This window comes from Vipera ursinii, assembly GCF_947247035.1.
Source record: "Vipera ursinii genome assembly, chromosome: Z".
Lineage (NCBI taxonomy): Eukaryota > Metazoa > Chordata > Lepidosauria > Squamata > Viperidae > Vipera > Vipera ursinii.
Window position 1 is genome coordinate 22,511,213 of NC_139517.1, and position 72,089 is coordinate 22,583,301.

The following is a 72,089-nucleotide window of genomic DNA, read 5'->3' on the forward strand; positions in this document are numbered from 1 at the left end:
GACACCCTGCTCTAGATGTTATTCTGTTGTGATTCTGTACAGCTCATTCTGTTGATTAGGCTGGCTGAAGCTGCTGAATGTATAACAATGTCTGTGGAATACAAGCTTCCTATTTTGCTTTATTATTCCTTTTTTCCATTTAATGTCTCTCCTTCAAAAGTTTCAAAAAATTAAATAATATATTCTAGTCTGATTTTTAGAAAAAAAAGAGAACCAGATATGTTATATTGGTTTTTGAGTTCTGGCCAAAAGAATACAATTACCGTATAGTTGGGCAAAATTAGTTCAAAATAAGGGCTACTTTCCCCTTGGAATAAGATGATAATAGTTCCATAATTTTAAGTTGAAAGAACAAACTGTTAAGTTTTTACTAAATGCATTAGAACAGAAAAGGGAGATTGTAATGATTTTCTTCATAATGTGAATTACCGGTAGTGTCTTCCACCAATTTCTGATCATCCTAAAAACTCGGGTAAATCACTAGAAAGACAGACTGGAAAAAAAATCCAATTCACAGTTGCACATAATTGTTGTTAAGATTTTTGTTGCCCAGGTAGGGTAGGCTTGGCTTATATAAGGTTCATGGGGTGGATTTTCAAAAGAATATATGCTTAACTCAGCTACATTGTTATTTTAAACCTCATTCAACTAGGATGATTTGGGACAAGGGGGATTGAAAACCATATGCAGATTATTCTTGACTAATGACTACTCATTTAATAACTATTCAAACTTATGACAGCACTGAAAGAAGTGACTTATGAATAATCTTTGCACTTACAATCATTGTAGAATCCCTTCAGTCATGTGATCAAAATTTGAGCACAGCATCAAGAATGTATTTATGACAACTGTAGCATCCCAAGATCATGAATCACCATTTGTGTCATATTGTACAAGAGGTAATGGTGGAGGAAGAAGTACTTGTGAGATTCAGTTGTAAAACTCTTGATCTGGATTCAGATTAAGATGCTTGCAGATTGGACAAACTTCACCCTTCACACTAAGTCAGGGTCTTTTTACCATAAGACACTGAACAAGTTTGATTTTTACATATAACCTCAACTTATAAGTAGCACATCATACCAGAGAAGTTTATTTGGGGATGAAAAAAGTCAAAACTTTGTTTGAAATGCAAATTAAGCCTATCCTTTTTGTTTGTTGACATGAGTATACACAAAGGAATAGGGCTTCAATTATATGCTTGCAACTGTGAATTTTGACTTTCTTAACCTCCCCTTCAGATACAATTGTATTATACATCAAACTAAGACAAAACCACACTGTGGAGCAATGTTTTGACTAAGCCTTAATGGCATATTATCTGTAAAAAAAGCAACCTGTTTACAATCTTGGATTTGCACATATGCACAAATTGTTAGCCCTTGGTTATTTTTGTGCAGAGAAGCCTTTGCCATATATCCTATTTCAACCATCAGACCCACAGTGACATTGAATTCAGGAGGAATCAAAATTCTGTAAGGTAGTTAGGACCTTTAATTTAATAAAACAAGAAAGCTGTACAATTAGGCTGTTGTTTTCCTCCTGTGCCTTCTGTATACCTTTTTCAAATTCTCAAACCACTTTTTACATAAAAATCTTTGGACATGGGGTGTAAGAACTCCTGATCTGGCGCATATTCATTTTTTTCAGGACTGAACTGTGAACCAAGTTGGCAGCCATTTTATGAAAACAGCCATTTTATGATGTTTATTTTACTTGATCCAAGAATTGGCATAGAGGCAAGATTCTATGATGGGTTGCCAAAGCAACAGGTTTCTAGGATAAGAATAAACCATTATGCTGCTAAAAGCAAATATTGGCAAATTGGAGGTAAAGGGGAAAAATGACCTCCAAGGTACAAAATGACATAGCCAGGCAAGGTATTTTGGCAAATGAGAAACTTTCCCTCTCCAGGGAAGTCATTTTTTTTTTAAAAATTAACGCATTAAATAACCAATGATCTGATAGCAAGACTCAGAGAATATTGTTTAAATTTAAAGAAGAGCATCTAATGTATATACTTAGGATAATAAAAAGTAAAACCTAGGATTTTCTCAGTTGTTTCATGTAAAAAATGTGAAATTTGGAGAAACTGTAACAAAATTAATTTAATCTAATGTGAATTGTCTAAAACCTTAAATATGTACACACAGAAATTATGGAATGTTTGTAGTATTAAGCAACATATAATGTAATGGAATATAATATCTATTATGTAATATAGTAATATTAATGTACTATTATATAATATATATTACTGCTATAACTATGATTGTCCCCAAATTCAAGGATCAAGTGGAACTAATTGATAACACTCAGTTAAGTCTGATACCTTGAGAATGACCTCTCATATCTTAGAGACATAACAGGTCATGTGATAAATTCTTTACATTTAAAAATGGATTAAGTTGTAGCTTTTTTTTTTTTTGGCCTGGACAATAGAGTCACTTTTGCTAATGAAGGATTCTGCCTTACTCAGCATTCAAGTGCCCCAAAGTTAAGGCTGGCAACATAAGAAATTAAAATAATTTCTATTCCCTTTGGATCCCTACCCTTAAACTATCTTTTGATATGAGACTGAGCATGTACCTTTTATGTGCTAACTTCAAGCATCACCTATAGCAACTTATTACACAGTATTTAACTCTTAGGCTACATGGTCATAGCTGAGAACTGAGAACTCGGGGAGTCAAAGTCCACACATCTGAAGGGCATCAAAGCAGGGCAGGATCACCTAAAGTTTATTTATTTGTAAAAGTTATTGGCTGTCTATCTTACCACAAGGTACCTCTGGGTGGCTTACAATAGTAAAGTTACAAAAACCTTACAGAGCTTCAGTCACCAGAAGGTCTTATTGTAGAATTGCAGTACAATATTTCAATCATAAGAACCATAAAATCATAGAAGTAACCATTTAGACCAGGGTTCTTTAAACCTGGCCCTTTTATGACTTGTGGACTTCAACTCCCAGAATTCCTCAGCCAGGCATGCTGGCTGAGGAATTCTGGGAATTGAAGTCCACAAGTCATAAAAGGGCCAAGTCTGAAGATCCCTGATTTAGACCATCAAGTCCAATTCCTTCAGAAGCCAATTTGGACTCCATTTGAATTGCATCCAATAAACAGAAGTCAAGTTTTCCTGAGTAATTACTCTTCTCGTAAAAAAAGTGTTTTTTGTGGGATCAGAAGCTGCCTTCCAGTACTTTAAATCTATCATTCTGAATCCTATTTTCTCATGAGAATGGTCTTGGCTTCCTTCTTTTTAAACACATAAGAGTATATCAAATCATCCTTCTAGTTAACTTTTCTTAAAGCTAATTATACCTAGTTCCTTCTATCTGGCTTAATTATTGCCCTCTCATGATCAAGATGCTTTCTAGACGTCTCCCAGATCTCTGTACACTAAAGAAAGATACAACTAGACTTTTCTTCAATCTTTCCAATTCCATGATTTTTGCAGCCCTCTTCCTTATGTTGTATCTTTTTGTGAACTTTGACAGCTTCTTGTTTTGAGTTGTGTATTTATAAGCACCAAAGCAACCAGACCCACGTGCTTGGGAGAATTGTGGATCCAAACTTGGAGGAGAAACTGGCAAAACCCAAGGTGGTGACAGAAATTGTTGTAATAATTACCATGAGATGTCCCTAGTTCCAAAATAGTCCTGCAGCCGTGTTACACGCTTGGGCAGTTTTAAGATTCCAAGGGACGCTGCAGCAAGTTCATATTCTGAAAGGCCTGATACTTGAGAAGCGTGGCAGGACCATCTCTTCTTTCTTACCTCATCTCAACCATGGATTATCTGTACTGGCTTGGCCTACCTCTTCCTTGGCTTTTGGAATCTTTCCCCAATGAAATATTAGCAGATACCGCCTTTCTTTCCTTAGATGGACCAATCACAAGCTTTCCACTTGAGCAGAATGAAAGTAGACAGGTCTGCTTCTGCACCTTTGTAGGACACTGCGCGACAAACATCAGCCACCACAGCTTTGCATATCCCATTCAATTCTGTGGTTTTACCTGCTGCAAAACTGGAGAGAAAACAAGCACAAACTTATTTCAAGAGAGCGAGATAAAAATATGGGGTAGTTTCATTCAGAAAACTTCTATCCACCCTGAAGACAGTTTTCAAAGTTTATCTTTACTAATGGTTCAACTATTTTTTTTCCTTGAAATATCTGGAGAGCAGGAGGTGGCCTGTATCCAGAATAATAAACAGAGCTCAAATGGCTGTGGTACTGCAAAGATTTAGAGTCCCCTTTCCTGGCCTACTTTGGATCCAAAGCCTTACTGTTAAATCATGTCTCTGTAATTAAGTTTTTGAAAAATTTCAGTTCTGCCCTAGTAGCCTGAGGCAGAGGCAAGTGTTTGGTTCAGGCAGACGAATGACTCAGAGAGGTTAACAGCAAAAAAGGTTTATTCAATACACATATGTCAACTGACAACTGTCAAAATAACTCAGGCTTTTATACTTGAGCTGTTTAAACTGTATCCAATCATAAGTCCGGGTTTTCCCGCCTTTACAACTTTAACCAATAGCTGCACCAGAATCTCCCGCTTCAAGGAACCTTCTTTGCAACCAGCTACTGACATATTTGCAACAAAGCTACTGACATAACACCCCTTCCCCCCCAGTTGATGTTATTTGTTGACGTAATCTCTCAAGTATTTGGGTGGCCTATGGACCCTAGATGGGTATCTATTGGTTTGGTTACTTAAGTCATTGCTAACTGACTGTCTGCTAGGCTGGCTTATATTTATGGGTCTGGAATTTTGAATTACAGGCTCTGACGATTCTCTACTAACAGATTGTGATTGCTGTTGTGTTTGTTGTTGTTGCTCAGGTATTGCAGGCCTGCTAATAGAGGACAGCTCCCAGTCAATTTGACCCTGTTGTGGGTTAGCTGTGGACACACTGGTTTGAATTTTCGCTTCCCCGCTAGCTGGCAAGTTGTTATGATTAAGCCAAGATGCAGTGTCCCCCCCGTGTACGCTTTGACCCCCATCTACTGGCATACTTCCAACAACTCTCTTCCTTAGCTGATCAATATGTCTTTTACTTATTCTATTCCCTTCCCCCTCAATGGTGTAAGACAACGGCCCCATTATGTCAGTGACCACCCCCGGAACCCATTTGTCCCCCTGTCCATAGTTTCTGGCCCAGACTAAGTCTCCGATTTTGAAGGACCTGTTTGGGATGTCAGGTTCAGCACTTGAGGGTAGTTTGTCAGGATGTAACCTGTCCAGTTTGGTGGTTAGCCGTTTGCCCCACCTCATTTCCGCCGGGCTTTTCCTGGTAGCCGTGCAAGGGGTTGTGTGTTGGGTCAGCAAAAAGTCTGCCAGTCTTTGGTGCCAATCGCCACGGATGATTCGCTTCAAGGCGTCTTTGGTGGTTCTCACGTTGCGTTCAGCCAAGCCATTGGTGGACGGGTGGAAGGGTGCTGATGTTGCATGTCTAATCGAGTTGGCCCTGAGGAAATCCTGAAATTCAACAGAGGTGAATTGGGGCCCATTATCCGATACAATCACATCAGGTAACCCATGAGTGGCAAAGAGGCCCCTTAAAACCTGTATTGTTCTACAAGATGTCATTGAACTAACAGGCACTACCTCTAGCCACCTAGAGAAACTGTCCACCACAACTAGGAAGGTTAAACCTTGAAAAGGCCCAGCAAAATCAATATGAATCCTAGACCAAGGATTCCTGGCCAATTCCCACTTATGAGTGTGTGTGTGTGGCAGCTCAGGTCTAGATCGCTGACACAAATAACATCCTGAAACACATTCTTCAATATCTTTATCAAGTCCTGGCCACCACAAGTGACTTCTAGCTAATGCCTTCATTCGTACTATACCAGGGTGACCCTCATGTAATTCCGTTAAAACTGTAGATCTGTGGAGTTCAGGAATGACAACACGGTTGCCCCACAGAATACATCCCAAATGGGATGATAGTTCATTCTTCCTCCTAAAATATGGAATGTACTTGGCATCAGGGTTAGTACTAGGCCACCCACTAAGAACCCAGGCCATGATCCTTTTGAGAATATGGTCTTTTTTGGTAGCCTCAGCTATTTCTTTAGCAGTTAAAGGACAATCAGGAATTTCCTGTAATGACATAATTTGTCCAACTGGGGCAGGGTCCTCCTCTGTGTTGGTTAAGGGCAATCTGCTAAGGGCATCAGCATGGCCCATTTCCTTACCAGGTCTATGTTGAAGTGAGAATGAATATGCTGAGAGGAAAATTGACCACCTCAGCATTCTGGGAGACATTATTTGGGGTGTCTGTTTATCAGTGGTAAACAGTCCCAATAATGGTTTGTGGTCAGTGAGTATGGTAAAGTTCCTACCATAAAGGTAATCATGGAACTTTTTTACTCCTGCCACGATTGCTAATGCTTCTCTATCAATCTGTGCATAATTCCGTTCAGCTTTGGTAAGCGTCCTGGAATAGTATGCAATTGGCTTTTGAATACCTTGACTATCCAAGTGGCTGATAACAGCCCCCACACCATAAGGTGAAGCATCACAAGCTAAATAGATTGGTTTATTCTCAATAAAATGAGTTACTGTGGATTGGCTTGAAAGAATATCTTTTAATGTTTGAAAACTGACTCTATGTTTATCCTGCCACTGCCATGGGTTTTTTTAATCTAATAGTTTATGTAGTGGTTCTGCTATGGCAGCTTTATGAGGCAAGAATGTATGATAAAAGTTAACTAATCCTAAAAAGGCTTGTAATTCAGCCTTGTTTTTTTGGTTCTGGTGCCAATTTAATTGCCTTAATTTTATCAGGTGTAGGGTGAATTCCATTTTTATCTATCCTGAATCCTAAAAATTCTGTGGATTTAACCCCAATACAGCATTTATCCTTATTTAAGTCCAGCCCCCCTAAATCTTTCCAATACCTGTTCCAGACGCTCAGCTAATATTTCTTCATTCCTTCCAGCTATTAGAACATCATCAAAGTAAGGGCATACACCAGGTATGCCCTTTAAGGTCCTCTCCATCACCTCCTGGAAGATGCCTGGAGCTGCTGCAATACCGAATTGCAGTCTGTGGACTCGGAACGCCCCCTTGTGGGTAACAACAGTTTGAGCTTCAGCAGCCTCCCTGGAAACAGTAAGTTGCAAATACGCCTGCGCCAAGTCTAACTTGGCAAATATGGCGCCGTCCTGTATCGTGGCGAGGACCTGCTTCACCGTCGGGACGGGTAAGCATGTTTTTTCATTCCGAGGTTCAGGGTGGCTTTGTAGTCAGCGCAGATCCTCACATCCCCATTAGGTTTAAGGGGTGTGACGATCGGCGTCTCCCACAAACCACCCTCGACCGGTTCTAGAACGCCTTGGCCTACAAGCTTATCGAGCTCAGCCTCGATTTTTTGCTTAAGGGCGAAAGGCACCCTTCGGGCCTTAAGCCTGATGGGTTTAACCGATGGGTCTAAATTAAAATTAATTGGGGGCCCTTTATATTTACCCAAAGACCCATCAAATACGTCTGCGAATTCATCGCAGACTGATTTGAGGGTCTTATTATTAATAACTGTGTTTATTCCCCCTACCCAAATTCCCAGGGCAGGGAACCAGTTAAGGCCTATTAAACTAGTTCTATGGCCTTCTGTAACTATTAAATCTAGTGCTCCATTAAACCCCTTATATTTAACTCTAAGGGTAACTTTTCCCTTAATTTTTATTGGGGTTTTTTGGAAATCGGCCAATTGAATTTTGGTTGAACTAAGTGGAATCTTTCGGCCACTTTTTAGTTCAATCTTTTTAAGGGTTTCACTGGATATTATGGACACTGAGGCCCCAGAATCGATTTCCATTTTGCAAGGAATTCCTTGCAACTGGACTACAATTTTTAATTTTGATCCCCAAATATTGTTAATTTTTCCCTTTCTACTGTGATTGACTCGCGCCACCTCCCCGCGGTTCGGGTATTGAGCCCAAGGTCTCGGGGTCTCTTTGCCACTATAGTAAGGGGTTACCTTACCTTCGGGCCAAACGTCGACTTCGTGTAGACGATTGTCACGTGCACGGCCCCTGCAAATGGCTTGAATGTGGCCGGTCTTCCCGCACAATCTGCATCTGGCAGAATGGAATCTGCAAGTTGCTCGGGGATGATTGCCCCTGCAGCTACCGCATCTGTTGTCGCTGTCGCGCGGTCTCATTGCAGTGTCTCTCAGTTGTCGTTGGGTTGTTGTTGGTTGTCGTTGTGGTGTGGTTGTTTGGAATCGACGACTCGGTTCAGGTCCGTTGCTTCAGGATGGTTTTGCCGCCATTTTTCCAAACCGTCTGGTGACTTCGGCAATGTCGGCTTCCCATTGTTGGTCCACCTCCCCGCAGTCCACAAGGCTTTCTTGATTTATTTCGGTAGAAACGGCCATGCTATTTCGGGGGGGGGGTCGCGATACCCGGTGGATTCATAAGTCAAGAGTTCGTCGAGTACTTCTTGCAAGTCACCGGTGGGCTTAGCGATAATTCTATTTTGTAATTGTTCGTCTCGCAAGCCCAGCACCACTCTGTCCCGCATTCTTATTTCTAAGTTGTCATACTTGCACCGTACCGCTGCTTCTCTGACTGCAGCAACGAATTTTTGGATTGACTCGCCCGGTCTCTGATTCCGTTTTTCGAAAATGCACCGCCAAAGTGTACTTTTAATTTGGCCAATAAATCGGCATACGGAACACTAGATACCGGCAATGGTTGACAAAGTCCCACAGCAACCCGATACACAGGTGTGCCGCAAATGGTTAGTAAGGCAGCCGCCTTTTTTCGGTCATCGGTTATGCCGTTAACGAGCAAAAACCCTTCGACCTGTCCCACATATTCTTCCCAGTCCTCTGGGAAGTTTGGATCGAATTCTTTTAAGGACCCAATTTGCGCCATTCGGAGGTTTGTTGATTCCGCCGCGGCCGCTTGTGGTTGACTGTGAATTCTTTTTAAAATTACCGCCTTACGCGCAGCTGTTCCGCCGATCCTTCTCTAGTCCGCCGTCTATCCCACCTTCGTCGCCAGTTGTTTGGTTCAGGCAGACGAATGACTCAGAGAGGTTAACAGCAAAAAAGGTTTATTCAATACACATATGTCAACTGACAACTGTCAAAATAAGTCAGGCTTTTATACTCGAGCTGTTTAAACTGTATCCAATCATAAGTCCGGGTTTTCCCGCCTTTACAACTTTAACCAATAGCTGCACCAGAATCTCCCGCTTCAAGGAACCTTCTTTGCAACCAGCTACTGACATATTTGCAACAAAGCTACTGACATAACAGCAAGGATATTTTGGGGTCCAGGAACAGGGAGCTCAGTGCTACGGAGTGGTTAGTGTCATAAATGATACACACAGATTAATTGAGAAGAACTGGAGTTTTAAAAAAAATTCTGATATGCCTGTTTCAGGTCTCACACTACAATTATCATCTTGTTTCTTATCCCCAGAGAGTAGAAAAATTTTCTTTCAGTTTTCAGTACTCATTGACAGAGGAAATTGAAAGGTTTGCAATGTCTCATTGTAAGAGTCTTCTATTTTTTTTTAATTAGAACAATACTGGTAGACATGAATTTAAGTGTAACAGGATGTATACAGTTAACACATTCATACTATGTAAACTGGAAAAAGTCCTAAAAACTGATATTGGGAGGCAGTTGCTAGAAGTAAAAAAGAAGAGTTACAAAAGACAAAGACAGTTGGAAGAAGGGAAATGGAATGAGAAAGTAATCAGAAAAAGAGAAAATGCCATCTTCTCTGGAATATGAGAAAAATTACTATCTCAGCTAAGACACCATCAGATACTTGCCAGCTTATTATGAAATAGAAAGACAACGAAAGACAGACAAGATTGGGAGGCCTGCTGTGTTCAAAATTATTATATTTACACCATCCAAGATGCTGTCAGCAAAAATCAAGGTTAATGAAGATGCATAGGTATAGTATAGGTGGTACCTTGCTCAATAGTAGTAACTGTGAGAGGGATCTCGGAGTCTTAGCAGACAATCACTTCAATATGAGCCAGCAGTGTGCTGCAGCTGCCAAAAAAGCCAACACAGTGTTAGGCTGCATTAACAGAGGGATAGAATCAAGATCACGTGAAGTACTAATACCACTTTACAATGCCTTGGTAAGGCCACACCTGGAATACTGCATCCAGTTTTGGTCACCACGATGTAAAAAAGATGTTGAGACTCTAGAAAGGGTACAGAGAAGAGCAACAAAGATGATTAGGGGGCTGGAGGCTAAAACATATAGGGAACGGTTGCTGGAATTGGGTATGTGTAGTTTAATGAAGAGAAGGGTGAGGGGTGACATGATAGCAGTGTTCCAATATCTCAGGGGCTGCCACAAAGAAGAGGGAGTCAAACTATTCTCCAAAGCACCTGAAAGCAGGACAAGAAGCAACAGATGGAAACTAGTCAAGGAGAGAAGCAACCTAGAACTAAGGAGAAACTTCCTGACAGTTAGAACAATTAACCAGTGGAACAACCTGCCTCCAGAGGTGGTGAATGCTCCAACACTGGAGGTTTTTAAGAAGAGACTGGACAGCCATTTGCCTGAAATGTTATAAGGTTTCCTGCCTGAGCAGGGGGTTGGACTAGATGACCTCCAAGGTCCCTTCCAACTTTATTATTATTATAAAGATGGAACAACCGAAAAAGGTGAGATACCTATTAATTCAAGAGGCAGAGTAAAATTGGTTGAATTTTAATAATCACCCTATGACTTGTTCAGTCAAAGTTTCAAAGATATTGCCTTACTAATGGCAGAGTTTCTAAAGTACTGCCGCACTAGAAAAGTTCTTAAAAATAAAAGGCATATTTATAGATGTATCAAGTTGATAATAGCCCATATTGAACTGCATAGCACAAATATTAGAAATGTTTACAATACTTGTGATAAAATGTGATAATTTTTATGACATAAAATGTTTTATAAAATTCCACAGGAATTATGGGTTCTGGATTTTGGGCACATTCTGTAGTATGTTTCAAAAATTCTTGTCCTAAGGTGTATTGTTTTGCCCAGCTAAAGGTTATTTATTCTTTATTTATTTTTATTCAATTTAATTTGTATACCGCCCTTCTCCCGAAGGACTCAGGGCGGTGAACAGGGCAATAAATACTAAAATACCAAAATACAAAAATTAAGAACAGATTAAACCATAGTGCCCAAATACAATAAATAAATTACTTAAAAACAATAATTAAAACCCAAACCCATCAGACCAGGTCAGCTTGTTCAAACAAATAGGTTTTTAGATCACGTCGGAAGGAGCGAAGGTACACAGACAAACATGAGTTTTAGCAGTATATAAATTATATGTAGACCTATCAATGCATTTTAATCAATTTGTCCATTTTTAGGAGCTACACAAATTTGTAACAGCATGTTATTTATTTTCTTTGACAATCTATGAAAAGGGAAGGGATTTGAATGCAGCCAACCTAGTAACAATTGACTCTGATGAATCATGAGAGCTAAATGTAATTTCCATGTTCAGAGGCAAAATATCTAAATGTTCAATGCTAGACAAAAAGGACCATGGTAGGAAGGACTGTTACCTTTAGGGATAGAATCTATGGACTTCCAAAATATTGCTAAACTACATGTTCCAGGAGTTTCAACCAATCTCTCTAATGGTGAGGAATCCTGGGAGATATAGCAGTACTGAGGGTGATCACTGTGAAGTAAGATTTTTTTCAGCGTCACTGTAACTTTAAACAGTTGCTAAATAAATGGTTGCAAGTTGTAAGTTGAAGTCTACCTGAATGGTTGCTAGATGTAGGTACTCTATTTTCCATTACTATGTAACACTGATAATCCATTTCCTGTTTCTTTTTCTTACTTATATCCACCCTCCCATGATAAATCTTTAAATATTAATTTAAGCTTCTTCCTTTACAAAGGACAAAAGTATGGAGCCCTTGCTAGGATAAACTGTTTCTACATGTAACTAGGATATACAGTTTATTCTCTTCTGTTCTCTGCTTATTTCTGCCTACTAGGTAGCTGTTTAAGGCACAGCTGCAAAGACCCGATAAGAAAATGACAATTTCAGCCAATGCCAATCTTATATTCCCACAATTTCCTACTTGCCCACCCCACCCACTTTTTAGTAAGATGCTCATTTGATTCTCTTTTCAAGCTCTACATCTTCAGTTGTGATGCTTCTTTGCAATAGCTAGAATGTTGCTCCTGTGTAATAATATGAGCTTCCCACACCTCTTGACAAAATAATTTCCAGTTTTTTCCTCATAAAACTATTTACTTTGTTGGTTAACATTCTGTGACTAATTCTGTATTTGTGGTCTGATTTATTTAATTTCACATCAGTTTTGTCAGTTTTGTCTCAACTTTATTGTTTGAACATGTGGGTACTTCAATTGCCAGAATTCCCCAGCCAGGTTGGCTAGGAAATTCTGAGAGTTAAAGCCTACACATCTTAAAGTTACTGAAACTGAGAAACAGTGACACAGCCTAATGATCTTATCTTACAGACGAAAGATAATACTGTCGGTATTGCCTCTACTGATATTCACACATAAGCAAGCAGGTACCACTGTATTGAAAAGGGTCTATAATTAGGATTCCTCAAGATCATCAAAGGCTTCACTTAACTTTTTGCATTATGCAGATGAAGTTTTAATGGATAATAGTAGATTGTAAAAGAGAGCTAGTTTGCTGAGTGGTAAAGCACTAGTCCAAAAAACAGGACTATTTGAGTTCCAGGCCTGCCTTTGCCATACAGCAGCCAGCTAGGTGCTTTGGGCCAGTCACTTTCTCTCAGCCCTAGGAATTGACAAGCCACTTCTAAAAATATTGCCAAGAATACTGCAAGGACTCACCTAGGTAGTCACCAGAAATCAAAACTGTCTCAAGTCGCTGCTCTGCCCTCCACAAAAAGGAAAATAAAGGATCTACTCTGGGACACTTGTCAGCAAGTTACAAAAGTCAAAATAGTGGCCTAGCTCTTTTATTTTGCATGCACGTGTTAAAACAAGTGAGGCTTCAATCAAATAGCCACAGCTACCATTTTGCCTTCCCCCCATTATCAGCCCATCTCCAATGATTCCCTTATTTTCTGCATATCACAGTGCTGTAAAAGAAAAGAAGACTAATTAATATTGGACATCTATATTAAACTGTTGGTGTGAAAAATTAGCATGTATTTTTGAGCCTTCTGGATTGAGGACAATGGTTTCTTCTCCCACACTCCAGGTATTAATTAACTAGAATAGCTGTGCTTTAAAAACTCTGTCTTCCTTTTGCATATGCTGTAGCTTTAATATCTATTAATATTATTTCTTTTAGATTTTTACCATCACTAACATGTTTTTCCTCTTCCTCTCTAGCATCAGTTAGGCTGATACAGCACAATCAACTAAAATAGTCTGTTTGGATCTGGCTTAGCATCATCTATATCAGTGTTTCTCAACCCTGATAATTTTAAGATATGTGGATTTCAACTGCCAGAATTCCCCAGCCAGCATAATGAAGTCCATGGCTTAAAGTTGTCAAGGTTGAGTAACTGATCTTTATAGTCCTCGATAGACAACCACAACTGAGCCCAAAATTTATGTTGCTTAGTGAGACAGTTTTGCCCCATTTATGACCTTTCTTGCTAGTGAATCACTATTGTTAATTTAGTAAAGGGATTGTTAAGTGAATCAGATTTCCCCACTGACTTTGCTTGTCAGAAGGTTGCCCAGGACACTGCAACCATCATAAATATGAGTCAGTTGCCCAGCATCTGAATTTTGATCATGGGGACGCTGTAATGGTCATAAGTGTGAAAAATGGTCATGTCACTTTTTTCAGTGCTGTTGTAACTTCAAATGGTCACTAAATGAACTGCTGTAAACTGAGGACCACCTGCATGGTAGTAAACTATAAATTATACCTTAGCATTAGGTATGAAAGCAACCATTTTAATTTCAGTAAACACTTGTTTAATGCAAAGCATGGCCTGGCAGAATCTACAAACGCAGTTGTCTCTGCTCAGAACAATCCTTTATTACTAGTAGGAATTATAATTGTATCACTTACATGTTGAGGTGTTTTTCCAAGGCAATCAGGGAGATCAAGCGCACATTCAGTGGAAACTTTCTGAGAGACTATGTGGTGATCCGCTTATAGGGGAAACTGAAAGTGCTCTAAACACTACCTTGAGCTGTTACAGAAAACATTGAGTATAAAAATCTAACAGCACCTCCAAAGAAACAATAAAATAAAGCAATTAAAGCCCAGTACTAATTATACTTAAAGGCTGTAGAAGGTTAAATAATTAGCAACACAAGTGCAAAGCCTACCTATAGAGAAGTTCTCTCTTTTTTCTAAGAAAAAGAGTGTGGTGCCACGTTCCAATATTCATGGAAATACAGGGTTATGGTTTATACATGTGTTCTCCCATGACATTCCAAGCTACCAGTTAGCAACTATGGTTATCATAAGGCTTCCTGTGCTGAGAAGAAAAAGAAACACCATTTGATATATCAATCAACGGAACAGCTTTGCATTCCTAAACACAAGTTGAAAATAATACGGTTAAGCATAAAGTGCTTTTTTTGTCATAGAACTCACCTGAATGGAGTTCCGGCACCTTTTTTTGAAAGATTTTCCAAGTTCCATCCCACTCCGTCCCACTTTCTCTGCTTGCCTGTAACCGTGACAGGGCAGGCAGCCACACAGTACACTGGGATCGCCTACCTCCCCCCCCATGCCTCTGCCTTCACTTGCTGCTGGTGCCGCTGCGTGAGCCTCCCATGAGCCAGGCAATTGCACAGCACATCCAGATTGCCTGCCTTCCCCCCTGTGCGTCTGCCTCCAGCTGCTGCTTGGATAGGTAATCAACTCACCAGCCTCAGAGTGCACCGGCCAAGGGGGCTGTGGCCGGACACTGTCGGTCCCTAAGCACTGTCTCCGAGTCATCTGTCGCCGTACCGAACACAACAAATTGAATACAGGTATTCCTCCACTTATGGCACAGTTGAGCCCAAAATTCCTCTTACTGAAGTTGTTGAGTGAATTTCATTCCATTTTACCATCTATTTTTGCCACAACTGTTAAGTGAATCATGCTGTTGGTAAATAAAACTAGCTTCCCATCTTGACTTTGCTTACAGGAAGCTAGCTGGGGGAAGGTTGCAAATGGTGATCACATGACCCCAGGACACCACAATCTTCGCAAATACATGCCAGTTGCCAAGCACCCAAATTCTGATCACGTGACCATGGTTATCGTACAACATAAGTGTAAAAAATGGTCATAAATCACTTTTTTCAGTGTCACTTAACTTTGAACAATGGTTAAACCAGACATGTCAAACACAAGGCCCGGGGGCCGGATCCGGCCCGCGAAGTGGTTTCATGCGGCCCGCGAAGCCATCCTGGAAACAGTGAGGGAACGGCCCCCGCTGCCTTGGCCCCGGCCCAGAGACCCTCCTCCTGCCAGAGACCCTCAGATCTGTCCCACTCCTTCCCAGGCCCCCATAGGCACCCTTGATGCGAACGATGTAGAGCTGGCCACACCCACCCAGTAGGCCATACGCACTCTAGCCACGCCCACCCAGTAGGCCACACCCACCCAGGCCACACTCACGCGGCCCCCTGAGGGCAACCGCAATGCTGATGCGGCCCTCCATGAAATTGAGTTTGACACCCCTGGGTTAAACAAATGGTTGTAAATTGAGGACTGTCTGTAATAGGCAAGTTAATCATAGAAAAACCTGTGATGAAAATTCAGAATAGAGACAATCTTCAACTTACAGCCATTTACTTAATAACCATTTGAATGTGCCATGGCACTGAAAAAAGTGAGTTATGATAGAACAGTCGCAGGATCCCTGTGGTCACATGATCGCAATTCAGGCTCTTGGTTGACTGGCATGCAGTTATGAAAATCGCAGCGTCCAAGATTGCCATTTGCAAACTTTCAGGTAGCTTCTGACGAGTAAAGTCAATGGAGGAAACCAGATTTGTTTAAATAAATAAATAAATAAATAAAATAAAATAAAATAAATGACCGGCAAAATATATTGTAAAATTGGGCCCGGTGACATGACTCACTTGGCAACCACAACAGAAATTGCAACTGTAGTTGTAAGTTGGGGACTACCTGTATGGCTAGTGGACCAAAATGCTGACTGAGGAGTATACCTTCTGTTTGGTTCTAATTGACGAGGACTCAGAGTGGTTTAACAATGAACGAGTTTATTGAATACACAAAGTCAACTGTCAACTGTCAAATGTTGCAACCCTTTTATAGAGAAAGCGTTTGAACGGTAACCAATCAATGGAGTCTCTTTTCCCGCTCCTAGGTTGTGGCGTCCAATGATTGCACCTTAATTTCCCGCTCTGAACCTTGCTAAGCTGCAATGTGTTTGCAATCTCTTACTTGCCTTGTTAATAACTATTTACATACACAACACCCCTTACCCCCCAGTTGATGTTATTTCTTTACAAAATCCTTTAGGTATTTTGGTGGCCTATGTATTCTAGAAGGGTATCTGTTACTTTGGCTGCTAGGGACCCCTCTTCCTGGTTGACTGCTTGGCTGCTTGTCACTGCTGGGCCTGGGCTCTGGGTTACTGGCTTCAGATGTGCTGTCTTGTGTATTAGTTTGTGTTTGTAATTCAGTGGTCACTGGCCTACTTCGCAGGGGTATTTCCCATTCAATTTGACTGAATTGTTGTTGTTGGGTACGAGGGGATGAGTCATTTTGCCCATCCTCTACGCCACTCTCTGGCCTGTTGTTATCTGTACTGTTTCCCCCTACTATGTTTTGGTCCCCCTCAACTGGCACACAACCACTAGATCTTTTCCTCAGCTGGTCTATGTGTCTTTTACAGATCCTGTTCCCTTCCCCCTCAATAGTGTACGACAGGGGACCTAAGATTTCAGTCACCACCCCTGGAATCCATTTGTCCCCTTGGGCATAGTTTCTGGCCCAGATCAAATCCCCCACTTTAAATGTTCTGTTAGGAATGTCAAATTCAATGTTTGTTTGCAGTCTGTCAGGGTGCAATCTGTCCAATTTGGTGGATAGTCTCCTGCCCCACCTCATTTCAGCTGGACTTTTCCCTGTAGTAGAACATGGGGTCGTGTGCTGAGCCAACAAGAACTCTGCCAGTCTCTGATGCCAGTCACCTCGAATAATTCTTTTTAAAGCGTCCTTCGTGGTCCTCACATTTCTTTCAGCCAATCCGTTGGTGGAGGGGTGGAAGGGTGCTGAAGTCTTGTGCTTAATCGAGTTGGCCTTGAGGAAATCCTGAAATTCAATAGATGTGAATTGTGGCCCATTATCAGACACAATTAAATCCGGCAACCCGTGAGTGGCAAAGAGGCCCCTTAATGCCTGTATTGTTCTGCCTGAAGTTACTGAACTGACCGGTACTACCTCTAGCCATCTAGAGTAGCTGTCAACCACTACTAGGAACGTTAACCCTTGGAAGGGTCCAGCAAAGTCAATATGAATCCTGGACCAAGGATTCCTAGCTTGTTCCCATTTATGTGTGCGGATATGTTGTTGTTCAGGCCTGGAACGTTGGCACAGATGGCAATTGGCAACACATTCCTCAATGTCGTTGTCCAGTCCTGGCCACCACAAGTGACTCCTAGCCAACGCCTTCATCCTTACTATTCCAGGATGTCCCTCATGCAATTCTAGTAGAATAGCTGATTTGTGGATTCCTGGAATAACTACACGAGTTCCCCAGAGTAAGCATCCCAAATGAACTGACAGTTCATCTTTCCTTCTGAAATATGGACTGTATATTTCGTCCGGTTTGGCGTTAGGCCAACCGCTCATGACCCAGGCCATTACTCTCCTTAAGGTGAGGTCCTTATTGGTTGCCTCAGCAATGTCTTTTGCAGTTAAGGGCAAATCAGGAATGTCCTGTAGGGACATTATTTGTCCCACTGGGGCAGGGTCCTCCTCTGTTGTGCTTAGGGGCAATCTGCTAAGAGCGTCTGCATGACCCATGTCCTTACCTGGTCTGTATTGGAGGGAAAATGAGTATGCTGAGAGGAAAATGGACCACCTCAGCATCCTGGGTGACATAATTTGGGGAGTCTGTTTATCTGTGGTAAACAGTCCCAGCAAGGGTTTGTGGTCCGTCAGTATAGTAAAGTTCCTACCATACAGGTAGTTGTGGAACTTTTTAACTCCTGCCACTATGGCTAATGCCTCCCTGTCTATTTGCGCATAGTTCCGCTCTGCCTTGGTTAGTGTGCGGGAGTAGTATGCAATGGGTCTTTGTATTCCTTGGTTGTCTAAGTGGCTGATCACAGCCCCTACGCCATATGGCGAAGCATCGCACGCCAGGTAGATTGGTTTGTTTTCTATAAAGTGGGTTACAGTTGAATTACTAGAAAGGATGTCTTTTAAAGTTTGGAAACTCACTTTGTGCTTGTTCTGCCACTGCCAAGGGGTCTTCTTATCTAAGAGTCTGTGTAAGGGTTCTGCAATGGCAGCCTTGTGTGGCACAAACGTGTGGTAAAAATTTACCAAGCCAAGGAAGGCCTGTAGTTCCGCCTTGTTCCTTGGTTCTGGGGCCCCTTTGATTGCTTTAATTTTTTCAGGGGTAGGGTGGATTCCACTTTTGTCAATCCTGAACCCCAAAAAATCAGTGGATTTAACCCCTATGCTACATTTTTCCTTCTTTAGTTTCAATCCAGCCTTCCTAAATCTACCCAGTACCTGTTCCAGCCGCTCTACTAACATTCCTTCATCCTTTCCAGCTATTAGGACATCATCGAAGTAAGGGCATACTCCAGGTATGCCCTTTAAGGTCCTCTCCATCACTTCTTGGAAGATGCCTGGAGCTGCTGCAATTCCAAATTGCAGTCTGTGGACTCGGAACGCCCCCTTGTGGGTAACGATCGTCTGTGCCTCTGCAGCCTCTTTAGAAACAGTCAACTGTAAGTACGCATGCGCCAAGTCTAGCTTGGCGAAGATGGCGGCGTCCTGGATCGTGGCGAGGACCTGCTTCACCGTCGGGACTGGGTAAGCATGCTTTTTCATTCCAATGTTGAGGGTGGCTTTGTAGTCAGCGCAGATTCTCACATCCCCATTGGGTTTGAGGGGTGTGACAATCGGCGTTTCCCACAAACCGCCCTCAACAGGTTCTAATACTCCTTGGCCTACAAGCCGGTCGAGCTCGGCCTCAATTTTTCCCTTTAAGGCAAAAGGTACCCTTCGGGCCTTAAGCCTGATTGGTTTTACTGAGGGGTCTAGGTTGAAGTTAATGGGGGGCCCTTTGTACATGCCCAGAGACCCATCGAATACGTCTGCAAATTCATTGCAGACGGATTCGAGGGTCTTATTTTTAATCACTGAATTTATTCCCCCGATCCAAATTCCCAGGGCAGGGAACCAATTAAGTCCGATTAAGCTAGTCCTATTCCCCTCTGTAACTATTAGTTCTAAGACCCCCTTAAACCCCTTAAATTTTACACTAAGGCTGGTCTTTCCTTTTACTTTTATTGGACTTTTTTGAAAGTCCGTTAATTGAATATTTGTTGGACTAAGTGGATTTCTTTTTCCACTTCTTTGTTCAATTCTCTCAAGGGTTTCAGTGGAAATTATCGACACTGAAGCCCCTGAGTCAATTTCCATTCTGCAAGGGACCCCTTGCAGAAGGACTGTGATTTTTAATTTTCCATCCGGAAAATTGTGACCATTTCCCAGCCTTCTCCGATTGATTCGCGCCACCTCCCCTAGATTTGGAATTTTAACCCGGTTTTTAGGGGTCTCCTTGCCACTAGCATTAGGGGTTACCTTACCCTCAGGCCACACATCGACTTCGTTCAGACGGTTGTCGCGAGCGCGGTTTCTGCAGATGGCCTGGATGTGGCCGGTCTTGCCGCATGCCCTGCACTTGGCGGTACGGAATCGGCAGGAGGCGCGGGGATGGTTGCCGCCGCAGCTGCCGCATCGGTTCTGGCTATCGTTGTCGCGCGGTCTGGTTGCGGTGTCCCGCCACGGTCGTTGTGCCCCGGTCGGTTGTCTTTGCGGAGTTGCGAGTTGTTGACGGCGGCCAGGTTCGGGCCCCTCGTTTCTGGGTTGTCTTGGTGCCATCTTTCCAAATCGCCTGGAGACTTCGGCGATCTCTTCCTCCCACTGCTGGTCCACCTCCCCGCAGTCCACATAGCCCTCTTGGTTGATCTCGGGCGCTGCTGCCATGCTACTGCGGGGGGGGGTCGCGATACCCGGTTGACTCGTAAGTTAGAAGTTCGTCGAGCACTTCCTGCAAATCGCCGGTGGGTTTGGCGATTATTCTGTTTTGTAGTTGTTCATCCCGCAAGCCCAGTACTACTCTGTCCCGAATTCTTATTTCTAAATTATCGTATTTACATCGTACTGCGGCTTCCCTGACGGCAGCGACAAATTTTTGTATGGACTCTCCCGGTCTCTGATTCCTCTTTTCGAAGATGCGCCGCCAAAAGAGTTCGGACCTTCGGGGTGTAAAGTGGACCTTTAATTTGGCGAGGAGGTCGGCATAAGGCACGCTAGAGACTGGTTGCGGTTGACACAGTCCGACAGCGACTCTGTAGACCGGTGTGCCGCAGATCGTCAATAATGCCGCCGCTTTTTTTTCGGTCGTCTGTGATTCCGTTCACTAACAGGAACCCTTCGACTTGACCGATGTATTCTTCCCAATCTTCGGGGAAGTTTGGGTCGAATTCCTTCAATGACCCGATTTGCGCCATTCGGAGAATTTTTTTCTTATTCTGCCGCGGCCGCTCGGTTGACTGTGACTCGCTCTGAATTTGCCGCCTTTCGCGACAATTCCGCCAATTCTCTGGTCTTCTGTCAATCCCACCTTCGTCGCCAGTTGTTTGGTTCTAATTGACGAGGACTCAGAGTGGTTTAACAATGAACGAGTTTATTGAATACACAAAGTCAACTGTCAACTGTCAAATGTTGCAACCCTTTTATAGAGAAAGCGTTTGAACGGTAACCAATCAATGGAGTCTCTTTTCCCGCTCCTAGGTTGTGGCGTCCAATGATTGCACCTTAATTTCCCGCTCTGAACCTTGCTAAGCTGCAATGTGTTTGCAATCTCTTACTTGCCTTGTTAATAACTATTTACATACACAACACCTTCTAATAAGCTTTATCTAACTTAGTATTTGAAGCCTTTTGCTACAGTACATTTCCAGATTCTAATTTACTTACACTAAGCCTGACTGCTACAGGAAAAATACAAATAATTTCAATTGAGAGCTCAAAAGTAGTTTACTTATTATACTAAATACAAAACTGGTTTATTCCTCCTGTTGCCACCCAGTGGCCAACTGCTGAAGCAGTAAATGTTTCAATCCCATGGTACAGCAGAAATAGTGGCTATAGGTAATCCTTGACTTACGTCCACAATTGAGATCAGAATTTTGTTGTTAAGCGAAGTAGTTGTTAAATGACTCATGCCTTATTTATTATCTTTTTGCCACAGTTGTTAAGGGAGTCATTGCAGTTGTTCAGTGAATCATTCAGTCTTTAAAGTTTTCCCTATTGACTTTGCTTGCCAGAAGCAGGCTGGGAAGATTGTAAATGGTGATCATGTGACCCCAGGACACCGTAAACATTGCAAATACATGCCAGATGTCAAGCAATCAAATTCTGATTACATGACTGGGGAGGATATTGTGGCAGTTATAAGTGTGAGGTCTGGTTGTAAGTCACTTTTGCAGTGCTATTATAACTTTAAATCAATAGTTAAGTTGAACCTGCATTGCCTCTCTATAAGCTACAGGATTCTAAATCATAAAGCTCGATTTAGAAATACGTTAATCAATTACAGCATAGTCTATTGTGTCTGCAAATTCTTTCATTAGCTTAGTCCACTGGATTTGCACAGTGCATGGAACTATAAACTAGCTCTGCTACCTGGGTTTGCATCATGTTCCTGTCCCATAAAGTACCAATTGCACCGTCTAGTGTGTTGTATAAACTTAGCCAACAGTACTGATGTTACCAGTTCAGGGCTTTTCAACCAGTGGTACGGGTACCACTTGTGGTACATTGGCACCTAGCAGGTGGTACGCAACCATCCTAGAAAAGTGGTAGCGGGGGAGGGGAATGAGCTGAACTGGTGGCAGCACCTCACAAGCCTGAGCGAGAGATAGCTGGAGCTGCAGGGCTGTCAGGGCTCATTGGAAGCGCCAGGATCAGTGCCAGGCTCCAGCTGGAGCTCAACACTGATCCTGGCGCTTCTGCTGAGCCCAGAGGCACCGATCAGCTGGAAAGTTGCAGCATCTCCAGGGTCTTGTGATTTACATTCAGATGCTTGGCAACTGATTCGTATTTATGATGGTCACAGTGTCCCAGGATCATGTGAAGTGACCAAAACCTGCTGCAACCACCCAGCAGAGGGGGAAAAAATAAAAACCACACACACACCCCACCCTACCCGCCAATTCTCAACAGGAATGCTCACAACAATGAAAACCTTGGACAGGAGGAAGAGTGCTGCCGGGCGGGCAGGCAGGTGTCTTGCTCGGCTGTGGCTTGGGGGGAACTTTTTTCAGTGCCATTGTAACTTCAAACAGTCACTAAGTGAACTGTTGTAAGTTGAGGACTACCTGTACTTCATCACTTTTTTACTTTTTTTTTTGGTCAAGTTTTTGACACCTTGCTAGGCGATTGGTGGTACTCGGATGTTGCCACATCCTAAAAGTGGTACAATGGGTGAAAAGGTTGAAAAGCCCTGACCTAGTTTGGGATAATGAAACATCTGAAAAAAACAACCACGCACTAACAACCCCTCATACTCAGCCAATGCCTGCAGTAAAGGCAACTTTATTAACAGTGATAATTGGGAAGAGCAGATTGCGATTCTCACGATTTTCACTGTCATATTTGGGCTACAATTTTGTGAATATCACAAAGAATTATGTAATAGTTTTCTATATTTCTTTGCTGCCTATACATTGGAATTCAGCCCAAGATCAATTATTTTTGTAACCAAGGTTTGGTTGCCTCATTCACATATATACTAAGACGATTAATACACGGATCTGATCATGTGATTCTGGCCTATATATACTCTTGGAAAGCCTGAGATATGAATATTCAGAGAGCTCCACAAGTTGCCACCAAATTTTAAATGATCAATGAAAACTTTTTGTGCACTCCTGGTTTGGAGGGAGTAGCAGTTCAGTGCAGCCATTTCTTATTGTTTATATTTTTACTTATATCAGTATTTATAGAGAACACTAATTTGTTCTTACAGCCAATACTAACTTTGGAAAATGTTCAGAGAAGAGCAACTAAGATGATCCAAGGCCTGGAGACTAAAACATATGAAGAATGACTGTAGGACTTGGGTTTGGCTAGTCTAAAGAAAAACACAGGTGACATGATAGCGGTATTCCAGTATTTGAGGGGCTGCCACAAAGAAGACAGTGTCAAACTATTCTCCAGAGCACCATTGGCCAAAGAGAGAAGCAACCTGGAATTAAGTAGAAACTTCCTAACAGTGAGGACAATTAATCAGTGGAACACCTTGCTCCAGAAATGGTGGGCACTCCATCACTGGTATTTTAAAGAAGAGACTAAACAGTCACTTGTCTGAAATGGTATAGGTTCTCCTGGTTGAGCAGGGGGCTGGTCTAGAAGACCTCCAAGGTTCTTTCCAGCTGTATTCTATTCTAACTGCTCCAAGTTTTTTGTCATTTGCGATCCCCTGTGCTGAATATTTAATACGTAGTTTTAAATCACTTATAATGAGATTTCAAACATTTGCACGGGGCATGGGCATCCGCATTCACAAACTGCGCAGAAGCATGCCTTGATTGAACAAACTCAAATGGTGCCTAAGGAATTCAGCCTTAAGCCACAGTTTACAACCCACAAAAGCTAGCTTCACAGTAAAGCAAAATCGAAAGAATCGTAGGTGACTCAGTTTAACTCAAAATGTGAACCTGGCCAGCAATTCCTCAACTCCTCCTCCAAAAGGGCAATGGAAAATTTCGGGGTACAAAACTTCGGTCAACTCTTCAATAGCAACGAAGCGAGTTTGCTATCTCTTTTTGCTGGCAACCGTTCGAATTTTTGTAGCATACAATGCCTCACGTGACGCTGCTCCGAATTCTCTGCGTGTTTCAGGCTTTTATTTCCCCATCTCAAGATTCTGATTGTGCTTTTAACATTTCCAGGTGACTAAGAACCGCCCATCCACGCCAAACTCTTTTTCTCCGGGCAGGAGGCCGAACCTGGTCACGTGTTCCTGCTTTGTGATCACATGACGAAACGAGAGGAAAGAGCTCGGGCGCGTTTTTTTGTTACGGCTGCTAAACTCTGTTTTCTTTCTCTTTTTTTCAGCTTCCTCCGACCCCCTTCAGAAGAAAGGGCTTAAATTAGGTAAGGATCGAAAAAGATTGGTCGCTTCTTCGTCTCAGTGTACTCATATTGACTCTTTGGAATAAATTCACCCCCTCTCCCGCCCTCCCCATTTTTCTGCCACTTCTAAGTCTAGTTGAAGGTAGTCAGTGATTACAACAATTCTTAGGGACTCTGAATAGCGAAAAACGTATATCTTCGAATGAAGTTTGTCAGAGAAGGTGCTACCGGGCTCCGGATTTTTTTAAAACTAGAAAATATGTATTTTGTGGCAAATCCGTAGCTAAAGCCTGATAACACAAGAGCCAGTCTGATGTTAAAGCATCAAGTTAGAAAGCGGGAGCCCAGGAGTCTTATTGTGCCGGTCACTCACTCTCGGTCCCACGACGCAGGCAATAGCAAGTCATTTTTCTAGCCCAGGCCGTTGCTAGAAGTCAAAGACTGATTGTATTGGCATTAAAAGCTCGATTTTAAAGCCCTTCCGGAGAAAGGTTTTGTTTGGGGACTATTATCAAGGCTTCTGGTTTCTATTAGCTAGTATATAGCTCAAATTACAGTTGTGTTTGTTCATCGGCAAACTTTTGAGTTTGCTTTGTGACGGTTAAGCAGTCCTGCATCTCGAGAGGCTTCCGTTACGGACGCAGAGGAAACATGTGTTTCCTTTTTTTCCCCTCAGAAGTAAAAAAAAATGACTAGCGCTTGTTTTTTAACCTCAAAGTTTTGAGGGTTCCTGATTCTCGGTTTCAACTTTATCCGATAAGTCTCCATTTGCATTTTTTCCCCTTTCTCTAGCAGTGTATACTAGAGGAAGTTGCTGTTCCTTCCCTTTTTATTCCCTACACTTTAAAGGAAGAATTCTTGCAACTCGATTTTTTAAGGCTTTATATAATTGTAATTGTTTTAAAAATGATACTGCCTCTGTCCAGGATGGCTTGTAGTTAAATGTTTTGGGCTGCATTCATATGCTAAACCAACATGTGCTTTATGCCTTGTATAACCCCACTCAGTGTAGTAAGCTGTTTGTTTTACCGGTAGTAGGCTGCTTGGGAGTGTTTTTGATAAATCATAATTAAGACATGGCGTAATAAACGTTAGGTTCTGTTGTGAAATAAGCCTTAGTAAGGAGCCCCAGTTCTATACTCTAAGGATAAAAAGTTATTTAATTATCAATATTTGATTTGTTATATTGCTGATTGACAACTTTCCTTCCAACATGACAAAGAGTCATGAAAGAGTATCTACAGGATTGTAGCTTAGCCATGATTGCTATATAAACTTGCCCAGAAATAAATTCTAAAGACTTCTAAAATTCAAAGTTTGAACACGTAGAACAGGCTGTAGTTAAACCTTGCCAAAACTAAGTAGTTATGTGTTTGGGGTCTTCCAGATGTAGTAGTTGGAGGGTTTCTGTCTTTGGTTCTGAATAGTGTGTCTATCTTTTCAAACTTATTATGCATTTTTAAAAAAATCCCATTTATATCCCGCCCTTCTCCGAAGACTCAGGGCGGCTTACAATCTAAAGCACAAATCAATGTGCTTAGCAATAGCCTTCATTCTATGTATATGCCTGCTTATTAGGGCTTCCCCCCTCCAAGTGGCATTATTACAAAGTCAGCTTATTGCCCCCAACAATCTGGGTCCTCATTATACCTATCTCAGAAGGATGGAAGGCTGAGTCAACCTTGAGCCTGGTGGGAATCATACCTGCACTAATTGAAGGCAGCTGGTGTTACTTAAGGAGGCATTAGCCCACTGCTCCACCAAGGCATTCTGGGGGTTCTCCTAGCCCAGGGCTAGGCAACCTTGGCTCTTTTATGAGTCATGGACTTCAACTCCCAGAATTCCCGAACCAGCCATGCTGGCTCAGGAATTCTGGGAGTTGAAGTCCATGACCCATAAAAAAGCCAAGGTTGCCTACCCCTGTCCTAGCCTCATAGCTGCTGCTCAGTTGCATGGGTCAGTTGTACCCATTCCTGGATTTAAAGGCCCTGCTTATAGTCACTTGTGCTTTACTACCATCTAATGCAGACATGTCAAACACAAGGCCCGGGGGCCAGATCCGGCCCGCAAAGTGGTTTCATGCGGCCCGCGAAGCCATCCTGGAAACAGTGAGGGAACGGCCCCCGCTGCCTTGGCCTTGGCCCAGAGACCCTCCTTCTGCCAGAGACCCTCAGATCTGTCCCACTCCTGCCCAGGCCCCCATAGGCACCCTTGATGCGAACGATGTAAAGCTGGCCACGCTCACCCAGTAGGCCATAGGCACTTTAGCCACGCCCACCCAGTAAGCCATGCCCACCCTGGCCACACCCAACCGGCCCCCTGAGGGCAACCGCAATGCTGATGCGGCCCTGAAATGAAATTGAGTTTGACACCCCTGATCTAATGGGTGGTAGTACAGGTAGTAACATAATTTGTTTAGTAACCATTCAAAATTGTATTGGAAAAAATGGCCTATGCCTGGTCCTTATTACAACCATCACAGCATCCTCAAAAATCACATGATCAAAATTTTGGGTGCTCTATTTACAATGGTTCAGCATCTCTTGTATTATAATTGCCATTTACAACTGTCCCAGCTAGCTTTCAACCAGCAAAGTCAATGGGTCAAGCTGGATTTGTTTAATGACCACATGATTCTCTTAACAAATGATTTGCTTAACAACATGGCAAAAGTCATAAAATTGGGCACAATTCTCTTAATTGTATTGCTTAGCAATAGAAATTCTGATTATTATGGAGATTCTGAGTCATCCAGATTATGATTGTCCAAAAGGTGCTTTTTCAAAAGGTAACTAGATTTTCTTTGTTTTTCTTGAAGACATTTTGCTTCTCATTAAAGAAACTTCTTCAGTTCTGACTAAATGGTGGAGAATGGAATGATTTATATTCCTTGTAGTCCTTTGGTTGTTAGCCTTCTTTCTGAGAGTCATTGAGGACACTTGGACGTTTATCTGTATCCTCAGGTTCGCCTAAATAATATAAATGGCCAATCTTGAAAACTATATGGAAAATTCAGTTAGTCCAGAATGCAGTAGCACAGGTTGTTAGGGTGCATGGTTTCTCTGATAGGCTTCCAGTTGCAATTCATGGTGCTGGTTATCATCTTTAAAGCCTTAAATGGCATAGGACTGGGTTACTTGAGGGTAGTGGTGGGATTCAAATATGTGAACAACCGGTTCTCTGTGTGGATAGCTTCCGGAAGTCCATTCTGGGCCTGGGCAACAAAAAATTAGCTACCAGTTCTGCTGAAGTGGAAACTGGCTGAATCGCACCACTGCTTGAGGGACAACTTTCTCCCAAGAACATCTGCTCACCCGATAACACAGGTGTCAAACTTGCTACGCCACCTGACGTGTTGCTATGTATCGTGACTTCGCATTGCTGGAGCTGGGGTGGACACAACCTCCGTATGATGCAACTGGCCCGTGTGCTGGCAGTTTGATACCCCTGCCCTATATCTTCCACAGAGAGAGCTTGCTCCATATTCCTCCTTTCAAATCTTGTCATTTTATGGGACTTAGAAAGTGCCCTTTCTATGGTTTCCCTTGTTTTGTGGAATGCTCTACAGGCCCCAACCGAACAGGTTTTTTTGTTAAGCAAACTCATTATTCACTACAGCAGCCACCCCAACCTTTTGGGCACCAGCAATCTGTACCATGGAGAAAGGTTTTTCATGGACTGGAGGGGTCGTGATTTTGCATGCTGCCTGCATTTCACTGATAGGGCTTTGCTTGTTTGTGAGGCCTGCTTGCTGCCATGCCATGAACTGGTGCTGGTCCAGGGATCGAGGGTTGGGGACCCCTGCACTATGGCATATTTTTGCTGACAACTGTCATTTACTTCTGATTCTGAGCCAAAATGTTGTAAATTGCAGTTCCATAACTGGAATGCTAGAAACAGCCATAAATGTGACAGTGCGGTGGAGGTGGTGGCTGTCAGAATTTCAGAACTGGGTTGTAAATACTTTTTGGGAAAGCCCATTATAACTTTGAATGGCTACTGAGTAGTCAGAAGTCGAGAACTACCTGTATATTTTCTCCCCACTTTTATTATTTTTGATAACTCAAGGCAGCAAACATAGTTAATACTCTTCTTCCTCCTATTTTACCCACAACCACTCTAAAGTACCGTATTTTTCAGACCATAAGACGCACTTTTTTCCCAAAAGGGGGGAAAACGAGGGTGCGTCTTATGGTCCGAAGGTGATCCGTATGGCCAGCCCCAACCTCTGCAAGTGGAGCATGAATCAGCACGTGCTAAGAAACGCTGATCTCACGCTCCTGCACTCTCCCTCGCTCAGTTTCAGCTTCCCTTGCTACAAGAGAAAGCAGGCTGAAACAGAGTGAGGGAGATTGCCAGGAATGCGAATCAGCTGATCTCGTGCTGCTGCAATCTGCCTCGTTTCCATCTGCTTTCTCTTGTAGCAAGGGAAGCTGAAACTGAGCAAGGGAGTTTGCAGGAGCGTGAGATCAGCCGATTCGCATTTCTGGCAATCTCCCTCACTCCGTTTCAGCTTGCTTTCTGCAAGAGAAAGCCGGGCTGCAGGGCCGCCTCCGCGGGTGCTGCTCTAATGCAGAGAGGGAAGGACAAAGAGGGAGGGAAGGAAGGAAGGAAGGGACAATGGGAGAGGGAGGGAGAGAAAGAGAGAGAGAAAAAGGGAGAGAGAAGGAGAAAGAATTTTTTTTCTTGTTTTCCTGCTCTAAAAACTGGGTGCGTCTTATGGTCCGAAAAATACGGTAAGTTGGTTGGCTCAAAGGCTTTCATGCTTAAGGCAGTACTAGAATTCATACTTCCCTGGTTTCTAGCTTGGTGCCTTAACTACTACTGGCTCTAAATTATTTTCTGAGCCTTCTCCACACCCTAGCATGTTTTCATTTCAGAATAATAGATTGTGGTTATATATTATGTTTTGCCCAAGTTTGCTGGAATAAAAAGCTCAGATCACATGTTCTACTAAGCCATAATTAAACTAGCTACATTTTGTTATGATCAGTAAACAATCAGTTAGAGAACTGACTGATAGCATCTAAGTCTACTACTATTTACTCTTCACCGATTTCCTGCTTTTCAATCAACTACCTTCAGAGCAGGGGTGTCAAACTGCTGACCCACAGGCTGGATGTGTCATCCCAAAACTGCACCCATCCCACTGCCGGCAACGGAGAAAATGCTGCGATATGTTGCACGATGTCACATGATGTCGCGAGTTTGACATGTCTGCTTCAGAGGTAGTTGATTTGTTTCTTCATTCCTGTGCTGGTTGAGAATTTGGCGAGTTACACAGTTATGATATTCCTAGAGGAGATTTGGTTGGTGATAGTACATTCATTGTTTTTAGGATGAGGTATGATAAGTCCCCAGATGATATAAAACAGTGTTGATGTTCTTGATATGTTAATTTGGCTTTAGGTACTGATGGACTTGGAGCTGAAGGACCCACGGATCTTAAAGTGCAACACACTGCAAGTACTAATCAACTACCCAAATGGTATCAGATTTGGGGACTTCATTGGAGCTTTTTATGAAATCCATCACTTTCATCCCCAATTCTCTCATTATGGGTATAGTTCACTCAGAGAGTTGCTAGATGACATGAGGAAAACTGTAGTCGTAAAAGGCAGCAAATCAGGTAAACCAGTAATGAAGCTAGCAGATGACTTTAATTTTGATGGCTGGCTGCATGAAAATGAAGAAAATGGACTGGACAGTTTTGAAGAGGAACATCCAAGGTTGAAGGAGAAGGAAGGAAGACAAGAAGAAACAGCAGCAGCAGGTGAATGCATTACCTGATGGGGAAAATGGCAGCCCAGTACAGCTAGAACTACATCAATTCTCATATATTTATAAGTAAACATGGCATTATATCTGGCTATCACAAACTTCATTTATTTATTTGCTTTACTTGTATGCTGCCCATTCTTGAAGTCTGTTCCACTGTAGATATAGGTGTTCCCCCCAGTTATTGGTCAGTTACAACAGACTCTCTAAAAGCTATTTATGGCCGGGTTTCAAAATTAAGACTGCTGCAGTGCCCTGCATTTGTTCACCTTTATGAGCAACTGCAGAGATGCTGCAGTGGTCCTCCTACCTATCTCCCCCACTCATGCCACTGGGCCGTCACAGCTGAAGCCTGCTTCCCACCCAGCTATCCAAGGAATCCTAAAGCTGGCAGCAGAAACTGCTGAGGGGCAGAGGACTATTACAGGTTGTACTACCCAGGGAGTTACAGGACTTAGCCTGTTTGGTCAGCTCTAGCACCCAGCAGCATCCAACTTGCCCTTCTGTTTTTTGCAGAAAAGTGCCTGGCCTACGCAATCACAGGCTCAGTTTTCCTACAGAGGCCGCCTCATGAAAACCACATTCCTATTTGTTTGTGGAATCTCCTTAAAAAGCAGAGCCCCCTACATGATCATGAGCACAATACTTACCTGCAAAATAATGAGGTTGCCATGAGGCAGCCTCTGTAGAAAAGCTTAATCTCACATTGAACGGGCATCTCTCTCTAAATAAAAAAAAAGGAAAGGAAAGGTAAGTTTTATTTTATTTGGAAAATTTATATTGCCGCCTACTCGCACATGCTTACAGGAAATAAAAGGACAATGTAAAAGAAAAATAATTAAGAAAATAAAATAACCCCTCACTCTGGCGACAACACAGTCATACAAGCCATTTAATGGGCTCCATCCCGCTCTGGGTTCCCCAGGTTCACTGGCAGAACCTCGTCTTCAGGGCCTTCAGAAAGAGTTAGAATGGGGGCCAGTCTAGTTCTCGCAGGGATGGTGTTCCAGAAGGAGGGAGCCACCATGAAGGCCCTTCTGGATCCTGCCAGATGTATCTCCTTAGGGGTCGGGACCCACAACTAGTGCCTCCCCACTCTAATGGGCTGGGTAGATGTGACTGGCAAGAGACGGTCCCTCAGACAACCTGGTCCCAAGGCATGAAGGGCTTTAAAGGTGACAACTAGCATCTTGAATCAGTTGGGTGCTGCTGGACCCTGGTGCTGGCTAAGGAGCAGGCTGAGTCCTGTAAGTCTCTAGGTATCTTTAGGTTCTCTTGCGTGGTGTAGTGGCCGGGTAGAAGGAGACCTTGGCCTGTAAGCTGTAACAACCCTGTGCATGCTGGTAGCTCTGTTGCCCACTATCCTTGAGGCATGCTTAATGACTCTTGGTCACTTAACATCCTCATGATGTAGAGGAGGGGTGAGGTTTGTTAAGTGAGGCAATCCTGGTGCCTTGCTTAATAATCATTACAATTTGCAATCATAATGGGTAGGCTCCATTATGGTTGTAACTCGAGAACTACGTGTATTGCAAGTTGAATGAGACTTATGTTTTGCTTGGTCTTATGACTTAGCAGCAATGCAATTTAACTGAAACAATCACAAATAGCCTAGAAAATTTAGTATGATTATTTATACCCCTAAGCTGTTAGGAAAAATAGAACCAGAATCCAAGCATTGGACTGAGAGATTGCCCCAGTACCATATTCATTTATTCACTAGGCATATTGCTTGATCTCTGTATGACATACAGTACATTGAAATGAATGACTGGATGCAAAGTTTCATAGAAGTATACCTTTTATCTTTTACCCAGTCTTCTGCAATTCCCTTGCATCTAATTATCTAAATGAAATATTTGTCCATCTGAAGATAGCTCATGTTATAAAGTTACATTTATCTGAACCCCCACAGCTGATGGAAATTATGGAATATAGAATGCTAGCATACTTCTCAGCTTTTTTAGATGATAAACAAGAGCTACTTTTTCTAAATACACATAGATCACTAAGAAATGTTTCTAGGTTTCCACCTCTGCAAGTTATTCCAGTTTATTTTCTAATTAATATGTGTATTTGAATACTCAAACTCATAATACTCTTATTTGATCATTGTTATTGAGATTTCAAATTTCTTTAGAACGTTTATATAAGAATGACCAAGTTAATGGCAGATTGACACAGAATCATGGAAACGCAGGGAGAAGACAGGTTCGGACTAAGATAATTGATAACATAAAATACTACATGGATGTAGATTGTTTTTTATCACTGCTATGCATTATTTGGTAGATCTGGCGACAGTCTTGGCAGCAATTACCAATCTCCTAATGGAATATGAGTCGGGTTTGAAGATTAAGAAAATCCAGGCACTCTTGCTTTCTACAGATGGAATTGATCTGGAGACATTCAGCATCACCAAAGGCTATAAGAATGTCCTAATGTTTTTGGATGACCAGATACCTTATATAAAAATCAGATGGCAAGGGATCCCTCACAAATGTGTTGCTCAACTTCCTAAAGGTATAGGCACAAAAATTCAATTTTATTTTAACAAAATTGATATAAATAAAATAAAATTTTATTCTATATTTAATATAATAATTAGAAATGGCATTGATAAAGTTAAACCCTTTCCAAATTCAGAATTTTTTTCCACACATCATCCAAATGCTTCCAAAAACGTTCATGCTGTCTTTAACACCTGTCTCTTCTTGTTTGAAATTAGAAATAAATTCCCAGAAGTTTTTTTTTAAAGGATTTTAATCCAGTTGTCGCCTTGGGGAATTGGCTAATTGAAATGAGATCGTTCATTTATCTCAGGTCATCCCAACATAAACAACTTTTAAAAAATGCATAAAATCCATTATATCTCAGAGTTTCTGTATATATACCAAGTAGATTGAGACTCCACAAAACTGAGTCAGAATATTTTGGTTTTCCCAATTATGGGAGAAGAGAAAGTCTGGAGGGTTTTCATGGGGTGAATAGGACAAGGCTAGTATGCCTTATCCTTTGTTTCCATGACTTGTGTACTTCTTTCCCTTCTACCCCTTAACAATTGTCTGTATTCTTAGTTCAGGCATGGTACATACCTAATCAGCCAGCCTAACTCCCCAATCATCCCAGTGCCATTTTTTTTGTCTGCGTCTCCACAAGCCATAACTGATATCCTCAACTGCAGAGCAATCTATCCAACTGGCCTGCCTTCCTATTGCTTTCTTTTCCCTCTTTCCCTTTAATTACTGCATGCCCTTAACTACCAATCTCCTTGGCATTTTGCTACTTACTTGCCCCCATCACCGGGCAACAACAATCTCTTTCCAGAACTCAGGTGTTTGAACTGGATACAGACTACCTGAAAGTAACTGTTCTGTGCTCAGAGTTGTTTGTGCATGGAGCACGGTGTACATCCTTGGGAAACTTTCAGATGTGGCCATTCTGTTCTGGTGTTGGAGAATTTGGAATTAACGTATTTGGAAGCTCCCGGATTGGAAAACACTGTTATTATTTCTTTTGTTGTGATTGGGTTGCTATAGCAGGGAATACTTACTAGAAGCCATGGCAGTTCTAATAAAGGAGAATATTTATAGCTCAAGGTTGAAAAAAGGGATTCTTGGTGCTCTCTGAGCTTGGTTGGTTTTTTGCAAGTGTTTCATTATCCAAACAAGGTAACATCGTCAGTGCATCAGAACACTGACAATGTTACCTAGTTTAGTTGTTTTGTTGCTGATGTTTTATTCCCAAGCTCAAATCACCAAGGATCCCTCATGACAATTCTTTCTACTTCCTTGACATGGTTTGTCATGGTTCAAAATACAAGAAGACAATCTGTTTCTCAAAAAATTAATTACAATATTCCTACAAGAATGTTACTTACTTTATTCTGAAAGAATAGAGATCCTGTTCAATAATGCATACCTAAATTTATTTATTGATAAGTGAGTCTTTTTCCTTTGTTGCAATAATTATTACCTCAGTAGAAATAATAGAGCAAAACATTCTCCTTCATCCTCTTTTTTAAAACCTGCTATCCTAATGCTCAGTTTGCCTTTCAGCAACTAACCTTATTCTGGAAAAAATATTTATATTATTAAATAGCAATAATTTCTCAATAGCCAAAGGGGGCTACCTTCCAGGGAACATAACAGCATGGCTGTGCTGATCTTCTCTAGTCTTATAAACATATCACAAAGAAATGGGAATGGAATACTTTCACAGTTTCAGATAGATTGTGAATTTCTTCTTTCTTTCTCTTATTCACATTTATGCAATAGATACAAGGCTAAAAAGCACCCTTGCTTGGATTCATTGGGATCCGTGATAGCATTTATACCTAACTTTAATGAGATACCTGTTAAGAAGAAGCTTTCAAATTCTTATCCTTCATAAAACCATCAGTCAATTTCTCAATAAAACAATGAGAAGTTTTGGGGAATGTATGAATATACTGTATCTATGCATGTTTATGAAATAGTGGTTTTGTCTAGTTCCTACAGTTGATTCAGTAAGCATTCCTTCAAAATCTTTTCACTTCCTTGAATTTAAGATGGTTGGAAAAGTAGCACCTCTTTTGATTCCAGAAACTGCATTTGGCCTTTTGGTTATAAGCAAAGTGCCAGCTCCCCAAAAATGTACTGAATAAAGCCAGGAGCAAAATTTCATTTGATTTCATCAATTTTTGTTAACTTTAAATATAGTAAATGTGGCTGCTTTTAAATTCCCCACTGAATTATTTCATTTTTCTGGCACTTTTGAAATTACAATTTGTAACTTTTGGAGATTTCTAGGAGCTTCCAATGGACTATTTCTGCAGAACTTATTCATTTATAGCAAGACTACTTGCTAGTTATATAACATGGGGTTTGAAGTCATTATCTTCATTTGCAGATTTAACAGTTGCATCTGTGCCAATCTGTAGCATCTTGCAATCATATCCTGATGGCTTGCAGTTGACAGACCTAAAAGAGGCAGTGAAGAAAAAATGTGGATATGACCTGGAAGTATTTTGCTACCAGGTTGGCTATGATGACATAGTTTCCTGCCTTCAGCAGATTCCTGAGCTGATAATAATCCAGAATAAAAACAGGAATTGTCATGTTCGACTTAGGTCAGGTAAGAAATATGATAGATGGACAAACAGATGTTTGGATAAATGAATATGGAGTGGCTGAGGCATTTAAAACAGCAGTAAGGTAGTTTGGGCAGAAAGGACACATTTCTTTCCAGATAGTCCTCAGTTAATGGATTACTTGTTCAGCAACAGCATTAAATGAATGGTACTTACAAATGGTCTGCAAACTTCTGGAATTGTTGCAATCTGCTCAGATACATGCCTAAATTTCCAACTGTTGCAGAATCCCATGGTCATATGATCATAATTTGTGACCTGCCTATAGGCTTCCCACAAGCCAAGTCAATGGGGAAGCCTGAAGGAAGTGGGATGTCTTGGTCCCATAAGGTCCTTGCTTAACAAACTTTCATGGTCCTTGCTTAATGATGGTAACGGCTGAAACTGCCATGTCTTAAAATGGGGCAAAGTCCACTTAACAACTAACTTGGCTTTGCAATGGAAATTTGTGGCATAATTGTGGTTGAAAATCATGGACCATCTTTTTCTAATAATTTTAGCCTATATGTATTCCAAAAGGAGGAAGGAATGGTTTGCCCAATGTCATAAAAATAAGAGTAGCTGATGTATTCCTTCATGCTATTCCTTCATGCTGGTGAAGCAATATGATCAACATACAGTTGCAAGAAAAAGTATATGAACCCTTTGGGATTACGTGGAGTTTTGCATGAATTGGCCATAAAATGCACTCTAAACTTCATGTAAGTCACAACAATAGAAAAACACAGTCTGCTTAAAATAATACTACACAAACATTAGCTGTTGTCATGTTTTAATTGAACATAAGATGGAAACATTCACACTGCAGTCTGGAAAAAGTATGTGAACCTTTGGACTTAATAATTGGTTGACCCTCCTTTGACAGCAATAACCTCAACCAAACGTTTCCTGTAGTTGCAGATCAGACCTGCACAACGATCTGGAGTAATTTTGGACCACTCCTCTTCACAAAACTGTTTCAGTATAGCAATATTCTTGGGATGTCTGGTGTGAATCGCTCTCTTAAGGTCATGCCACAGCATTTCAATCAGGTTGAGGTCAGGACTCTGACTGGGCCACTCCAGAAGGCGTATTCTGTTCTGTTGAAGCCATTGTTTTGTTGAATTACTTGTATGCTTTGGGTCATTGTCCTGTTGCATCACCCATCCTCTGCGGAGCTTCAGTTGGCGGACAGATGGTCGTACGTTTTCCTGCAAAATGTCCTGATAAACTCTGGAATTCATTTTCCCATCAATGACAACAATCCGTCCAGGCCCTGAGGCAGCAAAGCAGCCCCAAACCATGATGCTCCCTCTAGCATGTTTTACAGTGGGCATGAGATTTTGATGTTGGTGTGCTGTGCCTTTTTTTCTCCACACATAGTGTTGTGTGTTTTTCCCAAACAACTCAATTTTGGTTTCATCTGTCCACAGTATATTTTGCCAGTAGTGCTGTGGAACATCCAGGTGCTCTTTTGCAAACTTCAAATGTGCTGCAATATTTTTTTTGGACAGCAATTGCTTCCTCCGTGGTGTCCTCCCATGTACTCCATTCTTGTTTAATGTTTTCCTTATTGTAGATGTGTCAACAAAAATGTTAGCATATGCCAGAGATTTCTGTAGGTCTTTAGCTGACACTCTAGGATTCTTCTTTACCTCATTAAGCATTATGCGCTGTGCTCTTGCAGTCATTTTTACAGGACGACCACGCCTAGGGAGAGTAGCAACAGTGCTAAACTTTCTCCATTTGTAGACTGTCTTACCGTGGACACATGAACATCAAGGCTTTTGGAGATACTTTTGTAACCCTTTCCAGCTTCATGCAAGTCAACAATTCTTGATTGTAGGTCTTCTGAGAGCTCTTTTCTGTGAGGCATGGTTCACATCAGACAGTGCTTCTTGAGACCAGTAAACCCAAAACAGGTGTGTGTTTTTAAAGGGCAGGACAGCTGTCAGCAACACATCCAATATCATCACACTGGTTGGAATCAAGGTTGGCTCACTCCTGGCTCCAATTAGCTCTTGGAGAAGTCATTAGGCTAGGGGTTCACATACTTTTTCCATCCTGCACTGTGAATGTTTCCATCCTATGTTCAATTAAAACATGACAACAGCTAATGTTTGTGTAGTATTATTTTAAGCAGACTGTGTTTTTCTATTGTTGTGACTTACATGACGTTTAGAGCGCATTTTATGGCCAATTCATGCAAAACTCCACATAATCCCAAAGGGTTCACATACTTTTTCTTGCAACTGTACATGTTTCAGTCATTTGTAAATGGAATACTGTACCCAAACACCTAAACATTTTAATATCAGTTTCATTCTCTTTGGTGCCTCATTTTGGGTTTCTTGGCAAAAACAGCCAGTCAGTTTTCTGCTAATTAATTACCAGTAATGGCTTCCAACAGACATCAGTGAGTGTTTTGAGTGCTCACCTGTCTTACACATGATGAAACATAAGCCAGAGTATAATGAAAATATCGAAGATTTTTTTTCTCCTTTTTGTGTCTGAGTAAACTGAACAAATTAAAAGCATTAAGAGTCATAATTTTATATAGAAAGTCTTTACTGAGGCCATCAGAACAACTGGGAAGACAATTTCAGTGAGCTAATCCGAGGACATTAGGTTCATCTGGACTCACTATGATGTCACAGTGGAAAAGACAGTAGTATCGATATATTAAGCAAATTCAGCCAGTGTTAGTAGAAGAGGCATAAGTAAAACTTACGGCTTTGTAACTACCAGTTTCTGAAATATAGAAGCAAGGTAACCAAGATATTCTGAAAATATGGTCCCTCTACTGAAGAAGTTGTTGATTTAATAATATTTGTGAGACATAGCATTCAAATAAAATCAAATCTACTTGAAATCTTGTAATTTATTATAGGGAAACTATAATATTAGAATTATGTGAGTTAATTCAGTGTGGTGATTAAAGGTGCCAGGCTGGGAATGGGTAAACCCAAGTTCTGGCCCTCATGTAGAAAACCAGCTGGATGACTTTGGTCAGTCATTCACTCTCAGCCTTAGGGTGAAGGCAAAGGCAAACCACTTCAGAAATGTTCCTTCATATCATGGTGAGCGTGAGGTCTAGCTCAATCTCCTTGGAAACCCCCCCTGAAAATCCACATTCTATGAGAATGTTCCTATTATGCATAATTGATAGCTTTTCCAGTATCGTTGAGAATCTGCAGATGGAGGAATTTTTTTGCCAGATTTGTTACTCTGAATTGCCATATATTTCAACCCTACTTGTCTACTATTCCAGCTTCTTTCAGTTGTTCTGCATCCCAATCCAGCCATTCTCCCTCTTTTGCTTTAGAACAGTCTATCTGCACATCAAACAATTCAAACCAAGATGAATCGGAAAATAAGCCTGGTAAGTTTGATGTGATTCGCTTAACAACTGCCATTTTTGTTATGTGTAAATATAGCCATTGTTGTATTTTTGGTTTGGTTTGATGTATTAGCTTGTTCTCCATAGCTTTTATAACCTCTGTCTATATATTTTCTCTTCAATAGCCCTGAGTGAAGTCATGACATCACTCACTGCCCTCTTAAGCAAGTGTACAGGGGGCCTGACAATTAAGAAATTGCAAGACTTCTTTCTGGCAAAAGAAGGAATTGATCTTGAGAAGTTCAGCATTGCCCAGGGCCACAAAGACACAGTGGAATTTTTGGAGCAAAAGATGCCTAAGTTGAAGTTGAACTACCAAACTAACAGGCTTCAAAGTGTTGTTAAATTTGACTCAGGTAATGCCTCCCCTGCATAGACCCATCACTCCTGGTGATGGTTATTGGCATCCATAATGTGTGTGGGGGAGTGAGTCTTGCATGTACAACACATCTAGAGTATTTGGATTTGGAACTGGGCTACAAAAAGAAAAAAGCTTGGTTTAGTAAAATGCTGGGCTAAGCCAGGGGTGTCAAATTTGCAATGTCAAGTGACATGTCATGGCATATCGTGACTTTTTTTGCCATTGCTGGCAATGGGGTGGGCATGGTTTTATGCATCTGGCCCGCATCCCAGCAGTTTGACACCCCTGGTCTAAGCTGTAATCCTCCTTCAATTATGGAAACTGGCCAGTCACTTTCTCTGAATCTAAGCAAATAGGTAACATTATATGGGTCAACTTGAGTTGTTATAAATAAAAGCCATTTTATGTAGATGGTCCTTAATTTACTACTATTCTTTTAATCAGCATGTGAAGTTACAGTTTTGGTGAAAAAAGTGACTTATAACCCATATTCAAAGTTAAAACCATTATACCAGTCTCGGTTTTATGATTATAATTTGTTCACCTGTCAAATGTCTCATGTCTGTGATGGGTGCAGCAGTCCGGTTGCCCTCCGGGTGAGATTCAAGGTACTGGTGATGACCTATAAAGCCCTAAATGGCTTGGGTCCGGGATATCTGAGGGAGCACCTGCTGCCGGCATCAAGTTCCCTTCGTCCTGTGCGCTCCCACAGGGAGGGTCTTCTCAGGGTACTGCCGGTAAAAGATTGCCGGCGGACAATACCCAGGGGGAGGGCCTTCTCTGTGGGTGCGCCGGCCCTTTGGAACCAGCTGCCTGTAGAGCTTAGGACTGCCCCTGACCTCTGTTCATTCCGCCGGGACCTGAAGACCTGGTTTTTTGAGCTCTCTGGCCTGGACTGAGGGTATTAATTGGGGTTTTAAGTGGTTTTTAACTAAGATTTTTATATTCAAGGTTTAATATAATCATTTTAATTGTTTTACATTTTGTAATTGTGGTATTGTTTCTTTTAAAAACCTTGTGAACCGCCCTGAGTCCTACGGGAGAATGGCGGTATATAAGTCTAATAAACTAAACTAAACTAAACATGATCATGATTTGAATCCATCCAGGCTGGCTTCTGACAAGCAAAGCTAAGGAAGGATGCCAGATGTGTTTAATAGCCATTTGATACACTTAACTACTGTTATCACTAGCTCAAACACCATAGTAAAAATTGTTGTAAATTGGGTCTGGTCACATCATGTCTCACTTACCAACCACATTGCTTCGTGACTAAATTCTGATCCTATTTGTCCCAAATTAACGATTATCTATAAAATCCAATGAATAATCTCTTCCTTTCCCATATTCTTTCTTCTCCCTTTGATGTAAAAGAAAGCCATGGAGAATTTTATAGAGGAAAAATAGTATGGTGGGGCACTATCTTAGAAAATGAAAGTTTCTATTTGTTGTATAGAGTAGTATAGAAAAATAAAGTGTTGGGAAAAATGTGGACATATCACACCACATAGTAGATTTTTTGGGCTTTGGATTGACTGGAAAATTAGTTGGAATCTGTTATTAAATTCCCATAATGATTGGAAAATGGGGTGTGATGGTGTTGAACTTGTCAGCTGGAAAGCTTGTCTGCCTGGGTTTGAGACCCGAGCACCATGTGAGGGGTAAGCTCCCATTATTTGCCCCAGCTTCTGCCAAACTAACAATTCGAAACCATGCAAATATGAAGGGATAAATAGGTACCACTTCAGTGGGAAGTTCCATGCGTCTCGGTGTATAGTCATGCTGGCTACATGACTACAAAAGTGTCTTCAGACAAATACTGACTCACAAGGCCAAGAAGCAGAAATGAGCACTGCCCCCTAGAGTCAGACATGAGTGGAGGTGAAATCTTCATCTTTTTTAATGATTGGAATTTCTGTCACTGGTGGCTTATATTTACCTGGAGGGAAGAATAAGTGAGAAGGATGGCGAACATGGTCTTCCATATTACCCAGATTGTGAAGATGGAGTGAGGTTTCAGTTGTTGAACTGAGTAAATAGTAAATCTTATTCATCTTATCTACCAACTATTGTAGTTGAGAATCTGCAGTTGGAAGGTTGGTGGTTTTTTTGCCAGATTTGTTATTCTGAATGTTCTCACATTTCCCTTGTACGTTTCTACTATTCTAGATTCCTTCGGATGCTCTTCATCCCAGTCCAGCTCTTCTTCCTCTTCTGACTCAGATCAGTCTACCTGCACATCAAAAAATTCAAACCAATTCAAATCTGAAAAGAAACCTGGTAAGTTTCTACTTGATTCTGAAATTTTGGGAACAATAGGGAACCAGGCTCAAAGGGAAATGTTAGACCAACTGGTATATTTCTGTTAAAATGAGTTCTTAATACCATTATGAGAAGCCCTCTTGACAATCAACTAGATCCTTCATCTTTTTCTGCATCAGCTATAATTGATACTTCAATGGTTACTCTCAGTCTGTCATGTGCATAGTCCCTGCTTCTCACTTTCTTTCTTCTGCATCTGATTATAAAGGAAATCTGTCATGGTTTTCTATCACATCAAAATGCAGTAGTTACCATGACCCACAAGTCATCCCTGGACCTGCCATTTATCAGTCCTGTTAGCAAATTAGCAACCCTTCATCTTTTTCTGAATCTGGCTATAATTGTTACTGCCTATGGTTATTCACAGTTCAGTCGTGTGAATATCCCTTCTTACAATGAATGTAGTTTAGTTAAAAGAAATTTTGTGTAGAACTTCATGTTTATAGGGTAGAATGAGCTCATGTAATCCTATAGCTGTTTTCTGTAGGTAGAGTAGAACAACTTTTTCTACTCTGCTATCTTAATTAAGGTGTGTTGGAATAGGATTTCAGAATTCTTTGCTGGCATATTTCAGACAATTTTTTGGAGTTGTAGTTCCAAAACATATCTAGAAGACACCAATTTGAATTTTGTTGGATCATATCAGCAGCCATCAGCATCTTCAGCCATATCAACAGCTGTACCCATCAATAGCCACAGTTCATAATTTTCCTTACTAAAATAGAACAATGCAATGGACCTGATTATTCTATACAATGGACTTTTCTTTCTGCTATTTAGAGCAATTACTAGTTCTGTCCCATCCTAGAGTCTAAATATTGGCATTTTGGGTGCAGCTCTAATCTTAATCTTTTAAAATGCCTAATCTTTAAAAATGTTCCTACTTCATTCATAACAATTTATAATGATATTGTGAACCTCCTGCTCAGCCCAGTTTTTTTTGGTGTACCTATATCAGTGTGATGCAGCTTTGCTGATCACCAATTTTCTTTACTAGTTTTGATGTGGTTATTTGTACATAAATATTCCAAGATAATTCAGTTTATGAGAAAATCATGAAGGTATGATATCTGTGCAGCCCTACTTGAAAATGGGAAGGCCAACATTGATTTAAACAGCCCTCCCTCATCTAGTATACACTAGTTTATTAATCTAAAAATATAATCTTACTATTAATGTATGATAGGAGCCATGATAGGGATCTAACCCTATTGGAGAGTACCAGAATGGAAATAAGTAGATTAAATAAGGCTTAGAAATTAGTATAATTGCTTGGTACCCTTTTCAGAAAGCTGATATACTTGTAAAATTAAAGGAATAATATATATTTAAAATATCTTTTGAATGTCTCAGAAAAAAGACAAATTAGAAAATGTATACATCATCATTTCTTTGTAAAAGAATTTGCCTTTTTCCTTACTGCTTATTCCCTGCAAATGTGGAACACTCTGTCCAAGTACAAACAGTGCTAAAATAAGGATCAAAGTATCATAAACCACAGAATAAATAAGCTCTTCTGAACAAATAAGTGATGATGTTTTTGTTTAGTTCTCTCTTTCTAGAGGTGGATATAGAAAAATGGGATTCATTCACTTTCAAGCAGTGAGCCATTGATTATAGTTTATGTGTGTTTATATAGGCTGTTTTAACCATTGTCTTCAAACACCCCTAATGAACTAGTTCACATATCATATTGTGCTTTATTATGCTGAGCTAAAATCTAGCAAATCATACTATGACTTAATACAGTATATACATCTAATCACAGGCCTAGTAGGTAGGCTTTAACTTAGGGTTGTTGATTTAAATCTAATTTGCTTTGCTATTCTTGGCCATAATACCTTGTTTTGCACTTTTCAGAAAAGTATTTCATGGCCTGTTGAATCAATGTTCAATTCAGCACTAGCAAACACATTCGTATAATTATTGATTAAGGTGGGATCCCTGACTATTTTTGTTATATGTAAATACAGCCATTGTGATATTTCTGGATTGGTTTAATGTATTACCGTATATACTTGAGTATAAGCCGACTCGAGTATAAGCCGAGACCCCCAATTTCACCCCCAAAAACTGGAAAAAGTTATTGACTCGAGTATAAGCCGATCCGCCGTTCTGCAAGCCTCCGCCGCCGGCGGAGGCTGGATCCGCGCTCTGCAAGCCTCTGCCGCCAGCAGAGGCTCGATCCGCCATTTTGCAAGCCTGAATACACAGGAATACCCTGTGTGGCCGCGGCTCTCGGGGAAGCCCTGGCTGTCCGCTTCCTCGCTCTACGCTGCCATTCGGGGCCCGCGCATTCCCCGGGCAAATCGCGGCGCCCAGCAGGCGAGGAAACACGCCCGCTCCAGTCGCCCCCCCTTCCCTCAGGAGACGCGAAGCAAGTGACCGCCCGGAGCTTACCGAGGACTTGCGTGCGGCCGAGGCTTCGGTGCTTCCAGGATCGCGCGCACCTCTCCCAAGCCGCCGCCGTCTGGAGACCTGCCGAAGTTTGGGGAGGTTTGGGGAGGTGCGCGCGCACCTCCCCAAACCTCCCCAAACGTCTGCAGGTCTCCGGACTTCCGCACCCTGCCTGCCTGCTTCTTTCCGCTGCGGAAAGAAGCAGGCAGGCCGGGCGCGGAGGTCCGGAGACCTGCCGAAGTTTGGGGAGGTTTGGGCACCTCCCCAAACCTCCCCAAACGTCGGCAGGTCTCCGGATCTCCGTGCCCTGCCTGCCTGCTTCTTTCCGCAGCGGAAAGGAGCAGGCAGGCAGGGCACGGAGATCCGGAGACCTGCCGACGTTTGGGGAGGTTTGGGGAGGTGTGTGCGCACCTCCCCAAACCTCCCCAAACTTCGGCAGGTCTCTGGACGGCGGTGGCTTGGGAGAGGTGCGCGCGATCCCGGAAGCACCAAAGCCTCGGCCGCGCACAAGTCCTCGGTAAGTTTTTTTTGTTGACTGGAGTATAAGCCGAAGTGGAATTTTTCAGCCCAAAAAGTGGGCTGAAAAATTCGGATTATACTCAAGTATATACGGTAGTTTGTTTTCCATGGCTTTTCTGACCTCTATGTCTGTCTATATATTTTCTCTTCAACAGCACTGAGTGAAGTGATGACATCACTCACTGCCCTATTAAGCAAATATACGGCGGGCCTGAGAGTTAAGAAATTGCAAGACTTCTTTCTGGCAAAAGAAGGAATTGATATTGAGAAGTTCAGCATTGCCCAGGGCCACAAAGATACAGTGGAATTTTTGGAGCAAAAGATGCCTCAACTTTTGATGCACTATAAAATGAATAGGCTTAATACTGTTGTTGTTGAACCCCACGTAGGTAATGTCTGGCCTGGATAGATCCATCACTTCTGATGATGATTATTGGCATCCATAATGTGTCTGTGTGTGGGGGGGTGAGTCTTGCATATACAACACATTTAGAGGATTTAGATTTGGATTGGGCTACAAAATGAAAAAAAGTTTGGTCTAGTAAAAGTGCTGGGCTACAGTCTAAGCTGTAATCCTCCTTCAGGTATGGAAACTGGCCAGGGACTTTCTCTGAGACTAAGGTAGCTCATAGTGTTTTTATGGAACAAATGGGTAATGTTATGTGTGCCAATGTGAGGTTTAAAAAAATAAAAGCCAGGTATAAATATGCAGGTGGTCCCCAATTTATGACCATACTTTTAATAATGATTTGAAGTTACACTGTTTGTGAAAAAGATGGTGGCTTACAACCCATCTTCGAAGTTGTCATACCACTCCCTCGGTTATTTGATCACAATTTAGGCACCTGTAACTTGCATGTGTGATGGTTGCAGATCATGATCATGATTTGCATTCGTCATTGGCTTCTCACAAGCAAAGCCAATGAAGGAAGCTGGATGTGCGTGATGACCATCTGATTCACTTAACAACTGCCATCATTCACTTAACCACCATGGTAAAAATTGGGTCTGGTCATATAATGATTCACTTAACCAAACACATAGCTTAATGACTGAATTATATTTTGTGGTCATAAGTTAAGGCTTATTTGTGAAATCCAATAAATAATCCCTGCTTCCCACTTTCTTTCTTCTGCATCTGATGATAAAAGAAATCTATCACGGTTTTCTATCACATCAAAATGCAGTAGTTACCATGACCCACAAGTCATCTCTGGAGGGAATCACCTGTCATTTATCAGTTTTGTTAGCAAATTAGCAACCCTTCATCTTTTTTTTGAATCTGGCTATAATTGTTACTGCCTATGGTTATTCTCAGTTCAGTCATGTGCATATCCCTTCTTACAATGAATGTGGTTTAGTTAAAAGAAATTTTGTGTAGAACTTCATGTTTACAGGGCAGAATAAGCTCATATAGCCCTACATCTCCAGGTAGAATAGAACAGACTTTTCTATTGTGGTATCCTACAGTTGTGTCGGAATTAGAATTTCAGAATTCTTTGTTAGCATATTTCAGAGAGTTTTCTGCAGTTGTAGTCCCAAAACATCTAGAAGACACCAATTTGGATTTTGCTGCATCATCAACAGCCCTCACCATCCTCAGCCATATCACCATCTTCAGCCAAATCAACAGCTATTAACCACCATCAGCCATAGTTCATTTTCTTTATTACAATAGAATCCATGGATCTGATTACTCCATACATTATTCTCTTGCTAATGTTCCACAGCAGTTCTGTCTCATTTTAGAGCCTGCATATTGCCATTTTGGTGTGTAGCTCTTGATGGGTGACCCTTTGTGAATATAATATAAAATAATTTATTTTAAAACTGTTCCTCACTACTCCATTCAGAATAATTTATAGTGATATTGTGAAGTTCTTCTCAACCCTTCTGTATCTACATCAGTGTGATGTGTGAATATGGCCATTGTGGTATTCTTGAATTGGTTTAATGTATTAGCTTGTTCTCCATGGTTTTTCTGAGCTTCATGTCTGTCTATACATTTTCTCTCCTTTTCAGCAGTACTGAGCAATGTCATGGAATCGCTCACTGCAATCTTAAACAGGTATTCAGTGGGCCTGAGAGTTAAGAAATTGCAAGATTTCTTGCTGGCAGAAGAAGGAATTGATCTTGAGAAAATCAGCATTGCCCTGGGCTACAAAGACACAGTGGAATTTTTAGAGCAAAAGATGCCTCAACTGGTTTTGAACTACAAAATGAACAGGCTTAATACTGTTGTCGCTGTACCTCACTCAGGTAATGTCTGGCCTGGATAGATCCATCACTTGTGGTGATGGTTATAGGCATCCATACTGTGGGGGGGGGGGGTGTGGAGATTCTTGCATGTACAATAGATCTAGCGGATTTGGAGTTGGATACAAAAAAAAAGTTTGGTCTAGTAAAAGTGCTGGACTACAGTCTAAACTGTAATCCTCCTTTAAGTATGGAAAGTGTTGTTGGGGAGCAAATAAGAAGCATTATATGTGTCAGCTTGAGTTGTTAAAAATAAAAGCCAGGTATAAATCTGCAGGTAGTTCTTAATTTATGGCCATTCTTTTAATCATAATTTGAAGTTACACTTTTGGTGAAAAAAGTGACTTACAACCCATCTAACCATTATACCATATCTTTGGGTACGTGATCACAATTTGGGCACTGGTCAACTGTCTCACATTTGTGATGGCTGCATCATCCTGCAGTCACATGATCAGGATTTGTAGTCTTCCCAGCTGGCTTCTGATAAGCAATGAAGTTAGCTGGATTCGGCATTACCATCATTTGCTTAACACCTGCTATGATTCACTTAACAATTATGGTAAAAATTATTGCAAAATTAGGTCTGGCCACTTAAAGTCTTATTTAATAAGCACATTGCTTTATTAATGAATTTTGGTCCTAGTTGTTGTAAATTGAGGATTATCTGCAAAATCCAATAAATAATCTGTTCCTTGTTTCCCATTTTCTTTCCTCTCCATCCAATGGTAAAAGAAAGCTGTCACAGTTTTCTATTACATCGAAATGCTATCTAGCTACAGTGACCCACAAGGCATCCCTGAAGAGAATTATCTGCCATTTATCAATCTTGTTAGCAAGTGTGCATTGGGGAAAGTTGCCCACATTTGGAAAAGACCCATGATTTTGGCTAACTTTTATTAGGGAGAATTTTATAGGGGAAAAGTAGCATAGTGGGGCATAGTACCTGCTTAGAAAGTGGAAGACTTTCATGTACAGAAAGATAAATTGTTGGGGAAAATGTATACAAAATTCATGTGACACCAGAGCATGGATTTTCTGGGCATTAGGATTCCCTGAAAAAATAGTTGGAATGTGTTATTACATTCCCATAAACAATTGGAAAATGGGGGCACGATGGCTCAGCTGTTAAAAGTTGCTGAGGTTGTAACTGGAAAGCTGACAGCCCAGGTTAGAGACCTGAGTGCCACATGACTAGAATACCTCCCATTATTTGACCCAGCTCCTGCTAACCTAGAAGTTAGAACCCCTGCAAATGTGAGTGGTATAAATAGATACCACTTAGGTGGGAAGGTAACAGTGATCTGTGTGCCTCAGTGTATTGTCATACTGGCCACATAACTACAGAAATTTTTTCGGACAAATGCGGGCTCCACTGACTAAGAGACGAGATGAGATTTCCTCCTAGAGTCAGATATGACTGGACAGGGCAAACCTTTGCCTCTTTAGTGATTGGAAATTCTGCCATTTATCTGGAGGAAAGAATAACTGAGAAGGATGGAGAAGATGGTCTTACCTTGATTGGGAAGATGGAGTGACGTTTCAGTTGTTGAACTGAATAAATAAATGGCCCAGCATCTTAACCATTTCATCCTATCTACCAATCTTCCCCTGCATTTCCATCCCTTTATTTCATCGTGGCACTGGATATAAATACGTTTTTGAAAAGATTGCTACTAGTATGTGCTTGTACTTTTTTGACAGCTATCTACCAACCTTTCTGTGTGAAAGTGCATTCTTGGGATTCTCTTCTGCTAATTAGGGTTAGGTTTATTTTCTGTATTGCTCTTTAAAAAAGAACTTTAGCTTTTTGATCAATACAATAATAAAGTTCAGTACCTGATTTGTTCATTTTCTCCGCTCCCATTATATTAAGACGTTATTTTTGTCCCTTCTTTGTTAGATGTGCCAATACCTCTTTTGAAATCCACAGGAACAGCTCACCCATTAAACTCTGCACCAGGTAAACCTTTAATCTGATTCCTCCATACAACAAGAAAGGTAGAGATGGTTTTCAGCAAAAACTATGTTAAGCCAGGCGGAAGGTATCTTTTTTTTGAACCAGTTTGGAATTTTGAGAACATGCCATGAGCATGGCAAAATTCTGTCGAAGCAGTCATGTCCATTCATAAGTGATCCACCAAGAGGGGCAAACTGTTAGTCTGGTTTTGATTATACACAGTCTAATTTATTGGTTTTGTTACTTTTGCAGCTCACAAAGTACTGAGCTGCAGCTGTGCCCATTTGTTTATTTCCTAAGAATGTGTATGAATGAAAGGGTAGAAATGTTTTGAAATAATTACTTTCATGAAGAAAGACAGCGTTGCATTAAACTTTGGTTGTATTTTTCCTCCTAATACAGTCAAAGAGAGATAGTACTCTGCATACTTATCCCTAATTAAGCTCTTTGGAAATTGTATTGATAGCCCAATCTAGCCAATTTTTCAAGGCCATTTTCAAAATCATATTACCGTAGTTTGAGAATCTGCCTGAAGTCTGTAGGGTTTTCTGGGAGCTGCAGGATAAAGTTACTTTTTCTGAGTCTTTGGGAGGTAGATCATAGTGGAATATTAATTCTACTAGAAGAAAGCCGTTTAGTATAGCAGTTAAAGGCACAAACTAGGACTGGGGTTCTTCACCTTCCTTAGGCATGAAAGCCAGCTATGTGCATTTAGGTGATTGGGAGTTTCTCTCAATCCTAGAACCATAGTGTTGGCAAGCCCCTTTTGAAATGTTGCCAAGCGACTTGTGCACATAGTCAAAGAACCATAGGTAAAGGTAAAGGTTCCTTCGCACATGTGTGCTAGTTGTTTCCAACTCTAGGGGCCGGTGCTCATCTCCGTTTCAAAGCCGAAGAGCCAGCGCTTGTCCAAGGACGTCTCCGTGGTCATGTGGCTGGCATGACTAGACGCCAAAGGCGCATGGAACGCTGTTACCTTCCCACCGTAGTGGTCCCTATTTTTCTACTTGCATTTTACGTGCTTTCGAACTGGTAGGTTGGCAGAAGCTGGGACGAGTAACAGGCGCTCACTCTGCTAAGCAGCACTCAGGATTCGACCCGCCAAACTGCTGACCTTCTGATCGACAAGCTCAGCGTCCTAACGCACTGAGCCACCGCGTCCCCTAAAGAACCATAACCACAGGCCAATTGGTATCTGCAACTGTATAGCATCTTTTATAATACAGTATTTTAATTTTTGACTATCCTTGACCACCTATGAGTTATTCTCAGCACTGTAGATGGTTTCAGTAATAAAACACTTGCATTTTTAAAAGATATTATTGGAGTATAGTCTCCGTTATCACTTGCTAGGACTTTAAATTCAATAATGTATTTACTGCATAACTCATTGATTTATGTTATATCAATTATAAAGTTTAATAGTTTGATATTTTGAGTGGAGATACACTATTTATAACCTTTAGGTTTGTAACAGGAACATTTTTTGACCTAACTGTTAATAAGGTCTCTGGTCAAAGTGCACCAGTGGTTTTTTACTCATTAACAATAAGAGGGTATACTGTCATTATGTAATCTTTGTATTTGTTCAGCAAGAAAAATAGCTTTTCCTTATCTACATTGGGCTGGTGAGAGATCAGTCTGACTTTTTGCAGTTTTAGCTTACTATATATATTTCATGAGGTGCCAAGTGCAATATCTTAGTAGGTAATTATTTATTCAGAATACGTGTGTGTGTGTGCGCGCATGTGTGCGCACACACACACAGACACTAACCAATAAGCCATATCACCCTTGCAACAACATTCAGACTAATCACTTGATAAGCTCTGTATCACTCGGAGGTCCCCTGATCTGTTGACAGAACCATTTCTTCAGGTCCTTGCAAAAAACTGTTGAGGTGGGGCCAATCTTATTTCTGCAGGGATGATGCTTTATAGGGAGGGAGCCGCTACAGAGAAGGCCGTTCTTGGTCCCATTATATTGAAGATAGGGACCCACAACATTTCCTACTTCCCTGCTATGGTGGGTCAGGTAGATATGACTGGGAAAAGATAGTCCTTCAGATAACCTGGTCCCAAGCCATCTAGGATCTTGAAAGTGACAATCAGCACCTTGAATTGGACCCAGAAGCAAATCAACAGCTAATGCAGCTTCTGCAGGACACATGTGCAAATATAAGCATGCATAAAACCATCTAGGCCACCACATTTTGAACCAATTAAAGCTGATCCTGGACACTTTTCAAGGGCAGCCCCATCTAGAGCTCATTGCAATAGTCAAGATGAGAGGTGGGTTAAGCATGGGTAACTGAGCAGGGATTGTTAGTCTAGGAAAGGCCTTCAGTTGCATAAAGGTGGTCCTGGCCATGACTGCTACTAGTCCTTAAGCAGTAGGAGTCCAGGAGAACTTCCAGATTACTCACCAGGTCTGTCTGTGGCAGTGGAACCCCATCCAAGATCAGAGATGGCAATTCTCCTTGGAAGAAAGCTTCCCAAACCTGAAGCTATTCTGTCTTGCCAAATTCAGTTTCACCCTCATTGCTCCCTATCCAGCCGTTAACATCATCCAGGTACTGCAAAACGGAGATTGACTTAACTCGCCATGGGCTGAGATATATAGTTGGGTGTCTTGAGCATATTGAAGATATTTTTCTCCTTTTTGTGTTTTGAGTAAAGTCAACAAATTAGAAACAATAAAAATCATAATTTTACACCTAAAGTCTTTATTGAGCTCATCTGGGAAGTACAACTTCAGAGAGCTAATCTAAGCACTTTATGTTCACCTGGACTCAGTATGAAGTCAGAATAGAAAAGACAGTAGTGTCAAGAGATATATTAAGCAAATCCAGCCAATGTTAGAAGAGGAGGCATATAAAGCATATAACATTATTACTATCGGTTTCTGAAATATGGAAGCAAGGGAGCCAAGATATTTTGAAGATACGGTACCTTTACTGAAGAAGCTCTTGACCTTTTAAAAACCTTGTGAACCACCCTGAGTCCTACGGGAGAATGGCAGTATATAAGTCTAATAAACTAAACTAACTAAACTAATAATATTTGTGAGGCATAGCATTCAGATAATCAAGACAAAATGATATCTACTTGAAATCTTGTAATTTATTATAAGGAATATAATATTAGAATGATGTGTGGAGGAGTATGTACTCATTCAGTGTGGTGGGTAAAGGTGCCAGGCTGGGAATGGGTAAACCCAAGTTCCTGGTCCTCATGTAGAAAACCAGCTGGATGACTTTGGTCAGTCATTCACTCTCAGCCTTAGGGTGAAGGCAAAGGCAAACCACTTCAGAAATGTTCCTTCATATCATGGTGAGCATGAGGTCTAGCTCAATCTCGCTGAAAAGAACCCTGAAAATCCACATTCAGTGACAATGTTCCTATTATGATGCATAATTGATAGCTTTTCCAGTATAGTTGAGAACCTGCAGATGGAGGATTTTTTTGTCACATTTGTTACTCTGACTTCTGAATGTTGTCACCTTTCCTCCCCTACGTTTTTACTATTCTAGCTTCCTTCAGATGCTCTTCATCCCAGTCCAGCTCTTCTTCCTCTTCTTCCTCAGATCAGTCTACCTGCACATCAAAAAATTCAAACCAATTCAAATCTGAAAAGAAACCTGGTAAGTTTGTATTTGATTCTGAAATTTTGGGAACAATGGGAACCAGGCTTACAAGGTTAGGAAATGTTAGACGAAGTGATACATTTCTGTGAAAATGGGTCCTTAATATCATTATGAGAAGCCCTCTTCTGTAATTGTCACTGCATATGGTTACTCTCAATTCATTTGTGTGCATATTCCTTCTTATAATGAGTGTGATTTATTTAAAAGAAAATTTGTGTAGAATTCCAAGTCTATACGGCAAAATAGGCTCATGTGGCTATTGGCTAGATGGGAAGCAGGCCCAAGGCCTACAAGCTGCAACAGGTTTGCATGCACCAGTAGCTTCTGCAGCCATCTGACTCTCCCCTCTGGCTGAGTGGGAAGCAGGCCCAAGGTCTCTGGGAATCTAGTGTGTGGGGAAAACAAGCACAAGGTCTGCAGCTTAACAACCATGGTAATGACTCCATTATTGTCATAACTCGAGGACCACCTGTACTGTAGCACTCCTTAAGAAGGAGATACACAATGATTCTGTAGAACTTGTTTGGGTTGTTTTGATTTCTATTTGCTGTTAACTATTGTATCTTGCTATAAACATTTTGGAAGAGTAGCTCTTTGTCTCTTGTTCTCCCTCTTAAAGACTTAAAATAACAGATGAAGTACTCACATGTTACATGTCCTCTTTCGGTTGTCTCTGCAATAATGGTACACTACTTCTTTCCTAGACTTAAAAGACATCTTTAAACCTGCTTTCACCATCAGTGATCTGTCTGCAAGAGACTCTCAGCATCAAAATGTACCTGCTGCAATTGCTCTAGTTTCTCCTGAAGTAAATAACTTGTTTCGCACAAAGCCGCCAAGCTCAGCTACCATGACATCAAACTTCCCTTCATTCCAGGAGCCCCACAATGCTTCATCAGTCAAAGTCAAGAGTTCCTCTCATTTTCCTTCTATTGTTCTGTCACAGCAGCCATGCCAGCTCAGTGCAAACTCACACACTGAAGACCTTCCCAGCAATTCAAATGTGACCACATTCCAAACCTCAACTGTTCAGGATAAATTGAAGCAACAAGTGGCCCAACTTCTGGCCATGTATCCAGAGGGCATGTCTCTGTTCCAGTTCCGTATTGCCTATAGTGCTACTTTTAAACAACATTTCCCAGTGGGCACTGCTGCTTCTACCAAGCAACGTCTTCTCGACATGCCGGACACTGTTTATCTGAAGGGTCATGGAGTTCAGGCTTTGTTATTTCCTGTGTCCTCTGATGTATCACCTGCAAAGCCAGGTATGTGCTATTGTGGAATTTCCTTCATTTCCTAATGTGACTGCATTGTGTTTTTGAAACGGAAAAATAACATGACTGCCCCAGATTCTCCTTCCACACTTTCCACAAACCACATGATCAAATTAAAACAAAATTAGAGCTTTTATTCCAACTGCAGACATACGAAAATGCTTTACAAGCAAGAACACTTCATGTTCATCAGGCACAAGGATCTTAAGCATGTAGGATGAAGAAGAATTAAATAAGGTTATTGTGTGGGGTATTTTTAGACCGAAACTGGTACCACCATCTTTTCAGGGAAAGAAGTATCCCTACTCTTGTGTAAAAAACAAGACAGAGCTAGGGAGAAAAATTTCGGAGAATAGAGATTAGTGGGTTTGGGGGTGGAATACAAGAACACAGACATGTTCTACATTTTGATGCTTGGATTTATGGAAAATGTAAGATTGTATAGAACATTTCCCCTCTCATTCAAATGGTTATTTAACTGTTTTAAAGCCAAATTCAGAATATGGTAATTGAGCCCTTAGAACTCCTTTTTTTAATACAAATTTTATTGATTTTCTAATATTACATTCACATATTTGAAAAGCAACGTGGTGGCTGGGTAGTAGTAATTCAATTACATACAGATATCAGTACAGATTTCAAATTGCTACCATAAACATTTCCTCTCTTTCCCCCATCATATATACTGTCTATTTGTAGATTTAAAGACGAAGTTTTAGCCTATCAATCCCATAGAAAATAACTTTCTTACATATATCCATAGTTTTTAGTTTACACATATTCTAAAGACCTAATAGTTTTTTCAATTTTAATTTCCACTAACATTTAAATTTAACGTTTTATATTTATCATTCCCAAGATTTTTAGTATACTCCCAATTCATCTCACCATTCCTCACAAAATCTAATACTCAAAATACACATCCCATTTACTTAACTTCTCACCCTCTAAGTAAACAAATTAAGGATACAATATGATATCCTTCCTTTTTGCTAATTTTCAGTTGTTTTTTTAAGTAGTAATCAAAATTTCTTTTTATTTCAATATTTAATACTTCCTCTCTTCCTCTTTGTATCTGCTATCTCTTGCTTAAACTGATAATTTTTGTTTTTAACATTCCATATAGACCTATTTATTACTTTCAACAATAGGTTTTTAGCTTGTCTACATTATTCACCTTTACATGACCTTTATGCACAAATCAATATTCAACTTAGCTATTAATATTTATACTGCTAAATTTTAATGGTCAAAATCTTTTCATTATCTCAGTTCATAACAATGTCTTGTGTTCATGCACATCTTATCTATTTAAGTACATTCTGTTTCAGATTTCAATAAGATGGTCAAAACTCCATTCTTCTTGAATCTTATTCTGGCTTTTTTCCTTTGCCAAATCTTCTTCCATGTCCTTGTTTTTGGGTCATCGAACCAATCTCCTTGTAATGTAATGTATATTAATTGATAATGGCACGACCATCCGATTGCCATTATTTTGAGAGGACTTGTAGGTTTAGTGGGTCGTCTCTTTATTGTTCCATATCGACATAGTTGTTCTGAATTGTTTGTGTTCTCATCCAACTGTTCTTTTTCTAGATCCTCTAGTTCCTTCTGAGTTGTATAAGAAACCTTTTCCTTTTTCCAAGTTGTCAATGTCTTCTGGATTTTCAAATATCAATATTTGTTTAATAGTAGATTCTTCTGTCATTGTACTTGAACGTTTCATTTTTTCTATTGTATTTTGTATAGATGATTCTTTAGTTGTGTCAAAGTTTGGGCTTTCATATCTGGGCTGTCTGTTCCTTCACCTAGCCTCTTAGTATTTCATTGGTTGTGGTAAGAATTTGGATTAGTGTTTTCAACATAGCGAGAGTTTGTTGATCTTCCTCAATAAATAAATTTTGTTCCTGGTCTTCTTCCATATTGGTATTTTAAGGTAAAGGATTTTTTTTCTAAGTAGGGAACACAAAGCCTTTCACAGCTGTTGTTTCAAAGTTCTCAAGGTTATGTATCTTATCTATTTCCCTGGGCAGTCAGCCAGACCCTTTTTAAAGTTTCCCTTTCGAGTCCCAAAGTTGTCTTAATCTTTTCAGTTTTTCTTTTTTTTTCATAAGAAAGAATCCAGATTTCCAACAGAAATAGACAATGAAAAATAGGAAATAAAAAATCTTTCAATCCACATGCTTTGAGAAATAAAGTTCCAATTGGGATTCAGTTATTTTTTCAACATTTAAAATGCCCCTGGGTATTTAGTCACCGCTTTTTCTGGAGGGACTGCAAAGGTCCCCCTTCCCTCACCGCAGGGGGGGGAATGCTTAGCAGCTTAAGGAGTACAGAAAGTAATTAGGGTGTAAAAGAGGTAGATCTCACCCAGACTCTTCCACGCTGCTTTAAGAGTTGTCTGGTAGAAAATGTGACTTCCCCGCTGTTCACAGCCTAGGGATGAGCCATAATGGCAGGTCCTTTCATCTGCCCGTTTGGAGGGATCACCAGGTCTAACAGGAGAGTTGAGGCTCTCCCGCAATCCAGCAAGGGCCCCTCCTTGCTGGTCTCCTCTTCGGGGCAACTTTCAGCCCCTTTCAGGGCCCCCCAGTGATGCAAAACTGGACCGGGGGGGGGAGAGAGAGAGAGCAAGTCTCCCAGCCATCCACAGCGGCTGCATGACCAACCGGAAGTCCTCGAGCCCTCAGAACTCCTATGAACTAGTAGTTTCCTGACATTGTGCATGGAAACATGTAAAACTATTTTTCAAATCCTAAAATAGGCATATGACTTAAAAAAACAACCCTAAAGGTTTCTCTACCCAGCCCGCACATCTATACAAGTGATGCAATCTATCCTATCTTAATATCTTGGGTTTTGTTATAGATAAGATGAAGGCCAATAAAAAGCCAACAAAAGAAATGCAAAGTTGATATGTGAGCATAATTATTAAATGCTCAGAGATCTGGCAGAATTCCCTTGGAACAGTTTTATCACAAGTTAAACTTTCTTTTATAGCCCCTTTCCCAGGTGATTATGAGCCCTGAAATTATTGGCCAAGATCCTGTAAGGTGCTCTGCTCTCTGGCCTTCAATGGTACCCACTACTTTTATCTACACACCTTTCAGATAAATTTATGTTTTGTTTCTCCCCAGGTCAGCCTGCCTCTTCCAAAGTGGAGAATGTTACAGTGGTCCCTAGCCATGCCTTGGTCCATCCTGTAACTCTGACTAAACCTGCTGCAAAAAACTTTGAATCTTGCCTGGAGCCTGCTGTTCCCAAGGTTGCCATGATGCCTGTACCTAAGCCCCATCATTCCTTGCAATATTATCAATCCATAAGAGCACCAGAAGATAAAGGGAATAAGCCACTCACTGAACATCACCCCCAGAGTGTCCCAGGTTTTATTAAAATTGTGCAAACGAATTCATCCCATTTGAATGGTCCCAGTCCCAACCTAAGAGACGTCTCCTTCATCCCACATTTCTCTGCAGCTTTACCTACATGTTCTCAAGACACAGTATGTGGTGATAATTTGCAGCCAGATATTCTTAAATCCAGATTTGCATCTCCAACTAACTCAAAGATTTCTGGCACTCTTCCATCAGTTGACTTGACACCAGTTCCTCCAGTTTCTGTAAAACCTGAAATTTACTCTCCAAGGAGTACATCACAGAGCACTGTTGGTATTCGGCATACACTTCCGGTGCAACCACCATCTCCCATCCTGAGTACCGAACAAAGGAATAGTAATGCTATTTCAGAATTTGATTCCTCTTCTGAAGTGCAGAAACAATCCAGAACTTTGCAGCACTTCTCAAGTCCTGACTCCTCTGCAAAGAGAAATTCTGTTTCTCCATTGTTTAGAAATTCTGCAAGCTTCTTTCCACCCAGATCCCAACCAGAGCACCAATTACAACAGCCTATCCATGCAAGACTAGATGGTCTGCAGCCCAGTTCTGTTCCTTTAGCAGATAAGAGCCTCATAAAAAACTCTTTGGACAGAGTGTCTCCTGTAGCCATGTATCAGACAAAAACCACTAATGTGAATCCTCTTGAAACCAGCTCAACCACAGAATCATTCAGTACCTGTTCAGTCAGTGGACCTGTTCAGCCTTTGCACACTTCATCTGGGATTGCCAATAATTCCATGGCTTTGTCATCTACGTCCTCCTCAGAGACAAGAGCAGTTAGTCCAGCTTCTTCTGTGATAGACTCTATTGCCAGTGCTTCTGCTAAGATCACCAGTAATTCCACTCCTTTGTTTCCTGAGACTCCTGCTTCCACTCAGCAGAGACAGTATGCCAGCGCAGCTGCTACTGTAATCTCAAACACAAAAACAACAAGCCCTACTTCTTTGTCATCAGAATCCACCACCAGTTCACACTACCAGTTTGCATATGCTTCCAGCAGGATGACCACTAGTTCCAGTGCTCTATCTTCTGAGACTTATGCTTTCACACATCAGAGACAGAATGCACAGGCAGATGGGACTATAATTGCCTCAAGTACAAAAACAGTGAGCTCCATTTCTCCTCTAGATTCTGCCACCAGCTTATCTTGCCAGCATGTCTATGCTTCTGCCAAGGCCTCCAGTACTAGTGTGTTGTCACCTGAGGCTTGTGCTTTTTCATATCGGAAACAACAAAGTGCAACTGCAGCTGCAGACTCTTCAGGGACAAGATCAAGAAGCAAAACACCCTCCCCTTCAAAGTCCACCGTCTATCGTACTTCAAATGCTGCTTCAAGAACTAGTTTAAATCATGCTCCTCCTAGTCAGGATAATTTCACATCCTCATTTTCTAAACAGGGGTATCCTTATGTCTCTTTGCAAGAAAAGCAGATGCCTGAGCCCACTGTTACTTCTGCTGTTTCCCGAATCTACGATGGATGTCTCATCCTATAAAGTTAGCCTTAAAATGGTCCATATGAAGACATTTGCCTATGGACACTTTTTTTTCAGGGAGAGATGCCTCTTGAATGTGCTGCCTAAGTGCATTTGGAGACCATCCTTGTCTAAGCCAACCAGTGACCATTTAACTCAAATTCAGAGAATTCTCTGTTAAGAATATTGAAATCGAATTGATTCAGCCATAAAAAGAACTGTCATTAAGATTGCACATAGTGAGATAGCTACCTCAAATGGCACATAACATGGAGCTACAGTACAGGAGAGGAAAGTGATGCTTTTATAGCCATTCCAGTGCCCTCTATCTGATTTTCTGGCTTTTTATGTGATGGAAAACTCCATCAACAGCATTGAGCCAATGTCAGCTGATTAACTCATTTTCTGAATGAGCAGAAGCTGTGATGTCCCCCCCCTTTCAGGTGGGTGTACATCGGGGGTCTTCAAACTTGGCCCTTTTATGACTTGTGGACTTCAACTCCCAGAATTTCTCAGCCAGCGTGCCTGGTTGAGGAATTCTGAGAGTTGAAGTCCAGAAGTCATAAAAGGGCCATGTTTGAAGACCCAGGTGTATGCCTTGCGTTGTCTGGCTCAGAAATATCACTGTGAGATTTTCCTTTTAATTCTACTAACTAGAGCTTTTTGGGGGGTGGGAGAGGGAGGTGGGAAGGCAGGGTAGAATTGTATTTGTCTAGGTGGTCAGATTCTATGCTGGAAGCAGCTTGGTTTGCTGTTGTACAAGCTTGTAATTGTGTATAATTACTTTATACTGTTCTGTTCTGAAATCACAGGCACAAATTGATTCCTGAACCTTCAGCCTTCTCTCTCAGTCTGATGAAATGTTTGTATGCAACACATTTGAAACAATTCTGAAACAATTTGTTTCAATAATTTGCAGGATGTTGAATGTGTTGCCCTCTGAATCTTGTAATATCTGGGAGCAGAATGGTTGAAGATGGTTCTTTCTGTATTTTCCTCTGGAAATTCTGCTGAATCATCTTCACATGGGTTGTGATTTGGCAGAAATAGAAACCTGGATTGTTCTGATCCTGAGTTATGGCCAAAACAAAATCTGAAGACATGCTGGAGTGATTTTTTTAAGAATGAATGCAGCTAGGTTGGAATGTGTTGCTTTTTGCCCTCCTGCTTCTCTACACAGGCTGGGTGTTTGCCTGCTCACTTCCTGTTTTCCCAGCATTCTTCCCTTTTACCCCTTCAGTTGAGACTAATGACCCAATGCTGCATATGCCACCGGCTGACCTGTCCTTCAGTCTTCCCAACACCTTCCCCTTAGCTACCTCCTACCCTTTTTCTCATAGTCTTCTCTTTCTCTCCTTCTCTCAATGAGAGCAGATTTACTTTAAATCCTTTCTCTAAACCTGCTTCTGGCTTATTACCAACCATCTCTATTTTGCAACTCAACCCCCCCCCCCCATGTCTACAGAGAAAGAAGTTAACCTCCTAAGGGTAGTTATGTTGAAGGATAAGAATTTAGGAGAACATATTCAAGCAACAATAAGGAACATGTAAATTTTTTTGCAGCCAAATATTCCATCTCCAATTTAATTGCTTTTAGGAAATAAATACTTTATGTAATACTTTTGTTCATTGTGTGTGGATCTTTTGACTTATATTTTTGTGTCAAATGAAATAAAATGTTTAGCAGAGAATAAGTTACGTTTGATATGTTTTAATTTGTAAATGGGTGTGGGCAAAAATCTATAGGAATTGCTTAGAGTTAAGATTTTTATTAGTATTGTCTCCCCCTCCCAAAAATATGTGTATATCATCTAAATTATAGAAAGAGCCAGTTTAGTGTAGCGGTTGAGGTACTGGCCTAGAAACTAAGAGACCTTTAGGCCTCCCTTAGGCATGAAAGCTGGATAACTTTGAGCCAATCACTTTTTCAGTCCAACTTGCCTCACAAAGCTGTGTGGGCAAAATAGAAGACTGGAGTATTCAGTATGTTTACTGTCTTGAATTATGGAATAAATAACATGCTATTTATAAGTGTAATAATAAATACTGTATAGTATTTGTTGTAGAAAAATGATAGCATTTAAGACTGGATTATACATCTGAACCCTAGAAGGATTGGGAACTAATTTGGTTGACATGCCTTTCAGAGTGATGCAACTAGGTGATTTATTGCTGACTTTTAAGAAGCCTGGCGGATCATCTTGATTTCTAGAATGAAAAGTTGCTCTGGGAGGCAGCTTAGTTTAATGGTTAAAGGCACCACACCAGAAATCGGAAGACCAAATTTTTGTTCTGCCCTAGACACAAAACCAGCTTGGTAACTTTGAGCCAGTCATTAATTTTCAACCCTAGTAAGTACAGAATGGCAGGCAATCTTCCCAAGAAAAATGTGACAACTAGTCTGAGTAGTCACCAGGAGTCGACATTAACTAAAAAAGTAAAAATAAAAAAATAAAATAACTTCTCTTTCCACCCCCCTGTAATTAATTATTTTTTATTATGTTTTATTATCAAACATTAAGCACATGTAAAAACCTATTCCGTGTATCCAGAAAGTTACTGAGGTTGATCCATTTATTTATTTATTTATTTGATTTATATACCGCCCTTCTCCCGAAGGACTCAGGGTGGTGTACAGGGCAATAAAAATAAGAATACAGGATACAAGATTTAAAGTTAAATGATTGTGCCCAATGTAGTAAGTTAGTTAAAATAATGTTAAAACCCCAAACCCATCAGACCAGGTTGGCTTGTTCAAATAGATAAGTTTTTAGATCACGCCGGAAGGAGCGAAGGTCGGGGGCCATCCGTAGTTCAGCCGGTAAGCGGTTCCAAAGAATTGGTGCGCCCACCGAGAATGCTCTCCCCCCGGGGTCACCAGCCGACATTCTCTAACCGGTGGTACCCTGAGGAGGCCCTCTCTGTGGGAGCTTACAGGACGGAGGGAAGTTGACGCCGGCAGTAGGTGCTCCCGTAGGTAATCCGGACCCATGCCATGTAGGGCTTTGTATGTCATCACCAGCACCTTGAATTTCACCCGGAAGGCAACTGGAAGCCAATGCAGCTCACGGAGCAGAGGTGTAACATAGGAGTATCAGGAGACCCCAAAAGAACTCGCGCGGCTGCATTCTGTACCAGCTGAAGCTTCTGAGTGGTCCTCAAGGGCAGCCCCATGTAGAGAGCATTGCAGTAGTCTAAATGAGAGGTCACAAGTGCATGAGTGACTGTACGCAAGGCATCCAGGTCCAGATAGGGTCACAACTGGCGCACCAGACGAACCTGGGCGAAGGCCCCTCTAGTCACAGCTCCTATATGATCTTCTAAGGAGAGCTGTGAATCTAACAGGACACCTGAATTGCGAGCCTTATCTACGGGGGGTAGTAACTCACCCCCAATAGTAAGAGATGGAATAATCTGAATTTCCTGAGATGCCAGTATGTACAGCCATTCAGTCTTGTCCGGGTTGAGTTGAAGCCTGTTCCTCCCCATCCAGACCCGGACCGCTTCCAGGCAACGGGACATCACGTCGAGGGCATCACTGGGGTGGTTTGGGGTCGAGATGAAAAGCTGGGTATCATCAGCATATTGATGATATCCCACTCCAAAACCACGGATGATCTCACCTAGCGGCTTCATATAGATGTTAAACAAGAGAGGTGAGAGGACCGACCCCTGAGGAACTCCATAAACGAGAGGTCTCGGGGTCGATCTCTTAAATTTGTTAGATTTAATCCAACACTGTTAGGAATAAGGTAGGAAGGGAGACTTACAGTCATGGCTGAAATTGTTGGCACCCCAGAAATTTTTCCAGAAAATCAAGTATTTCTCACAGAAAAGTATTGCAGGAACACATATTTTGCTATACACAGGTTTATTCCCTTTGTATTGGAACACAACAAAAAAAGGAAAAAAAGCAAATTGGACATAATGTCAAACAAAATTCCAAAAATGGGCTGGACAAAATTATTGGCACCTTTTCAAAATTGTGGATAAACAAGATTGTTTCAAGCATGTGATGCTCCTTTAAACTCACCTGGGGCAAGTAACAGGTGTGGGCAATATAAAAATCACACATGAAAGCAGATAAAAGCAGATAAAAAGGAGAGAAGTTCACTTAGTCTTTGCATTGTGTGTCTGTGTGTGCCACACTAAGCATGGACAACAGAAAGAGGAGAAGAGAACTGTCTGAGGACTTGAGAACCAAAATTGTGGACAAATAACAATCTCAAGGTTACAAGTCCATCTCCAGAGATCTAGATCTGCCTTTGTCCACAGTGCGCAACATTATCAAGAAGTTTGCAACCCATGGCACCGTAGCTAATCTCCCTGGTCGTGGACGGAAGAAAAAAATTGATGAAAGGTTGCAACGCAGGATAGTCCGGATGGTGGATAAGCAGCCCCAAACAAGTTCCAAAGGAATGCAAGCTGTCCTGCAGGCTCAGGTAGCATCAGTGTCAGCGCGAACTATCCTTCGACATTTTAATGAAACGCTATGGCAGGAGACCCAGGAGGACCCCACTGCTGACACAGAGACATAAAAAAGCAAGATTACAGTTTGCCAAAATGTACTTGAGTAAGCCAAAATCCTTCTGGGAAAACGTCTTGTGGTCAGATGAGACCAAGATAGAGCTTTTTGGTAAAGCACATCATTCTACTGTTTACCGAAAATGAAATGAGGCCTACAAAGAAAAGAACACAGTACCTACAGTGAAATATGGTGGAGGTTCAATGATGTTTTGGGGTTGTTTTGCTGCCTCTGGCACTGGGTGCCTTGAATGTGTGCATGGCATCATGAAATCTGAGGATTACCAAAGGATTTTGGGTCGCACTGTAGAGCCCAGTGTCAGAAAGCTGGGTTTGCGTCCGAGATCTTGGGTCTTCCAGTAGGACAATGACCCCAAACATACGTCATAAAGCACCCAGAAATGGATGGCAAGAAAGCGCTGGAGAGTTCTGAAGTGGCCAGCAATGAGTCCAGATCTGAATCCCATTGAACACCTGTGGAGAGATCTTAAAATTGCTGTTGGGAAAAGGCGCCCTTCCAATGAGAGAGACCTGGAGCAGTTTGCAAAGGAAGAGTGGTCCAAAATTCCGGGTGAGAGGTGTAAGAAGCTTATTGATGGTTATAGGAAGTGACTGATTTCAGTTATTTTTTCCAAAGGGTGTGCAACCAAATATTAAGTTAAGGGTGCCAATAATTTTGTCCGGCCCATTTTTGGAGTTTTGTTTGACATTATGTCCAATTTGCTTTTTTCCCTCCCCTTTTTTGTTGTGTTCCAATACACACAAAGGGAATAAACCTGTGTATAGCAAAACATTTGTTCCTGCAATACTTTTCTGTGAGAAATACTTGATTTTCTGGAAAAATTTCTGGGGTGCCAACAATTTCGGCCATGACTGTACTTGCACTTGTATTATGGTATGATATGCACATATGACATGTAAATAAATTGGCCTCTACTTAGATTCCCATCTAATCTGTTAACACCCACCTACTACTGCAAGAGGTCTCTGGGAGGGGAAAATGATTGTTCATGACTTACACTGTGATAATGATGGCAAGAAAGGAGACATTTTTCTTGCTTATACCTCACTTGGCATTATGCACTATGGCTTTTCCAAGTGTGGAGGATCTAAATAAGTATATTTGCTTGAATGGTATCTTCTGCAACCTGATAAAATTGTTTTGCTCAACTAACCTTTGTTTCATTCCCAAATCACTTTCCCCCCTTATAATAGTAAATGGGTTGTATGAAACCTTTATTAGAAGTTTTGCTATCATGTTCTTCATGAGAGAGACAAGCCATGATGGGAGATACTCTCAAGGGAAATCCTATTGGTCTGAGATCACAGTGACCTATTTTAATTCAAGAGAAACAACATCTATGGAGATGAATATAAGTCTGTCCATTTCCAATATTCCAGTGTGAATATTTCTCATGTCCAACAGGAAGTGTCAGAAAATCAATGAGGCTTACTTTCCAGGAAGACAATATCAATCTGAGGTTATCTAGCTGAAGCTGTTCTACTTATTGTTTTAAAAAAATATATGGGGAAAATGTTAAATTTGAGGTGTTTTACAATTGAATTTCAGTGATGTGATTAGGAATGCAGTCTGAGTTGCCACCCTTATTCTATGAAAACTTTCTTCTAGAATGAATTAAATTCTAATCTTTAACTTGGCCTTTCATAGACAAGGTTACCTTTACACTTGCCAAGACTTTAGGATGAGAAATAAGGTCAGGATTTGTTTGGTCTTCATGTATAGCAGGACATACAAAATATTGTTTGTCCTTATTCCTTGCACATGCATACTCAAGCAATAGATCCAATGAGTAGATCGAAAAGAACAAAGCATAAATAAGGCTGAAGGAGTAGAAATGAAATTTCTGGAGGTTTAAATGAAGAGCACCAAGAGTGTATGCCAAAAGTGTATAATCCCAGCAAGGCCACCAACATGTGATGGTTATCTCTGCTCCCCAGATAAAAGAAACAGGCACCTATATTGGGCAGGAATGATAAAAGAAGGTGCTTAAAGCAAAGGATCACTTCAGTGACAATGGTAAAATCATCATTTCAATGCTAGAGGATGGACTTTTCATATTAGGTGGCACTAAATATCCTAATCAGGAAGAGCTAAGGATCTTTTATAGTGCTAATGGTGCTTATGGTGTGGATAGATTAAAGCTGCCTAGGCATATGTAGTTGCTGATACTGCTTTGCAGGGAAAGAACATCTGAAGATGCTGCTGGAAGTAAAATCTGGTCCTGTTCCAAGCAGGGAGAAAGACACTAGAAATGAACTGGAGGCAGGGAGCATTTTTTTTTGGGGGGGGGGAATACAAAATCTATTTGTTAGTTGGAAACCAAATGACAGCAGCATGTTTCTGAGGTAGGTAACAAAACAGTGGTGAGCAGATAGGTTTTTATGTGGTTCTAGGGCTTTGTGATTTAGATGTCTAGGTTCATTGTGAAATGTACTTTAATCTGTGATTGAATGTGCCCTTTTAGTATTCTAATTATTCTTTTCCCTGACTCATTGTGGCTGGGAGGTCATGCCCTGTCCTTGGAGCTGGGTGGGAAATGTAGATTTTAGATGTCTTTTTTCTCTGCTTTTTAATCTGATCAATTCCAGCCTTCTGGGGAGATTGTAGAGGAAGGTGTTTTGTTTATGAATGGAATATTTAGTCTTGGTGAATGGAAACTATCCATTTACAGGGGCCAGCCATTCGAGTGGTTTTATTTCAAGGAAGACTTTTCTCTTCCACGGGTGTTGGGGGCATTTCTTTTCTAATATGGGGGCTATTTTATATTAAAAAAGGAAAATCTTGCAAAGGGAGAACTAGAATAAGAACATGGAAAGCCCATTAAAAAAACCCCCATGCAGTAACAAAGTTTGTAAGAGCAGGCAAGATAATAGAAAATGTCAATGAAGATGATGGGAAGAATATGGTTCCCCCACAACCTCCCTTAAATGCTAAAGAAAAGAACCTGACAGTTAAAGGGGAATCAGAAATGGTGAATGATACTGGGAGTACACAATAATTCATTTGCAGCTAATTTTATTATGCACAGTTGCAAGTAAGGAGTAATAGTTGTTGCTAACTATATATATTTGCCCCTGATCAGCCCTGCCCACACAATCATCTTGCCAGTTTACAGCACAATTTGCTTAGAACAATAATATGATTGTTAACTTTGGTATGTTATTAGATACTTAGAAATACTACTTGGGATAAAAAAATATCTTTTCATATTTCTCAGTGAAATAGATATTCTAAACTACATTACAATGCTATTGTTCATTGTTCATCTAAATCAAGTAGGAAAACAGTGCAGCTTCTTGTTTAAAGGACTTGGACAAATTATTCAATATTCTTACAAAGTTACAATGAATGAGTCGATGCTGCCTGTTATAGAAGAGAGGAAAAATCCATCTCTGTATGAAACATTCTTTTAATCAATACAGGTCATAAACAGAACATTGAACACAGTATAAGAATTGGAAGGGACTTTGGAGGTCTTCTAGTCCAACCCCCTGCTTGAGCAAGAGACCCTATACCATTTCAGATAAATGTTTGTCTAGTCTCTTTGAAAGCCTCCAATGATTGAGCAAGCTCACTATTAGGAAATTTCTCCTTAGAGTTATGGTGGCACAGTGGTTAGAATGCATTATTTCAGCTAACTCTGCTCACTATATGAATTTGATTCTGAATGACTCAGGATTAACTCAGCCTTCCATCCTTCTGAGGTCAGTAAAATGAGGACCCAGATTGTTGGGGGCAATATGTTGACTCTCTAAACTGCTGAGAGGACTGTAAAACAGTATATAAGTCTAAGTGCTATTGCTATTGCTAATTCTAGGTTGCTTCTCTCCTTGGTTAGTTTCCATCCATTGTTTCCCATTTTGCCTTTTGGTGCTTTGGAAAATAATTTGATTGCCTAGTCTTTGTAGGAGGCTCTCAAATATTGGAATACTGCTATCATGGATCCCCTAGTCCAGAGGTGTCAAATTGGTAGCCCACAGGCTGGATGCGTCATGTGCAGGCCATGCCCACCCCAACATCACAATAGTCATGATATGTCATGTGACAAGATCAAATTTGACACCTGTACCCTAGTCCTTCTTTTCATTAGACTAGACATACCCAATTCCTGTAACCATTCTTTGTATGTTTTAGCCTCCAGCCCCCTAATCATTCTTGTTGTTCTCCTCTGTACTCTTAGTCTCAACATCTTTTTTATATTGTAATGACCAGAACTGGATGCAATATTCCAAGTCTGGTTTTATTAAGGCTTTCTAAAGCAGTAGAAGAACTTGATGTGATCTTGATTCTATCTCTCTATGAATGCAGCCTAGGACTGCATTGGATTTTTTGGCTGCTACTTCACACTGTTGGTTCATACTTAAGTGACTGTCCACTAGGACTCCAAGATCCCTCTTACAATTACTGGCATTAAGCCAGTTTTTATCTATATAGTTGTTTTTCCTTCTCTAAGTGTAAAACCTTCCTTTTATCTACACTGAATTTCATTTTGTTAGATAGAGTCCAGTGTTCAGGTCTGTCGTGATTGTTTTGGATATTGAACTTGTCTTCTGGGTGTTGGCTATTCATGCCAGCTTAGTGCTGTCTGCAAATTTTATGAGTTCCCCTTCTATTCCCTCATCGAATTCATTTATGAAGATACTGAAGAGTATTTGGCCCAAAATGGAGCATTGTGGTACCTCCCTGCTTACTCCCGTCATGTAAATGTAGTTCCATTGAGGGCTACATGCTCAATAAAATTTGTTAGCCAGTTAAATCATACTCAACATGTAGTCCCCAGTGGAACTACATCTACATGGATGGAAGTAAGCAGCTGGGTAACTCAAGGTTTCATTGAACAATGTATTTTTTCCTTACTCTGGTGCTCTCCTTTAATTTCAGATCACTGGCTAGCCCAGGGGTCTTCAAACTTGGCCCTTTTATGACTTGTGGACTTCAACACCCAGAATTCCTCAGCCAGCCTGGCTGAGGAATTCTGGGTGTTGAAGTCCACAAGTCATAAAAGGGCCAAGTTTGAAGACCCCTGGGCTAGACTGATTTGGGCTGCTGGAAAAGCAGGGGGAGATGACTCTATTTTCACAAAATAAGTTAAGATTTGTTGATGTCCCTCTTTGGCCAATGTCTATCACATCATTCTTCTCTTATTCTGTTTCTCCATCTTACTTTCCAGCTTCTCCTATGATGTTTTCTTTTCTCCTCATAGCACAACTATGCTTCCAGTTATCTCAGGTTCTAGTCTCCTATTTGGTCTCCCTTTGAAGCCCAGATCTAAAACCATTCAGTGTTTTTGGATCAGCACTAGAAATAGTACAGGTACCATCAAGCAGTAAGATATTAATCTGTGGTTAGGACCAGACAGGGAAATTTAGTTCAAACTAGTGATACTTTAACCATTGTTTCTTATGAATGACGCCAGAGAGTTGTTACCAATGTTCTCAATTATTGTGTTTATTTTAGCTGTAAATTATGGAAGTTCTTAGTTTGGTTCCTTACAGAGTTAATTAAACAGGCAGCTTCGGTTAACAATTCAGAAACTTTGTCTACCATTAGGGAAGAAACCTTTGGAGAAAAGGTTACTTAGGATTTAAATCCTTAGGCAAATTGAACTTGCTTTAATGAATAGTACTGAGATTCTGTACTGTGCTAATGCAGTCCTCAAAGCATTTTTTCTGAATCATTCTTGAAACATGAACAGCTGTAACACACACCTGCCTGCAAGAGATAGTACATAATAGCATTCCAAATGAGATCAGCATGACTACAATCCTATGCTTAATTTATTGGGGAGAGGTTATTTCTTTGCTATATCCTATAAATCATATGAACATTTATGAAAGAACATCAGCCAGCTCAAATACACAACTGAACCTTTTAAACAGTAGCCTTTTTTGGAGCTTCACACTTGTAGTTCAATGATAATGCTAGCTGAAACTTGCCACCTGGTGTAATAATTTGAAATTGCAAGTGCAAAGCACAGGATACTACAGCAAAGGAAAATTCAGTACCAATGTCAGTTGTTATCTGAAACTACCTCTCCCAAATGAGTTCTAACTGTTCCATAATATCTGACAAAACAAGTGTCCTTTATATCCTGTTTGTTAAACAATGGTATTCGGTGGAACCCAGGAAGCACATATTTTCCACTATTATTCCTGCCTTTTGGAATATCATTCCCCTGAAGGTTCAGACTGCCCAAATCCTGCACCCCTTAAATGACCTTTGAAAATCTGTTCTTTCCTAGGTCAGATTGGGATTTAATTTAATTTTAATTTTATTAAATTTATATACCGCCCTTTCCCGAAGGACTCAGGGCGGTTTACAGGGTATTTAAAATCAAACAGTACGAAATACAAAAGTTAAAAAAACAATTAAAAAAGATCAAATTATCCCTTAACTAAAAACCTCAGTTAAAAATTCTCAGCCTGGGCCAGAGAGCTCAAAGAGCCAAGTCTTCAGGTCCCGGCGGAATGAACGAAGGTCAGGGGCAGTCCTAAGCTCCACGGGCAGCTGGTTCCAGAGGGCAGGTGCACCCACAGAGAAGGCCCTCCCTCTGGGTGTTATCCGCTGGCAATCTTTTACCGGCGGCACCCTGAGAAGACCCTCCCTGTGCGAGTGCACTGGATAAAGGGAGTTTGATGCTGGCATCAGGTGTTCCCTCAGATATCCCAGACCCTCGCCATTTAGGGCTTTATAGGTCATCAACAGCACCTTGAATCTCACCCGAAGGGCAACTGGAAGCCAATGCAGCTCACGGAGTAGAGGTGTTACATGGGAGTATCGGGAGGCCTCCATCACAACTCGCGTGGCTGCATTCTGCACCAGTTGAAGCCTCTGGGTGGTCCTCAAGGGCAGCCCCATGTAGAGAGCATTGCAGTAGTCTAAACGGGAGATCACAAGCACATGAGTGACTGTGCGTAGGGCATCTCGGTCCAGGTAGGGTCGCAACTGGCGCACCAGGCGAACCTGGGCAAAAGCCCCCCCTGGTCACGGCACCTATATGGTCTTCAAAATTGAGCTATGAATCCAGGAGGACGCTCAAGTTGTGAGCCCTATCAATGGGGGGTAACACCTCACCCCCCCATCGTTAAAGGTGGAATGAACTGGTTAGTCCGAGATGCCGATATGCACAGCCACTCAGTCTTGGCAGGATTGAGACGAAGCCTGTTTCTCCCCATCCAGACTTGGACCGCCTCCAGGCAATGTGACATCATGGCGAGGGCATCGCTGGGTTGGTTCGGGATGGAAAGAAAGAGTTGGGTATCATCAGCGTACTGATGATACCCCACCCCAAAACCATGAATGACCTCACCCAGTGGCTTCATATAGATGTTGAACAGGAGGGGAGAGAGAACCGAGCCCTGAGGAACTCCACAACGAGAGGCCTTGGGGTGGATCTCTGCCCTCCTGTCAACACTGACTGCGAACGACCCAGGAGATAGGAGGAGAACCACCATAAAACGGTGCCTCCCACTCCCAGTCCCTTGAGACGTCGCAGTAGGATACCATGGTCGATGGTATCGAAAGCCGCTGAGAGATCTAATAGGACTAGGACAGAGGAGCAACCCCTGTCCCGAGCCCGCCAGAGATCATTCACCAGCATGACCAATGCCGTCTCCGTGCTGTGCCCGGGCCTGAAACCCGATTGGTACGGGTCCAGATAATCAGTTTCCTCCAGGAACAGAGGGAGTTGATGCGCCACCACGCTCTCGACAACCTTCGCCAGAAAGCGAAGGTTGGAGACTGAACGATAATTATTTAAAACAGCCGGGTACAGGACAGGCTTTTTGAGGAGGGGTCTCACCACCACCTCCTTCAAGGTGCCGGGGAAGACACCCTCCTTCAAAGAAGCAGTTATTACTGCCTGGAACCAGCCTCGTGTCCCCTCCAGGGCCGCATAAACCAGCCAGGAGGGACACGGATCCAACAAACAAGTGGTGAAGCTCAGCCTCCCCATGATCCTGTCCACATCATCAGGGGAAACAGGATCAAACTCAGTCCAGATAACATGCTCAAGACCGTCCGATTCCTCCACATCAGACTCCGCCCAGTCAGAGTCCAAACCAGCCCGGATCTGAGCGATTTTGTCCGTCAGATGATGACTAAACTCCTTGGCCCGTCCCTGCAAGGGATCCTCCCTCACCTCCTGGTTAAGAAGGGAGCGAGTCACCCTAAACAGGGCAGCCAGGCGATTATCTGCAGACGCGATGAGGGCAGCGAAGTAATTAGCCCTCGCCGTCCTCATCGCAGCAAGATAAGACCTTATAAAGGTTCTTAACTGCAATCAGTCAGATTCAGAACAGCTGGACCTCCAACCGCTCTCTAGACCCCGTCTCCGACGCTTCATCTCCCACAGCTCCACAGAGAACCATGGAGCCCAGCAGGATCTGCGCCGGGTCAGAGGTCGCAAGGGTACAACACAGTTGAGTGCCTCAGTGGCCACCCTTTCCCAGGTATCCACCAAGGCATCAGCTGGGCTGTGAGTGAGGGCGATAGGTATAGACCCAAGCGCCATCTGGAACCGTTCAGGGTCCATTAGGCGCCTGGGGTGGAACCATCTAGTTGGTTCCACCGCCCAGCAGCGGGGGGTGGCATAACGGAAGACCAGCCACAGGAGATGATGATCGGACCATGACAGGGGAGTAACAACAGGTAAACCCCCTTCCAAATCATCCAACCACTGCCCAGACAGGAACACCAGGTCGAGAGTGTGACCCCCCACATGGGTCGGGCCTTGAATTACCTGGGTCAGGTCCATGGCCGTCATGGAGGCCATGAACTCCTGGGCTAGCTCCGATGACCCAGGGAAGACAGGTTGAAGTCTCCCAGCACTATAAGCCTGGGGAACTCCACCGCCAACCCTGAGAGGGTGTTGAGCAGCTCGGGCAGAGCTGTTGCCACACAGCTGGGCACCAGGTATGTAAGCAACAAGCTCATCTGAACCCGAGAACCACATCTCAGGAGGAGGGACTCACTCCCGCCAATCTGGACAATGGTGGTCTCCCGCGGACATAACGTCTCCCTGATAACCACCGCCACCCCACCACCCCTACCCTGAGCCTGTGGCTGGTGTAGAACACGGAAACCTGGGGGGCATAACTCAATTAGAGGGACCCCTCCCTCCGTGCCCAACCAGGTTTCCATAATGCATGCCAGATCCACGCATTCCTCCTCGATCAAATCTCGAATGAGGGGAGCCTTATTAACAACGGATCTGGCATTAAGGTAAACCAGCCTGAGCTCAGGGGCCTGATCACCCTCACCCCCAGGCAAAAGGGTTGGAGTGCATCACCGCTTGCAAGCAGCGGGGGCACGATCCT

At 41.6% G+C, this 72,089-nt stretch overlaps 1 protein-coding gene across 7 annotated transcripts; it reads left to right on the forward strand.

Annotated features, from left to right (window-relative positions):
• Window positions 1-24,203: 24,203 nt before the first annotated feature.
• LOC310650316 (uncharacterized protein) lies at window positions 24,204-59,920 on the forward strand. Of its 7 annotated transcripts, XM_083379190.1 has the most exons (12): window positions 24,204-24,357; window positions 29,746-30,109; window positions 32,407-32,637; window positions 35,005-35,229; window positions 38,550-38,606; window positions 41,155-41,265; window positions 44,379-44,612; window positions 46,246-46,482; window positions 48,383-48,442; window positions 51,972-52,082; window positions 52,790-53,350; window positions 56,497-59,920. In XM_083379190.1, exons 2-12 carry the CDS (start codon window positions 29,752-29,754, stop codon window positions 58,245-58,247), a joined length of 3,936 nt encoding a protein of 1,311 aa, XP_083235316.1. In that variant the 5' UTR covers window positions 24,204-24,357; window positions 29,746-29,751; the 3' UTR covers window positions 58,248-59,920. The 7 variants fall into 7 exon arrangements, with proteins under 7 accessions (XP_083235316.1, XP_083235317.1, XP_083235318.1 ...); XM_083379191.1 differs by lacking the exon at window positions 41,155-41,265; XM_083379192.1 differs by lacking the exon at window positions 35,005-35,229.
• Window positions 59,921-72,089: the final 12,169 nt, after the last annotated feature.

Excerpts from the sequence above, each read along its gene's own strand:
- LOC310650316 (XM_083379190.1), top strand. The coding sequence starts at position 29,752 with ATGGACTTGGAGCTGAAGGACCCACGGATCTTAAAGTGCAACACACTG. Across the intron at positions 32,638-35,004 it reads TGTTGCTCAACTTCCTAAAG|ATTTAACAGTTGCATCTGTG; the intron begins GTATAGGCACAA and ends CTTCATTTGCAG. Across the intron at positions 46,483-48,382 it reads TGTCGCTGTACCTCACTCAG|ATGTGCCAATACCTCTTTTG; the intron begins GTAATGTCTGGC and ends CTTCTTTGTTAG.